We start from the raw sequence: 72089 nt of genomic DNA on the forward strand, positions 1-72089 counted from the left end.
AGATTAATAGAGATTGCTTCACTCACAGGCTGGTGAACCTTTGATCCTCCCTACCACAAACAGCTGTAGAAGTGAGTTCACCGAATGTATTTTAAAGCTAAATTGATTTCTACACTCTAAAGTCATCAAGATGTACGGGGAAAGAGCAGGAATAAGGTATGCAGGTAGAGGATCAGGAAGAATCAGATTGAATGTTGGAGCAGACTCGATGTGCCAAATGGCCTACTCACATTCCCATTTTCCATGCTTCTATAATCATATTGAATCCCGAAGCAGGCTCAAAGTTCCCAATGACTGACTCCTGCTTCTATTTCTTATCGTCTTAAGGTTTCATTCTTGTCAGACTCGAGTTCCATCTTGTATGCTGCATGCAAAATGAGTGGCAGTGTTTTGGCCACCCATTTTATACATAGGCCTACCTGCCACACAAAGTAAATAGCACATTGCTGCCTTTGCATTATTTGACTGTCTATTATCAAGAGGAATTATTTGCATTAAGGAATGGAGATCATGATTGATCAAAACCTCATTTATCACATTTTAGGAAGGTGTTAGGGTTCTTGGGAGCGTGCCAATGAGATTCACCAGGATGTTATTTTTTTTAAATCATGAGGTTAGATTGAAAATGTTTGGGCTACTCTGCTTGAAGCAAATGCAGTTGAGTGGAGATTTGATAGAGGTGTGTGAGAACATGATAAGGTCTACATAAGGTAAGCAAAGAAATGACGCCCCAGTTAACCAAAACCACAAGGACTAGGAGACACAGATTTAACGTTTTGGATAAGCATGTTAAGGGGCGTGTAAGGAAATGCATTTTTTTTTACACCGGAAGGGATAAAGATCTGGAGCTGGCTGCCTGTGAAAGCAGTGGACATAGAGATGATCAGTGATTTCCAATGGAAGTTGGAGAGAAATTGAGAGAAATACAGTTGTGGGGCTATGGGGATGGAGCAGGGGCTTGGAACTGAGTGGATTGCTCTATAGAGAGCTGGCACAGAGTCAATGGGCCAAATAGCCATAATGGCTCTGTGAGGATCCTCTCCGACTCCTCAGACAATTTCCCACAACCAATTGGGTGGCATGGTGGCTCAGTGATTAACACTGTTGCCTCACAGCATCAGGGACTTGGGTTTGATTTCCACCTTTGGGTGACTGTCTGTGTGGAATTTGCATGTACTCCCTTTGTCTGCATGGGTTTTTCTCTGGGTGCTCTGGTTTCCTCCCACAACCCAATGATGTGCAGGTTAGTTGGATTGCTGAATTGTCCATGTGCAGGCTAGGTGGATTAGCCATAGGAAATGTGGAGTTACAGGAAATGTGGGTAGGGGTGGGCTGATCCTCAGAGTGTGGACTCAATGCGCTAAGTGGTCTGCTTCCACACTTTAGGGATTCTATGATTCAATCTTTGCCCTCTTGAATAGATATGATTGGAATGAAAAGCTATTTCTTCCCCTCCTGGGTGCAATGCTAACCGTTCAATCCTATTTTTTTTAGAAGAGGAGAAATGGGGCTCATTGACGTGCTTACCTCAGGCTGCTGTGTACACCCTGCCATCCAGTGTGCTCGTCAGTGCCAAGTTATCGACCGCTGACGTGCACCTCATTGATCCAATGTGCCATGCTGACCAGAAAGACGAGAACTGGGTCATCATTACAGCTCCATTTAATTCCTGTGGCACCACAATTGTTGTACGTGGGTATTGCTATTCCTGGGATTCAAGTGGAGGCTTAGCAGTCAATTGGAAAATCTGAGAGTAGCATGGGTCTGAATTGGTGGGATTGATTTGAAATTGCAATGTCCAATTAAGGGGAAACAATAGGGTTCTATCTGCAGTGTTGTGTTTTTGTAATGATTTCATTAATTGGTAATGAGAGTACGTGAAAGAGGATAAAGGTGGCAATGTCTTTGGGTTAATAATTCAGCACTCCAGGTTAATATTTTGTGGACACGGCTTTGAATCTCATCATGGGAGATAGAGCAGTTTCAATCAAAAAGTTAATTTCTGGTTCGCGAGAAGTTAATTTCACTAACGTCCTTTAGAGAAGGCAAATCTGCTGTCCTTACCTGATCTGGTCTACATGGGATTTCAGACCCACAGCAATGTGCGTGACTCTCAACTACCCTCTGGGTGAGTAAGGATGGGCAATAAATGCTGGGGCTAGCCAGCAACACCCACATCCCTTGAACATATGACAAAGACTACACAACATGGTAATCAGACTAGTTTTCAAACTTGGCCTGTGTTCCGTTGTGGTTGATGGGAACCATACCAATGTAAGTATATGAGTCGGTGACTCATCTCTTGGAACCTGCACCCCCATTCCATAAGATCACGGCTGGTCTGATTTTAACCTCAACTCTGCATTCCTGCACACCCCCAATAATCTTTCACCCCTTTGGCAAGCAAAACTCTATCTTACTTCTGCCTTAAAAGCATTGGAAGATTCAGCATCTACTGCCTTTTGAGGGAAGGAATTTCAAAAACTCACAATCCTCTGAGCGAAAAGTAACCGTTAGCTGGTTGTGGTGTTCAAAGTTGTTGAAAGAGATGGTAGCAAGAGGTACTGAAGTCTTTTTTAAATCCCTTGCAAGACTGCATTATGTTAATCCACTTGACGACGCCTCAAGAAGCTTTCAGATATAATTTTGCTCTCAATCTATGTCTCAATGTCTCATACATCTCATTTTCTTGGCAGAATGAGACTGGGAAGATAGCTTACTTCAACATAGTATATGGAACTGCCCCTCAAACCTCGATTCATCGTCTCCAGATCAAACTCAATTGCGAGATGTTGACGGTTGAGAACATCACTATGGCATTTGTGCCCCGCACCTTATACACGTCCCACGTGGGCCACTACAACGTGTCATTTACACTATTTCAGTCAGAAGCCTTCAACGACCCAGTTCTGGATTTCCCCTATGAGGTGGAACTGAACAGGACGCTGTATGTTCAGATGAAGGCGGAGACCACTGATAAGGGAGTGGAGATATTTACCGAGAGCTGCGTGTCTGTCCCGTCACTGAGTGGCAACATCGTAGCTTACACTATTATTGAAAATGGGTAAGCATTTCAGGTTGTTTTGTTGGCACAGTGTTGGATATTTGTGCCCTGTACTAAGTTTGTTCTGGGCTTTCATTCTTGGGTTGCACTGTGCTTAGATTTGTACCAGTTGCGCCGACAATAACTCATAGAGTCATAGAGATGTACAGCACGGAAACAGACCCTTCGGTCCAACTTGCCCCTGCTGACCAGATATCCTAATTTAATCCAGTCACATTTGCCAGCATTTGGCCCAACTCCCTCTAAATTCCTCCTATTCATTTACCCATCCAGATGCCTTTTAAATGTTGTAATTGTACCAGCCTCCACCACTTCCTCTGGCAGCTCATTCCATACATGCACCACCCTCTGTATGAAAAAAAATGCTCTTAATGTCCCCTTTAAATCTTTCCCCTCTCACCTTAAAACTATGTCCTCTAATTTTGGACTCTCCAACCCGGAGGGAAAAACACCTTGAATTATTCAGCCTACCTGTGCCCCTCCTGATTTTACCCCTCAGCCTCCAACACTCTGGTGGCAATAGCCCCAGCCTATTTGGCCCCTCCCTATAGTTCAAACCCTCCAACCCAGTAACATTCTTGTAGCTCTTTTCTGAATCTTTTCAAGTTTAAAGTCCAAATATAAAATGTCCTAAATCGCCACAGATTGTTAACAATCAGGGACAAAACAAAAATCACATTCACACCAATATGTTCTATCTTAGAGTTTTTACATCAATCATTATTTTGTTTGTCATGGGTGGTGAGTGTGTAATGGTAATTGCACTGGGCTAATTCTCTAGGATGGGGAGGAGGGTTGGTGGTGAACCCCTCAATAGCTTAATTGTGTTTGCAAAAAATAATAATTCTGGGACAGGGAAGCTGGTCATAGCAATGAAGCCAGTGGGTGGCACAGTGGTTCAGTGGTTAGCGCTGCTCCTTCCAGACCCAGGAGCCTGGGTTTGATTCCAGCCTCAGGCAACTGTCCATGTGGAGTTTGGACATTCCCCTGTGTCTGCATGAGTTTCCTCCCGGTGCTCTGGTTTTGTCTCACAGTCCAAAGATGTGCAGCTTAGGCAGATTGGCCATGGGAAATGCAGGTTTACAGGAATAGGGCGGGACAGTCTTTCGAGTACAGACACGGAGGGCTGAATGGCCTGTTTGCACTTGGTAGGTATTCTATCATTCTAATGTCAATTGCCTAAAAAATCCATTTGGTTCATTCTAGGATGTTAGCACTGCTAACCCTATTGATTCTACCCTCCACTGAGATGTGGTTGACTCTGAAACTATCCAGCAGCTCAAAGGCAATTAGGGAAGGAGAGCAAAAGCTGCCTGCATACAATCAGCATTTTTTTTCAAAAGCATCAAAGTGACTCCACCTTCGCCAGAGGAATGCATTCAAACAACTAGTGCAGATCAATCATAAGGCCAGAAAAGTGTATGCACTTCTTGTTCACAGAGATGCCATCAGAGACAATAAGTTGGTGTAGGTGGGTGGGGTGAAGACTCAATAGGCCGAAGGGCATCTTCTGTGCTGTACATTCTATGACTGTCTCTGTGATACTAAGACCTGCTGCACAGAGAGACTAAATGTCAACATAACATAGTCTCTGCTGTAATGTAGCAAGCATGGCCAATCATTTGCACATAGCACGCTCCCACATTAACAGTGTGACAATGTTGGTTCGGAAATAAGTATTGTTGTTTTTTGAAACAAGATATGTTTCATATCTGACTGAGAAAACATAAACGTCTCACCTAAAAATGAAAGGCATCCCTGACAGAACAGCACTTTGAGATTTTGGCCTGTTACAGTTACCCGAGTAACTCATCTACAGCAGCAATTCTGTGATTTTATCAGAAATCCCCCCACCCGCCCCCCCAAGCCAAGAGGAATATTCAACATCATTCACTCACTTGCATTTAATTGTCTATATTGAAAGTTCCATGTGGGAAATCATTATGACTACATTTGAGTTAGAATTAAAATTGGAATTAGAATTTGAATTTGAATTTAGGATTAGCTTCACTGTCACATCTACTCAAATGAGTGCAATGAAAAGTTTACAAGTCACCACTGCCAGCACCATCTTAGGTACAAAGGTATCTAGATACAGATTTTTAAGTCGATATTACATATCAGCAATACAATGATTGGGATAACGAAGAAACAGTACACGAGCAGAGAAAACTAACTTTAATTAAAATATGTATTAAAACATTTCCAATGCAATCAAAATAATCAGTCAGCGAGCCCACTATCTCTGTTGATGCACCAGCTCTTGTTTAAGGGTGGCATGGTGGCTCAGTGTTTAGCACTGCTGCCTCACGGTGCCAGGGACACATGTTTGATTCCACCCTTGGGCAACTGTCTGTGTAGAGTTTGCAAATTCTCCCTCTGTCTGCGAGGATTTCCTCCAGATGTCTGGTGTCCTCCCACGGTCCAAAGATGTGCAGGTTAGGTGGATTGGCCATGCTAAATTGCCCGAAGTTTGCAGGCTAGTTGGATTGGCCATGCTAAATTGCCCGAAGTTTGCAGGCTAGGTGGGTTGGCCATGCTAAATTGCCCAAAGTGTGCAGGCTAGTTGGATTGGCCATGCTAAATTGCCCAAAGTGTGCAGGCTAGGTGGATTGGCCATGCGAAACACACGGTTACAGTGATGGGGTGGGTATGGGTGGGATGCTCTTTGGTGAGCTGAAGGGCCTGCTTCCCCACTGTAGAGGTCCTATGAGAAAGGCATCAGTTAGCTCAGGACCTGATTTGTCCTGTACCTGAGGAATTGTAGTCTTTTCCCTGAATATATCCAACCAGTGATTGTCATGGTTCTTTACTCTAGTTAATTGTCTTCTAGAGCAGTTCTCCTCGGAATGTAGGCCATTCAGCCCTTGAGCCTGTTCTGCAATTCAGCATGATGATGGCTGGTTTGTGGCCTAACTTCCTTTGGCCCATATCTCTTAACAGCTTTGCTTAACAAAAAATTACCCATCTCAGATTTAAAATCAACAACTGATTCAGCATCTACTTCCACTTGTGGAAGAGATTTCCAAACCTCTCCCACCCTTTGTGTGCAAAAGTGCTTCCTAACATCTCTCCTGAACAGTCTGGCCCTCATTCTCAGACCATACCCCCTTGTTCTACAATCCCTGACCAGTGGAAATAGCTTATCTTATCCACCCTGTCTTTTCCTGATAATATCGTGAAGACTTTGATAAGATCACCCCCTTAACCTTCTAAATTTGAGAGAAAATGGGCCTAATTTGTATAATGAAAGCAAGAACTACAGATTTTGGAAGTAGAAAACCAAAATTGCTGGACTTCGTTCTGTAGAAGGGTCGGTGGACCCTGAAACATTGACTCAGTTTCTCTCTCTACAGATACTGCCAGACCTGCTACATTTCTCCAGCAATCACTGTTTTTAATTTGCATAATCTCTCCTCATAACCTAACCCCTAAAGTCCAGGTATAGTTCTTGTTGACTTATCTTGTGCTCCATCCAAGGTCAATATATCGTTCCTAAAGTTTGGTGTCCAGATCTCTCTAAGACAGCTTGGCTCATCCAACATCCTTCCTGTCTGCTTGAGAAATCTCTAACCCCACCCTCACCTAAAGAATAATTTTAAAAAAAGCAAAGAACTGGAAATTAGAAACAAAATAAGAAATATCCTGGAAAAACTCAACAGGTCTGGCAGCATCTGTGGAGAGAAAGCAGATCTAACGTTTCAGGTTCATGACTCTCTTTCAGAAGCAATGACAGCGTGGAAAGGTTTGGTAGATATGCTAGAGAAGGTGAGGAGAGGTGGAAGAGAGAGGGAATGAATGATAGATGGAGATGGAGCCCAGAGAGAGAGAGAGAAAGAACACAGTTGGGCAGGAATGGGTAAAGATCAACCTAAGAGAATGAATCACTGCTAATGGGGACTGCTGATAGCTGACAAAGGGTTGTGTGTGGTAGCAATGCATGTGATAATAAAGCCTGATGTGTGGGAGTTGGGGTAAGGTCACAGGAGAGGGTGCTCAAGCCCGACAATTGTTAAACTCGATATTGAATCCAGAAGGTTGCAGGTTGCAGAAAATGAGCTGCTGTTCTTCCAGCTTGTGCTGAGCTTCACTGGAGCCCTGCAGCAAGCCACAGGCAGAGATGTTGGCCAGGGAACAGGGTGGTATGTTGAGAATGCAGGCAACAGGAAGCTCAGATAACAAGGTGTGGAGCTGGATGAACACAGCAGACCAGGCAGCATCAGAGGAGCGGGAAAGCTGACCCTTCCTGCCCCTCTGATGCTGCTTGGCCTGCTGTGTTCATCCAGCTCTACACCTTGTTATCTCAGATTCTCCAGCATGGGCAGTTCCTACTATCTCCAACAGGAAGCTCGGGGTCAGTTTTGCAGACAGAACGTAGATGCTCTGCAAAGTGGTCACCCAGTCTGCACTCCGATTCCCCAGTGTAGAGGAGACTACATTGTGAGCAGCGAATGCAGTGGACTAGATAGTGGAAAGTGCAGGTATGGTTCTGCTGCACCTAAAATGTGTTGCTTTTCCTAAAACAGTAGTCTCAGGCTGGGTTTCCCGAGAGCACTCTGTGTTCTTCAGTGGGGAGTAGCAGACTATCATTGATTCTTAAAGAGGCAGCTGAATAATGTTTTATAATGCAGTAACACTGCACTTGCCCAGGGCTGCGATTTGAAGACACACCCTGTGTCTTGCTTTGACTCTGGATCTGACTGTGATGTTTTCTGTTCTGCTTTGCGCTGTCTCTTGCAGTTGTGCCAGGGATCCTACACTCAGATCACACCAGTCGAGTGATCCGAGGGAGCAGCGTTTCAGCTTCCACGTGTTTAAGTTTCATGACTATCCGAAGGTCTACGTGCTGTGTGAGGTGATGATCTGCCACAAGGGCTCGCTTCCCAATCGCTGTGCTCAGGGCTGCTTCCCGGCCAAACACAAGCGGGCCCTCAGGACACAGGACAATAAAGTCAAGTCAGCTCGGCTCTCGCAGGGACCCATTGTCTTTCGCCGTGACTTCGAAGGTGGGTCATCGCTTGAATCGGTGTTGCAAATGTTGAGCCGGAAACAGAAATGGTAATTGCTGGAGAAGCTCAGTAGGTCTGGCAGCATCTGTGGGGAGACAAAGCAGATGTAACGCTTTTGGGTCCAACAACCCTTCCTCAGAACTACTTATAATTGCAAGTGAAGGGTAGCGTTCCCAGTTTAATCTTTTCTTACTTAACCTATTTTCCCCCTAAACAACCTATTCTGAGATGTAATTACGCCCCTCCGGAGCAGGCGGGCCTCCCTGTCCAGGGGTAGGGACACTACCACTGCACCACAGTGTTTTCCAGGTTATTTACAGAGATTGGATCAGAGACAATAGGTCGGTGTAGATAGGTAGTCTCAGACTCGATGGGCCAAAGGGCTTCTTCTGGGCTGTATGTCTCTCTCAAATCACTCTAAGACTTGCTGTACAGAGACTAAAGGCAAATATAATGTAGTCTCTGTTGCAATGCAGAAAGCATGTCCAATCATTTGTACACAGCAAGCTCCAATGATTTGCACTGGGACTGGTAACTGGATTGATGAGGTTGACAGCATGGATGAGGTTGGTTGCGAAATAAGGATCTCAGACTTCAGAACTGTGCTGAGGAAGCATCGTTGGACCTGAAATGTTAACCCTGCTCTCTCTCTCCAGACACTGCCAGACCTGCTGGCTTTCTCCTGCTACTTCTGTCTTTATTTTTGTTTCGGTTGGGAACTGTTTCTTGGAGCCAGAGACAGTGGGTTCAGGGGTCCCACTGCCAGATCAGGCATGTTTATATCAGGCGGCCAACATCATCTTGCAGGTCCTTCCAGCACACACTGATGGCAGGAGGCTAAGAGCAGAAGAGATTCCTGGTGTCACACAAAATGGAAAGTTCGAAGGCTATACCAACACAGTCTGTTCCAGAGTCCGCTGACAGTGGTCTCTTCTCGTGATTTGTACTTGTGCCTACAACAAGGCCCAACCCCCCCCAGTGTTCTGGTCTAAAATAAAACTGGACTTCTGGGCATCGGTGAATCTTGTTAATATAATAAATATTATATTAATGTGATGCATATTAATGGTATTCAGTATTGTCTTGAAGCATGAATAATTGGTTTCAAAGCACAGCAACATGGATGATTCGTTTCTTCATATCCAGAAAGCCTCTTGCACACCATGCTTTTCTCCCCATCACCGTGGTATTTTTTTTTCCATCTATTAACCAACACCAGTTAAATCACCAGTTGATTGATTTGGCTGCAAAGCCCAAGACCATTAAAGGTTAGGGAGAGGTTGGGAAGGTGGGTGGAGAGCTAAATCAAAATGGAATTTCAAGGGAAGGTAAAGCACTCTACCCTTGCAGTGCACTATGGGTCATAGGGCTTGGCGCATATACCTAACAGATGAACTTTATACGTGTGACAAATGAACCATGCAGCTTCCAAAATCTGTGTTTTTCTTCTTGCATCACAAGCTTTTTATTTTAAGCAGTGACAATGTTTCCTGGACTAGTGACTGAGATATTTAGGGTGGAACTCCATTGTGGTTTTGTCTTCATTTATGGCAACAAACATCCTGCATTGGCAGCTAATGTGTTATGGATCAGACCAGACCCCTTCAAATTATTTTAAGAAGGTAGCCTAGGCCCTAACATTTATTTTTTATTTAAAAGCGTGAAGTGCTGTGTTCCAGATGTAATGCTACTGATCGAACAACTCAATGATAAGCAAAACACAATTTCAGGGTTTGGGTGAAGATTTGTAGCTCGGGTGCTGGTTGTAGATGTTGGTGTGTTCACTGAGCTGGGAGGCTTGACAGCTGACATTTCATCCCCTTACTCATCCTCCTGTGAAGCTTGAATGTCTGCTATCAAACCTCCAGCTCAGCGAACACACCAACATCGACAAAAAAACAATTTATTTAAACACTATAGTTAAAATACAAATGAAAGAAAGAGGAATTTAGAATAACTTAACTCTATTGGAAAACTTAACTGAATAATAGATACAGTAACTATTACTAATTAACTGTTCTAATACAGTAACATCCTATAAATGCACCTCTTGGCAAAAAGGAAAATTCAAAAGGAATAGATTTGTCTCACAGGTAACCCAGCAACAGAGAGAAACCCCAGCTTCTACCTGTAATTGAGAGGGGGAAAATATAGCTTCTACTTTTTCAAGCCCACAACATCAACTGCTTAAAACTTAAAAAAAGACTAGACAGCCTGGTCTGTGGTCACACCCAGCCAGACTGCCTCTATTGTTCCAACTTTAACAAAAAAAAAGGCCTCACAAGCTGTTTACTTTCTTACAGACATCTCGTGGCCTCTCATTCAATCTCTCTTAAAAAAAATCCAGGCCAAAATAACCTCTTAAAGCCACAGCATCATCACAAGCATCACCATGTAAATCATTTGCTTAGTTATTGCTGTGTGTAGCTGTCTGAATATTGTATTGTCAATAAAAACCTTCAGAGATTAAAAAAAACCAAAGGTAAAGTCATCATAATCCCAGACTGACCACAGGGCTATCCTCTCGTTAGAGAGACAACCGGGGTGATTTAACATGAGGGTCACTATGCCTCAGGTGAGAGGAGAGGGGAAACGTTGAGAGAGTCCTTCATGGTAACCTCAGCCAGTATGGGAATTGAATCCACACTGTTGGCATCACACTGTAAACCAGCCATCCAGCCAACTGGAGGCTATAAGAAATATAGCTGGTTGGACCCTTCAAGGATCTATTACAGGCATGATCAGCCAAATGGCCTTCAGTGCTTTACCATCCCAGGGGAGGAATGTGTCTACTTTACTCACACCCAAAGGTGGGCCTTATTACATTGGCCACATCTTTACGCTCCCACGTCTATGTAAGGTGCCAGTGCTCTGATTTGACCTCAACACCTGGCCTTGCTTCAAACTAGGGGCAGCATGGTGTTTCAGTGGTTAGCACTGGCTGTCTCACAGCTCTAAGGACCAAGGTCCAGTTCCACCCTTGGGCAACTGTCTGTGTGGAGTTTGCGCATTCTCCCTATATCTGCATTGGTTTCCTCTGGGTGCTCCAGTTTCCTCCCACAGTCACAAAGGTGTGCAGTTTATGTGGACTGGCCATGCTAAAGTGCCCTTTAGTGTCTAGTGATGTGCTGATTAGGCGGATTAGCCATGGGAACTGTAGGGCTAAGCAGAAGGGAGGGTCTGGCTGGGATGCTATTCAGAGGGTTGGTGTGGACTCAATGGGCCGAATGACGTGCTTCCACACTGTAGGGACAAAAACAAAGTTGCTGGAGAAGCTCAGCAGGCCTGGCAGCATCTGTGAAGGTGAAAACAGAGTTAACGTTTCGGGTCCGGTGACCCTTCCTCAGAGCTGTTCTGAGGAAGGGTCACTGGACCCAAAACATTAACTCTGTTTTTTCCTTCACAGATACTGCCAGACCTGCTGAGCTTTTCCAGCAACTTTGTTTTTGTTCCTGATTTACAGCATCCGCAGTTCTTTCGGTTTTTATCCACACTGTAGGGATTCTATGTGGTAGTATAAAGATGAATCTCTTCATTACATATGGATATAACAGTATGGAACAACACTAAACATTAGCTCAGTCCACTCTTGACCCAATAAGTAACTTTAGTGCGGGAGGCTGGATCAAGTATCAGAACTTTTACCGAGCTGTCTTCAGGGGTCAGTTGAATTCGTGCTGCTTTTAAAAAGTGTCTCTTTTATTCTCTTTCATTTTCTTTGAACCAGATCTCATCCGTCTGCAGGCGAACTCAGAGAGGAAGGGGACCAGCAGCTATGCCCCCATTTTTGGGGTACTTTCGGGGGGATTTCTCATTTCCATCTTCGGCTTGATGTTCCAGAGAAGATACTACTTACACCAATTCCATGGATTCAGGAGGATTCCAAGTAACTGAATGCTTTGTCCGAAAGCGAGCTCCGTGTCTGTTCCCTCATCTCTTTTAGTTGTGGCTTAAACTGTTCGGTAGAGCAATTGAAACCTTGATAGCAGTCGCCTTTCTCTCGACACTGAATCAATGATTATATAACATTGTGAATCATGCAAAAGTCTCATTAATTAGGTCTGATCATCAAAACTGCCTAAATTGTGGAAAGATTCAGCAAATGCTTGATTACTGGAAGGCTGTAATTTTACAAAAGTCTCAGCTGCCTGCATTCCGCTGAACTGAAATAAAATTGAGATGTCATTGGCAACCCAGCTCATGGTCTCTTTCTGTGACTTCAAAATGGCTCGTGTAAATGGTTGCTTCTGTCAACTTTACACTGCCATCTGCATGACCCAGCAATGCACAGAGTGAACCAGCCATCTCTGAGAAATGTGTTACGCACACCCCTAGAGCAGCTGGGCTTTGAACACTGGCCTCCTGGCTCAGAGGAAGGGAAAATACCACCGTGCTACAAGAGCTACACAATCACATTACTGAACAGGTTGATGCAGAAATCATTGACTGGTGTGTTGAACAATGCCTACATATGGGCAGCTAGTCCAGAATCTGCATAAAGCAAAATGAGCTGGCCTAATGAGTTCGCTTGTCACAGTCTGACCAGACTGAATGGGGGTGGGGTGGGGGGCGCTGTTTTCTCAATAGAGAGATGGCACGGTTATGGTTTAACCTGAGGGTCACTGTGCCCCTGGGCAAAGGGAGACGTGGAGAAAGGGAACCCTTCGCAGTAACACTCAGGCACTTGCTGGTTGGGGTTGGGTGTCCTTCTGCCTTGCAAGCCAGCTGTCCAGCCAACTGAGCTAACCACCCACCGTGTGCATCAGTAACGTGGCAATTTTGCAGATGAATTTTGACCAACCTTTGCAACCAATAAGATGCTATCACAGGATGTCTCGGGGATAGAGGGGGACCTCAGGTTTGCAATCTGATGACATAAGGTAGTGTGATCATGTCACGAAAAGAGAACATGCTAGAGAAACTCAGCGGGTATGGCAGCATCTGTAGAGAGAAAATGAGCACCAACAGTCAGAGTCCAGTGACTCTCTGTCATGATACTGGCTAATCCACAACCTCAGATCAATTTTCTGGAGATATGTGTTCAAATCCCCACATCCAGTGAAATTTGAATTGAATAGGAAGCTAGCCCAGTTGTAAGCACTGGAATGTTTTTGTAAACAGTCACCTGATTCAGGTCTGGCCTTTAGCAAAGGAAATCTGCCAGCCTTACCTGGTCTGGCCTATGTGTGAGTCCAAACCCACAGCAATGAGGGTTGACTCTTAACTACTGTCTGACTGGGTGTGGACAATAAATGCTGGCCAGGTCAATGATGCCAAATACCATGCATGAATATATATACTTTTAAAAAGTCATGGTGGAATTACTTGGCATCATAAGTGGTCAGGTAGTTATCCTGTAGAAAGTTGTCTTGACTTGCTAAAAAGTAAGCTGTGGAAGCTCATACCCTCTCCCTCTATGTGTTATGAGGTCCTGAGGTGACAATCTGTTTTTATCTCCACAGGCACTGCCAGCGATAGGTACTCCCAGCATTTTATGTCTCTGTTTTGTTGAACATAAGAACTCGGAGCAGGAATAGGCCATTCAGCCCCTTCAGCCTCCTCCTCCGTTTAATGCAATCATGGCTGATCTCATCTTAGCCTCAACTCCACTCTCCTGCCTGCTCCCTATAACCCTTCAACCCATTATTAATTAAAAATCTGATGATGTCCTCCTTAAACTTACTCAATGTCCCCAGAATCCACCACACTCTGGGGCATTGAATTCCACAGATTCACTACTCTTTGAGAGAAGTAATTTCCGTTTTAAATCTGCTACTCCTTATCCTTATTGTCTGATGTGGCCTGTCCAAACATTGACTATGACCCAGCATCTCTGCCTTCCTCTTTGATATCATTATTAACCAGGATATGCCACATTCCCTCAAGGCAATACCTTATCGCCAGCTGATGGGTGAATGAGTCATAGAGTCATAGAATTATAGAGTTGGACAACACAGAAACAGACCCTTTGGTCCAACTCATCCATACAAACCAGATATCCCAAATTAATCTAGTCTGATTTGCTAGTATTTGGCCCATATCCACTAAACTGTTCCTATTCATGTACCCATCTAGATGCCTTTTAAATGTTGTAACTGTACCAGCCTCCATCACCTCCTCTGGCAGCTCATTTCATACACACATCACCCTCTGTGTGAAAATGTTGTTCCTTAGGTCCCTTTTAAATCTTTCCCTTCTCACCTTAAAGTTATGCCCTCTAGTTTTGGACACACCTATCCTGGGGAAAGACCTTGGTTATTCACCCTATCCATGCCCCTCATGATTCTATAAACCTCTATAAGGTCACTCTTCAGCCTCCGATGCTCCAGAAAAAATAGCCCCAGCCTATTCAGCCTCTCCTTATGGCTCAAATCCTCCTATCCCAGCAACATCCTTGTAAATCTTTTCTGCACCCTTTCAAGTTTCACAACATCCTTCCTGTAGCAGGGAGACTAAAATAGAATGCAATATTGCAAAAGTGGCCTAACCAATGTCCTGTACAGCCACAACATGACCTCCCAACTCCTATACTCAATGCACTGACCAATAAAGGCAATTGTACCAAATGCCTTTTTCACTACCCTGTCTACCTGCAACTCCACTTTCAAGGAACTATGAACCTGCACCCCAAGGTCTCTTTGTTCAGTAAAACTCCTCATGACCTTACCATTAAGTGTATAAGTCCCGCCCTTTGCCTTACCAAAATGCAACACCTTGCATTTTTCTAAATTAAACTCCATCTGCCACTCCTGAGCCTATTGGCCCATCTGATCAAGGTCCCATTGTACTCTGAGATAACCTTCTTCACAAGCTAATACACCATCAATTTTGGTATCATCTGCAAACTTACTAACCATTCCTCCTATATTCACATCCATATAATTTATATAAATGACATGATTTTACCAATATTAATGGTGTAAAGACTTGCAATGGTGTCGGGCTGTTGGAAAGTCCCACTTCACACTGCAAGGTCCTGACAGCACAGATATTTCGGTTTTATGAAAGTAGCTTGTGGCCAGCTCCTGGTTTAACTCTCTGCACATATTTTTCTTGAGTGGGAATGTAAGCAAAGTATTATGGAGGCTGGAGAGCCGAAACAAAACCAGAATAACAACTGAGAAATATTCTGAAAGATCTGGCAACATCTAGACAAGAGGCAAACAGAGTTAACACATCAGGCCCATGTGCTGTCAACCGAAATAGATTTGCATTCATATAGCCACTTCCACCATCACCAAATCACTAAATGGTGACATAGGGAGGACAGCAGCCAATTTTCACAGAGCAAGATCCCACAGAGTGTGGTAATTCTCAAAGATTATAGAAATGCTCAGTAGCTGTACATCTGAACATACCAACAAAGAACAGGAGGTGGCCACTCAACCCTTTGAGCCTGTTCTAGCACTCGATAAGATCATGGCTTGATCTGATTTGAACCTCAACTCTACATTTCTGCATATCTCCAATCACCTTTCATCCTTGCAGAAACAGAAATAGAGAAATAGGTCCAGGCCCTCTTGTCAGAAATGTTTGAGATGTAACAGGTTTCCAGCGACAACGCAGGCAAGCCTAAAAGCAATGTATCTGCTGCCTCCAAATGAAATACCATCCCAATGTAGTTCAGTTGGTAGAAACAGAGACTCTGACAGCTAATCCAATCCACTTTTGACTTTGTCAATGCCAGCCTGTGTAACTAACACACGTAATGTCAGTAGCTGAGTGATGCCTGGACTTGTCTCAATGGGAACAACATCGATCTCAGCTGCTGCCCTGGATCGAGCAAAATTTTACACAATTCAAGACAGGCCACACTTAGAGAAAACATCATGTTCAATTCTGGGTAGTTTCGAGGGAAAGGTTTCAAAGGTGAGGATCTTCATTTACCTGGGTCAATTAGAGAGGCTGAGGCTGCTATCTTTAGAAAAAAGATATATGGCACAGTAGTTCTACTGCTGCCCCACAGCGCTAAGGGCTTGGGTTCGATTCCAGCCTCAGGTGACTGTCTGTGTGGAGTTTGCACATTCTCCCCGTGTCTGCGTGGGTTTCCTCTGGGTGGTCCAGTTTCCTTCCACAGTCAAAGATGTGCAGGCTAGGTGGATTAGCCACGGGAAATGCAGAGATACAGTAGGGGCTTGGGTCTGGATGGGATGCTCTTTGGGGGGCTGGTGTCGACTCAATGGCCTGCTCCCACACAGTAGGGATTCTACGATTATATGAAAAGATTGGACAGAAGTGTTCAACATTATAAAGGCAATGGGCAGAATGGATAGAGAGAAACTATTCCCAATGTGGGTTCAGTGACAGGCTACTGTACATTTCAAAGGCTCTTCACTTATTTCCTGTTACACAAGAGGGAACTTTTCAAAACATACAGCCATTGATTTCAGTGCAGATTATTTTATATTCACATCAGTTCTCTGAACGAGCTATTTGAACTAGCTCTACTGCCCTGCTCTTTCATAGCAACATAGGATTAGACCATTCATCCCATTGAGTCTACTCTACTTCTGTTAGGTCAGGGTGGACGTATTACCTCAATGCTACTTTCTTGCACCATCTCCATTGCTCTTCATCACATGTCACCCTTGAAGTTTATATGTCCACATAAAAGCATCTCAGGGATTAATCTGGTGAACCTTTGGTGCACGTCGGCAATGGCAAGTATGTAATTCCTTCGATAACAGACCAAAGCTCTGCATAACATTTCTTGAACTTGTCTCACTTCCTTCAAGTCAAAGGGGTGGCCATGAGTACCAGGCCCCAGTTATGCCTGTCTCTTTGTGGAGTATGTGGAGCATTCCTTGTTCCAGTCTTACTCGGATCCACCCTCCACAATACTTTCTTCAGTGTATTTACAACGTCATTGACGCTGCTTCCCTCTCTCATTCGGAGCTGGAAAAATGTATCAATTTCGCTTCCAATTTCCAACCTGCTCTAACCTTCACCTGGTCCATCTCTGACTGCTCCCTTCCCTTCCTCGACATCTGTTTCAATTTTTGGGTATAGGCTGGTCATTGATATCCATCACAAACCCACTGACTCCCACGGTTACCTGACACCCTGCTTCCTGTAAGGACTTCACCCCATTGTCCCAGTTTCTCCATCTCCCTTGCATCTGTTCTGATGGTGTCACCTTCTGTGGTGGAGAGGGGTCATTCAGAAATGCCCACCTTTTCCTTAAAGCGAAGATATCCCCCCGCTGTAGTTGACAGAGCCCTTCACCATGTTTGATACATCTCCTGCATTTCTGCCCCCACCCCTTCCCTTCCCCATCCCATACAACAATGATAGGGTCCCCCTGGTCTTCACTCGCCACCCTGCCAGGTTCCACATCCAAACGATTGTAGTTTCTGTCATTCCCAGCAGGATGCCACAACCCGACATACAGTTCTTCTTTTGGCATGGCTTCTGAAATGGGATTTGGAGTTCAAAATTTAGATTCCCAACACTAAAAATAATCTAGAACTTAAACAGCAATTGTGATTAAAGACGGCCTGGCCTCATTGCAGTCGGCTCAGTTTCAGAGTTTTTTTTTATTTATTCACGGGATGAGGATGCCACTGGCTAGGCCATCCCGGAGGGCAGCTATGAGTCAATCACATTGCTGTGGGTCTGGAGTCACATGTAGGCCAGACCAAGTAAAGATGGCAGCTTCCTTCCCTGAAGGATGTTAGTGAGCCAGATGGGTTTTTCCAACAATCGACAATGGATTCATGGTCATCATTAGATTCTTATTTCCAGATATTTTTTATTGAATTCAATTCAATAAAATGGTTAAAATAATTCATCTGCCATGGTGAGATTTGAACTTGGGTCCAAGGATCATTACCTGGGTCTCTGGATTACTAGGCTAGCGATAAAACCATTAGGCCATCACCTGCCCTCCACCCTTGGATTTCTCAACACACCTCTAATCTGGACTCTTGTGAAATCCTGACTCTTCCAGCATTGCTGATCCCAGCTATCTGGATCCTAGGTTTGAAATGACCTCCCCAAACCTTGCTGTTTCACTTTTCTTCTTCAAGACACTTCCTTGAAATCTATTTATTCGACCCAAAGCTTTGGATCGCCTGAGCTAATACCTTCTGATGTGACATCTTGTTCTATTATTTATGTTCTTACAGACTGATTTTTACTTAGTAATGGGGTAGAGGATTATGGGGAGCTGGCAGGAGAGTGGAGTTGAGACCGAGATTAAATCAGCCATGATCGTATTAAACGGTGGAGCAGGCTCGAGGGGCTGAATGGCCTACTCCTGCTCCAAGTTCTCACGATGCTCTGCACCCTGGGTCATTTCACTGCATTGCAAGGTGCTAGATAAATCTAGGTTGTTGTTTGATTTTTCCTCATCTACATGTCCATCAGTTCACCCCTGATGAATGGGACAAAATGGAACTGGCTGGAGGTATTGACAGATCAGTGGCAAATCAGACAGCATCTCCTCGTAGCTTGCCCCATCCACAGGGGATAAATCCTACCAATCTATAACAGGCTTCTCGTTCTCCCATATCTCAGACTGATTTCACCCACACTTCATTCAGTCGGCTCGCCCTACACCTGCCCCTTGAGGCTGTCACATTGGATTATTAGAATCAGAGGAAGGAAACTCATTGACCTTCCTACCCCAGACCGTTGTGCATACCTCCTTGTCTATTGTGCCAGCCAGTGTGGAGCTCTCTGTAGGTGGACGTTCACTTCATTGACCCTACCTTCCACTCTCACCAGAAAGCTGAGAGCTCGGTCACTGTCACCGTCCCATAGCATCCCTACAGTGTGGAAACAGGCCATTCAGCCCAACCCGACTCTGCAAAGAGCACCCTACTGAGACTCACACCCCTACCCTATCCCTGTAACCCTGCATTTTCCATGGTTAATCCAACTAACCTGCATATCACTGGACTGTGGGAGGAAACCAGAGCACCCAGACACAAGGAAATTGGGCAAACTTCACATGGACAGTAGCCCGAGGCTGGTATTGAACTCGAGAGCCTGGCATTGTGAAGCAGCAGTGCTAACCACTGAGCCACTGTAGCTGTTTGATTCCTGTGGCACGACTGCTATTGTATGTCAGTGTCACATTGACCTGCCTGGGCCTGGGAGGGAGCGCTGGGGAAACGTGGGGTTCAGGTGGTTTGCCAACTCAATGGGACATGCGTGGGTGGGAAAACGGGGTGAATTGGGTAATGGTCGACTAGAGATTGGGTGAGCTGAGTTTAGGAGCAGCTCCAATCCATAAAGTAGTGGGGTATGGAGCATGCCTCCTTTCAAAATCTGTGTTTGCTCACTCTTAAACTTAAGTGCGGTAGGTGACTAAAGGAAGGAACTGAGGTTAATTTGGTGAAAGAGGAGGGTATTTTCTGAAGAAGGGTCTTGACCTGAAACGTCAGCTTTCCTGCGATTTTCTGAAGAAGGGTCTCGATCTGAAACATCAGCTTTCCTGCTCCTCTGATGCTGCTTGGCCTCCTGTGTTCATCCAACTCTACACCATGTTATCTCTTAATTTGGTGAAAGTCCACTTGTGGCAAGAGATCGTTTGTTTTCCACTTAAGATTATTAACTGTACACAATACCCTTGAAGGAAAGCCAGTACAACTTGTGAGTGATGCACACTCTTCCAATTTCAATGCTTCATTACATTAATTTCCAAGCATCACTGTGTGTTTTCTTTTGATGTTGTTTTCCTCCCTGGGACAGCCCAAGTCCTGGCTGCTTTCCCCATTCCCAGAGCAGCTCTATTTCTGAGGGGAAACTTGTTCTTGTAAAGCTGTACCAAGCTCTGGTTAGATCATACTGTGGAGGACTCTGTGTAGTTCTGGGAACGGCACCATAATAAAGGATTTGTCTTGGAAACAGGACAGTGCTCCAGTTGGTTGCTATAATGTGCTCTAATCTTGCCCCAGTTAGTATTAGCTGACCTTACTCACAAAGCGAGCCTGTTCATTTCTATATGTAGTACACACACATAGAGTCAGAGAGGTCTATGACTCTACCGGCATGGAAACAGGCCCTTTGGCCCAACTTGCCCATGCTGCCCAGTTTTCACAATTAAACTAGTCCCATTTGCCTGCATTTGGTCCATATCCCTCCATATCTATCCCATCCATGTCCCTGTCTAAATGTTTCTTAACTGACAAAACTAATCACTTCCACCACTACATCTGGGCAGTTCATTCCAGACACTCACCACCCTCTGTGTGAAAAAAATGCCATTCTGGACCCTTTTGTATCTCTCCCCTTTCACCTTAAATCTATACACTCTAATTTTAGACTCCCTGTACCATGGAGAAAAGCCATTGGATATCTACCTTATCTATGCCTCTCATGATTTTGTAGACGTCTGTAAGGTCATCCCTCAGTGTCTTGTGCTCCAGGGAGAAAAGTCCCAGCCGATCCTTCCTCTCCCTGTAACTCAAAGTTTCCAGTCCAGGTAGCATCGTAATAAATCTTTTCTGCACTTTCTAGTTTACTAATATACTTTGCATAGTAGGGTGACCAGAACTGCATGAGGTCCTCCAAATATGGCCTCATCAACATCTTGTGCAGCTGCCCATCTCCTGTTTTCAAGGAGCTATGAACCTGTATCCATAGATCTCTTTGTTCTGTAACTGTCCCCAGGGCCCTTCCATTGACTGCGTCCTGCTTTGCCTTACCTTGCATTTATCTAAATTAAACTCCATCTGCCATTCCTCAGCCCACTGGCCCAGTTGATCAAGATCTCACTGCACTCCCAGATAACCTTCTTCCCTGTCAACTATACCATCAATCTTGATGTCATCCATGGACTTACTAACCATACCCCCTAAATTCACATCCAACTCGTTTATATATATATAAATGAACCCTGTTCCGTGCGCACACAGGCTGGGTAAAGTGACAGCCCCTGTTTCAATGTTTGAGAGGGCCACACCTCAGGCTTTGTCTGCACTTCAGCCCCACATTCCTGATCTCTGACTATCCAGTGTGGGGGGGTTGTGTTGGTTGGAGAGGTGTGGGAGGACAAAGAAGAAGATAAATGATGGGTGGGTACCTAGGCCCAGCCAAGATAGTCATTAAAAGGTCCAGGCAGTGGATCATGGATGTCAGATCCCACTCCTGCCTCTGGTCCACCGTTACACTGTGCCTGTGTACCCCTGGAGTGGGTTGGCATTATGACTGCTGGCATGTTTGAGGCCTTCCACAATTGGTGGGTGATGCATGGGTAGTATGTGTCATCAAAAGGGCATTTTAATTTAGGTCAGTTAATGCTGCAGTGAAATCTGGGTTTCATTTTATGAACACTACACTCATAAGCTCCTTTTGTTAATGTGATGTTTCAACACACCACCCTGTTCTCTGGCCAACATCTCTGTCTCAGGCTTGCTGCAGTGTTCCAGCAAAGCTCAGCACAAGCTGGAAGAACAGCGTCTCATTTTCCACTTTGGGACCCTGCAGCCTTCTGGACTCAATATCGAGTTCAATAACTTTAAAACTATCCCGTGTCCTAGCTCCCAGTCCCCACACGAGGTCTTATGATCACATAGTCTGCTATTACACACAACCCATTGTTAGCCACTAACAGTCTCCATTAATAGCTATTTACCCTCCTAATCAGATTGTTATCCACTCCTTTGTCTGTCTGACTGTTCTTCTCTCTCCTTGGGCTCTATCTGCACTTTCTGAGATAACAAGTGTAGAGCTGGATGAACACAGCAGGCCAGGCAGCATCAGGGGAGCAATAATGCTGAAGCATTTCTAAAGAAGGGTCCAGACCTGAAGCGCCAGCTTTCCTGCTCCTCTGATGCTGCTTAGCCTGCTATGTTCATCAGGTCTATACCTTGTTATCTCAGATTCTTCAGCATCAGCAGTTCCTACTATCTGCACTTTCTAGTTTAATAATATACTTTGTATAGTACAGTGACCAGAACTGCATGCAGAATTCCAAATATGGCCTCATCAACATCTTGTACAGCTGCGGTAAGACGTCCCAACTCCTGTACTTAATGCTCTGACTGATGAAAGAAAGCATGTTGAAAGCTCTATCCCCACCTATTGTTTATTCCTTACCCCCACCCCCCACCATATCTGCTGCATATAAACTGACATTTTCCTAGCTACCATCACTTCTAAGGAAAGACCGCTGGACCTGAAATGTTAACTCTTCACAGATGCTGCCAGACCTGCTGAGCTTTTCCAGCAATTTCTGTTTTTGTTTCTGATTTACAGCATCCGCAGTTCTTTCGGATTTTTTGTCCAATGTTAATTTACCTCGTTTAGGGCTCACACAATGACTTTTGAAAATCAATTCATCTTGTGTTTAATGTAAATGATTCATGAAATAGATTTTGTTTCAGAATGACACTGGGTTTATGAGACAGTCCCGCACGCTTAGATCAATTACCACGAGGTTGAGTTAAAATGTGACCTGTTGACAAGCAAGACTGTCACAACAGGTTACAAACCCTAGTCCGACCATATGGCTTGGTTGGGGCACTATTTTGTACACTTTACACTGCATCGCTTGGCAGCTTTCAATAATTCTGTTTCCCAATTTCCTTATCAAACTGTTCTGAAGGAGACTGTGTACATTCATTTGGAAGTGGAGATGACGGGTGGGGGAATGGAAATATTTAATGGAAATATTGTTTGTTGTCAATGGGGGACATTTTAACCTGGCTTGCCCAATGTAGAAATAGATTTGATGAGACCTTGGGGGGCAGCATTAGTTTGGCAATCATCCCTATTCTGCTCTGCACCTGAGTGAGTAGGGGATGATATCAGGCAAGGAAAGAGTCTGGCTTCTCAGTGCACCCAAGCTGTACACCAATGCTTGGCTTGTTCCAGTGATTTCAATTGACGTTTGCATTGTTTTATCTTTGCCAAGATCTGGAGAAGTGAACAAAACGAGAATTTTGGAAGTGTGTAAAGTTCTTCAGGGGCTTGATGGGGCGGATGCTGCGATGTGTCCTCCTGGTTGGAGAGTCTAAAACCCTGCAGCACAGTCAACAAGGGAGCTTCGGTTATTAAACATGTGCTGGGCTGAATTGAACAGATTTCAGATCAACAAAAGAGCCAAAGGGTTGGGAGTTAGGTTGGCAGGAAAGTGGAGCTAAAGGAACAATCAGATCATCCATGAGCTGATTGAATGACACAGCAGATTCAACAGACTGAATAGGTGCATACAGGAAGGTGCTTCAGTGGTTAGCACTGCTACCTCACAGCACCAGGGACCCAGATTCAATTCCACCCTTGTCTGTATGGAGTTTGCACATTCTCCCTGCATTTGTGTGGGCTTTCTCCAGTTTCTTTCCACAGTCCAAAGATGTGCAGGTCAAGTGGTTTGGCAATGGGAAATACAGGGATTGGGTGGGGAGCTCTTTGGAGGGTCCGTGTGGACTTGATGGTGCTCCATTAATTTTAAACAATGTTTATTGTCAATCTGTTAGGAAAAACTCATCTGGTTCACTAATGTCCTTTAGGGAAGGAAACTGTCATCCTGACCTGGTCTGGCCTACATGCGGCTCCAGATCCACAGCAATGGAGTTGACTCTGAACTGCCCTCTGGGCAAATAGGGATAAATGCTGGCCTAGTCAGCGATGCTACATCTCATCAATGCCTTAAAATCTCAGTGTGTTGGTGTGCCTAAAAAGCAGCATGTTCTGAGCTACACAAGTTCCAACCTTCTAGCAGAGCCCTTTCACTCAACACTGAGGATGCAGTTATATCACATCTATCCTACATAAATCCTACCTCTCCAAATATGAGTCCTTTCTGTTTCATACAGTTTGGGGAATGATATTTTGTCATTGATCAGGTCAATTCCTGATGAGGTGAATTAGCCTATCACAAACCTATCTAGTCGAAGTACAGTCATAGAGTCATACAGGATGGAATCAAACCCTTCGGTCCAACCAGTCCATGCCAACCACCTGCCTGCTCCTGGCCCATATCCCTCCAAACCTTTCCTATTGATGTACTTATCTAAGTGTCTTTAAACATTGTAACTGTACCAACATCCATCACTTCCTCAGGAAGTTTATTCCATGTTAAACCACTCTCTGTGTAAAAAAAAGTTCCCCTCATGTCTTTTTAAAATCTTCCTTCTCTCTCCGTGTAAATACGCCCCCTAGTCTTGAAATTCCTTGCCCTAGGGGAAAGACACCTACCATTAACCTAATCTATACCCCTCATGATTTTGTAAACCTCTATGAAATCACCTCTCGACCTCCTGTGCTCCAGTGAAAAAACTCCCAGTCTATCCAGCCTTTCTTTACTATGCAAACCTTCCTTACCCATTTAAGGAATGGTGCTTTTCTTTTGTTCACTTTTTTAACAGGATTTTTAAGCCAGCATATGTTGCTCAAATTGTAACATGAGAAGAAAACTTGCCCTCATTTTCCATGCCCTGGCCATTAAGCAAATTGTCAACTGTACAATTAAGGAGACCCCAAGATGCTATCAGGGCGTTGGTTACTCAGTGCGCTCTGCAATACAAAGTGACACCAACAGCCTGAGTTCAATTCCTGCACCAGCTGAGGTTACCATGAAAGATTTTCCTTGTCAAAGTCTGCCCTCACCTGAGGCACAGTGAACCTTGGGCTAAACCACTACCGGTCATCTCTTCCAGAAGAGAGAGCAGCCTTTTGGCATGGTAGTACTGTTTACCTTTTACATTAATCACAAGTTCTGAACATTTCTATCAAAAACACAATTGTGACAAAGGTGCTGCCAGCTATGTTCTGGTGTTGTTTCTGAGTTCTAGTATCCGCAGTACTCTGCCCTCGGCTGTCTGCACCTTTCCCTGTCCCTCCCAAAGGTTCTGCCTTCACATCGCACTGATCGAGTGACCCGAAGACACAACGTTCCACGTGTTTATGTTCGACTGTCGACGCGCTCCCCAAGCTGGCAATTGATTGCAAGGATGAGTTAGCCCGGCTCTCACAGGGACCAGAGATAACAAGGCATAGAGCTGGATGAACACAGCAGGCTAAGCAGCATCAGATGAGCAGGAAGGCTGACGTTTCGGGCCTAAACCCCTCTAGGCCCGAAACGTCAGCCTTCCTGCTCCTCTGATGCTGCTTGGCCTGCTATGTTCATCCAGCTCTATACCTTGTTATCTCAGATTCTCCAGCATCTGCAGTTCCTGCTATCTCTCACAGGGACCAGTCGTGTTTCCCAGCGGCTTGCGAGGTGTGTCTGATTTGTGAGGGACCGGATTGAGTTCAGAAATCTCAGCGTTATGTCCGCGACTGGAGCAGTTTGCCTCGTCAACGGCAGCTCCCTGCTGCCTCACAGTGCGAGGGAAGCGGGTTCAATTCCAGCCTTGGGTGCAATTGCCTGTGTGGGGTTTGCACATTCTCCTTGTGTCTGTGTGGATTTTCTCCTACAGTCCAAGGATGTGCAGGTTAGGTGGATTGGCCGTGGGACATACAGGGTTACAGGGATAGAATTGGCAGGGGGTGGGGTGGAGGGGATCTGGGTGGGATGCCCTTTGGAAAGTTGTTTTTGACTCGATGGGCTGAATGGCCTGTTTCCACAGTGTAGGTATTCTATGAATTGCTACATTCATAGGGCATCCTGCTTACACTAAAAGACCCATACGACATTGGAGAATGTTCATTCCGGGCCAATGTCGTGAATAATTTACATTGAATATAACGCGAGCTACAAATGCCAGCACGTATGTGAAAGGCAAGTGTCAGGAATTGTACTCAGTATCTCCTCAGTGAGCAGTAATGATAGATTATACACTAAGAGTCCCATACGACAGTAGAGAATGCTTATTTCGTCTATGACCACACATCACAAAATAAGGGCCAATGTTCCATTAGCCTTCCTGATTACCTACTGTGCCCATGTGCTAGGGTCCTCCAACTCCCTCCAACCATTCAATAAGATAATGGCTGACTTTCCACCTCAAATCTACTTTCTACTGAAGACAGTCTGAAACAGGAGAATTGATAATGGAGATAAAGGAAATGGCAGAATAGCTAAACAATTGACAAAGCAATGCAATTCTGTCTCCACAGAAGAAGACACAAATAACTTTCCAGAAATGGTAGGGAAGCAAGCTGGGGAGAGGAAATTGAAAGATATTAATGCCAGTAAAAATAGCGCTTGGGAAATTAATGAGCCTGAAAAATGATACATTCCCAGGGCCTGCTAATCTACATTTCAGAGTGCTGAAAGAAATGGTCATTGAAATTGTGGATGCATTGCTGTCATTGCAAAACAAATATTCGGGAACAGTCCCAGCAGTTTGGAGGGTGGTGAATGCAACACCCCCACTATCCATGAAAGGAGAAAGGGAGAAAACAGGGAACTACAGACGGATAGCCCAATATCAGAAGCAACCAAAATGCTGGACGTATTACAAAAGATGTGACATCTAGACAATTAGTAAGGATTGCAGGATTTTACAAAGTCAATTTGGATTTAAATTGGGAAATCATGTTTGTCAAATATACTGGACCTTTCTGATTCTGTCACTAGGATAGATAAGGGAGAACTGATGGATGTGGTGCATTTGAGTTTTCAGAAAGGCTTTTGACATTGTTACATGTCAGAGGTGAGTGTGTAGAATCAAAGTACATTGGGTTAGAGTTAATATGCTGACATAGATTGAGAATTGTAGAGCAGACAGAAAACAAAGATTAGGATTAAATGGATAGAATGATCTGTAAAATTTCCAAGTTTGTTGATGACACAACATAAGGTGGATTTGGGAGTGGCGAGATGAAAAGACTACAGGATTGTTTAGATAAGTTGAATGAGTGGGCATGTCAGATGCAATATAACATGAACAAGTGTCAGGTGGTCCTCTTTGGTAGGAAAAGGAGAATGGCTGAGTAGTATTTAAATGGTGATAGATGGGAAATGTTGATGTATAAAGGGACCTGGGTGTCCTTGAGCACTTGTCACTGAAAAGCAAGTAATTACAAAACAAAGGGCCTTCATTGCAAAAGAGTTTGAGGACAGAAGCAAGGAAATCTTCCTGCCACTGTACAGGGTATGTCCACACCTGGGGTACTGCATGCAGTTTTTGTCTCACTACCTTAGAAAAGGTACACTTTCCAAAGATGGAGTACAGTGAAGGTTCTGAGGAAGGGTCGCCGGACCCGAAACATTAACTCTTTTTTCCTTCACAGATGCTGTCAGACCTGCTGAGCTTTTCCAGTAACTTTGTTTTTGTTCCTGATTTACAGCATCCGCAGTTCTTTCAGTTTTTATTTAGTACAGTGTAGGTTATCCAGCCTGATTCCAGGGATGGCAAGTTTGACTTTTCTTCATTCATTCACAGGATGAGGGCGTCTCTGGCTAGGCAGCATTTATTGCCCAGCCCTAATTGCACAGAGGGCAGTTAAGAGTCAACCACATTCGCTGTGGGTTTGGAGTCACATGTAGGACAGACCAGGTAAGGATGGCAGTTTCCTTCCCTAAAGGATTTCAGTGAATCAGGTATCTTTCCAACAATCGACAATGGTCTCAAGATCATCATTAGACTCTTAATTCCAGATTTTTATTGAATTCAAATTTCACCACGTGCCGTGGCAGGATTCAAATGCAGGATTAACAGTCCAGTGATAATACCACAAGGCCATCTCCTCACAAAGACAACTGGTCTTGTATTCACTGGAACTTAGAAGAATGAGAAGGGATCTTCTGGAAATGATAAAATTCTGGCAAGGCTGGACAGACTGGAAGCAGGGATTATGTTCCCCTTTCTGGGGGCTCGAAGACATGAAGTCACAGTCTCAGGATACAGAATAAGCATTTGAAGAGACAAGAAACTTCTGCACTCAGAGGGTGGCGAGCCTGTGGAATTCACTACCACAATATTTCAGAAGGATAGATTTCCACATGTTAAAGTGCTCAGGGGTAAAGAGTGGGGGTGTAGCATTGAGATAGAGGATCAGCCATGATCATATTGAAGGTAGGCTCTAAAGTCTGAATGGCCTATTCCTGCTTCAGTTTTCTACATTCCTGCACATTCCTGTATCTGTTGATTCCATTAGTGTCCAGAATTCCATCAATTTCTGTCTTGTGTCAATGACTGAACATCCACAGCTGTGTGGCAGAGACAATCCCAAAGATTTATTTGTAGATAGTGATGTTCCCGTATATATATTATTCTAAGTGGCTTTCCCCCAAGCCATATGCTGTGCCGACTTGGAACTATGTTGCCATTCATTCACAATCAGGAAACTGTTCATTGTGTTATGTGGTACAGCAACCTTTCTGAAGGAGATAGATTTCAAACAGATCTAGCAACTCAAGATTGGGCACTCATGAGAACGCTGGGCCATTAGAAGCTGCAAAATTCAAAACCATAGGTACTTGGAGGAGCAGTGAACGATTTGACCCCTTGAGTTTACTGCACCGTTCAATAAAATCATCTCTGATGCTCTATCTCAACGCCGTATTCCTACTTGTATTCAACCAAAATCTGTAACCACATGGCCTGGCATATCCCACACTATGCCATCAAGCCAGGGGGATCAACCCTGGTTCAATGGAGAGTGCAGGAGGGCATGCAGGACAAGCAATAGATGTACTTGACATGAGATATCAGTCTGGATCTACTTGATCCAAACAGCAGAAGTAGCAAGTGTTGGACAGCCTTAAACAATTCCATAACCAACAGTTCATATCTAAGCTCAACAGTGCCGCCATGTCGAGTTGCCGACGCTGGTGAATAATGCAGCAACTCGTTGGAGGAGGCCAATGGGGTAGGCCAGCATATCCGCTGAAGCATATGCACCAATCTGCTGACAGAAGTGCCATGTGGATGATCCATTCTGGTGTCTTTCGTAGAGGCCCAGCATCACAGATGCTGATGTTCAATTAATTCGATTTCTTCCACATGTCGTCAAGGAACAATTCAAGGTACTGGATGCTGCAAAGGCTACGGATCCTGACAATATTCTGGCAATAATATTGAAGACTTGTGTTTTAGAACTTGGTGAACCCAGACAATGACTCCAGTACAGCGACAATATGGGCATCTAATTAGCAATCTTGAGAATCATCCAAGTGCATCCTGTACACAAAACTAGGGTAAATCCAACACAACAAATTACTGTTCTATCAGTCTACTCTCAGTTATTCATAAAGTGTTGGAAAGTGTCATCAAAAGGGCTGCCAAGCAATAACCTGCTCAGTGATGTCCAGTTTGGGTTCCACCAGGGCCACTCAGCTCCTGACCTCATTATAGCCTTGGTTCAAACATGGACAAAAGTGCTGAATTCCAGAGGTGAGGGAAAAATGCCAGCCCTTTAAATCAAGACTGCACTTGACCGAGTGGGGCATCAAGGAGCCCTTGTAAAACAAGAATCGATGGGATCCAGAGGGGAAAATTCTGCTGATTGGAGTCATGTCAGGTACAAAGGATGATGGTTGTGGCTATGACAGATTCACGATCTAAGCTCCGGGACAGCGGTACCTCAGGGTTGATATTTTTAAGTAACCTGCGACAAGTGGGACTTGAACCCAAACCTCCTATTTCAAAAGTAGGGCATTACCACTGCACAACAAGTGCCCCTCAATTCCTCAGGCTAGTGTCCTAGGGCCAACCATCTTCAGATCGTTCATCAATGACTTTCCCTCCACCATATGGGATGTTCATTGATGATTGCACAATGCTCAGTAGCATTTGCGATTCCTCAGATAATAAAGCAGTTCATGCCCAAATGCAACAAGATCTGGACTATACACAGGTTTGGGCTGATAACTGGTAAGTAAAATGCATGCCACGCAAGTGCCAGGCAATGATCACCCTCAACCAGAGAGAATCTAACAGTCACCCCTTGAAATTCAAGGCCGTTACCATTAGTGAAACTCCCACTGGCAACAACCTCAGGGCTACCATTAATCAGGAACTGAACTGGACTAGCCATATAAATACAGTGGCTACAAGAGCAGGTCAGGAACTAGGAACCCTGTGGCGCGTAATTCACCTCCTGACTCCCCAAAGCCTGTCCGCCATATTCAAGGCACAAGTCAGGAGTGTGATGGAATACTCCCCACTTCCCTGTATGGGTGCAGCTCCACCAATAAAGGAAGCTTGACACCATCCAAGACAAAGCAGCCTGCTTGATTGGCACCACATCCACAAGCATCCACTCCCTCCACCACTGATGCTCAGTGGCAGCAAGTATGTACCATCCACAAGATGCACTGCAGAAATTCACCAAGGTAGCACCTTCCAAACCCCTGACCACTTCCATCTGAAAGGACAAGGATGGCAGATACATGGGAACATCACCATCTGCAAGTTCCCCTCCAAGCCATTCACCATGCACACTTGTAACTATGTTACTGTTCCTTCAGTGTCACTGGACCAAAACTCCGGAACTCCCTGCCTCATTATGGGTCACTTACACTAAATGGACTGCAGTGGTTCAAGACGGCAGCTCAACATCACCTCCTCAAAATCATTTAGGGATGGCCAATACAATCAGTGAGGCACACAATCCCTGAATGAATTTTTAATAAGTATTCTATGCTTCTGTATGATTTGTTAAAAAGCAGATCAAGCTCAACAATTCTACAGATACTATCATGGATAAAATGAATGAAGTAGTGAAAGCTTATGAAATGAAGTAAATGTAAAGAAAAGATGACAGTTATGAAGATTGGAATAAATAATGATAGGAGAGAAAGCAGAGATGCGTTCAATGGGAAATTCAAAACTAGGCACCATATTTTTGAGGTAAGAGGAGAAAAATTTAAAAGGGACCAGAAGGGCAACTTTTTCAGCCAGAGGGTTGTTCATAATGTGGAATGAACTGCCAGAGGAAATGGTAGAGGCAAGTACAGTTACAACATTTAAAAGGTATTTGGTTAGGTACATGAATGGAAAGGTTTAGAAGGATATGGGCCAAATACAGGCAAGTGGGACTAGTTTAGTTTGGAAAACTTGGTTGGCATGGTCGAGTTGGACTGAAGAGTCTGTTTCCATGCTGTATGACTTTAGGGTGAGATTAATGCTCAGTAGCTAAACCGGTTACCACAGTTTGAGCAGCTGGGTGGATACACTGTCAGAAAATGGTTTAAGCCACAAAGAAATCAGAGCTAGAACAGCAATAGCAAAGAATGCAGTTCCCAAACATGAAGAAATGCTCAGCACAAGAACAAGTAGAGATTTGAAGAATTGTGGAGACAGTGTCTTCTTGCTCAGGGCTAAACCTTGAGAAAAATGGGACAAAAGAGGGACTGATTGTTGAAGTGGTGGATGGGATGTCACACAAGTGGGCTGCTTTGTCCTGGGTGGCACCAGAGAATTGTAGAATCCCTCCTGTGTGGAAGCAGGACATTTGGCTCATCAAGTGACCCTCTGAAGGAGCATCCTACCTACACCCAAGCACCCCCCACCCAATTCCTGTAAGCCTGCATTTCCCATAGTTAATCGACCTAGTTTGCACATCTTCAAACCTTGGAGGGAAACCAGAGCACCTGGAGGAAAACCACATAGACATGGGGAGAAAGTACAAACTGCACACAGACAGTCACCCAAGGTCTGGAGTTGAGCCCAGGTCTCATGGTACTGTGAGGCAGCAGTGCTAACCACCGAACAACCGTGCTGCCCCATGCTGCAGCACCCCTCTATAATGTGGTTGACCTGCAGTCAACCTAGAAACTGGGTCATTTTCCATCACGATCTTCAGCTGTGGCCCATTTTACACTTAAAAGGTAAACCATGTCCTTTGGTTATTAGCCTTACTGAGGGGAAGGTGATTGTAAACAGTTCAGAGTTACAAATCGCTGCAGAAGGATGGGACTGGATTCAATCTAATTCACTTGGTGTGAACCTGGCAGGGTGGCATGGATACAGAGCCTGCCAAAGGTTAATCTCCATTAGTACGAACTATAGCATGCATTACATAATGAATTGGTAAACTTGGCCCCATCACTAGTTCTCACTGTGTGACAGCACCTCTATGGGCCAAAGAGTTCAAATTGACAGCCCACCATCACCTTCTCAAGGGAATTTAGGGATGGGCAATGCTCATGTTCTACAAATGAATTTTTTTTTTAGAAACAAATTCATATAATATCCAATGTTTCTTGCCATTGAACTCAATGCATCTCCCATTTCACATTCTCTCTGTAAAGTTAAAATTACCTTAATACCTATCAGTCAAACTGTTGCAACTGATTCCCAGAAGATGGGGCGATGATATTTCCCTCAGATGGAATGAGGAGCTTTAGGTCAGGCTGATGAAGGTGAGTGCATTTTCACCCAACTCTTAGTTACTGAATGCCCTGCTTCATTCAAGGAAAGGTCTAACATGACAACCCAAATAGTGTAGTACCATTGATCGCCAATCCAGTCACATTCGATATGCAACTAGCATTGTCCAGTTCTAACCAAATGCCACAGACCAGAAACAATCTTAGAATACCTATGGTGTAGAAACAGGCCATTTGGCCCAACAACTCCACACCAACTCTCTGAAGAGCATCCCACCCATCCCCATACGCCTACCCTATCCCTGGAACCCTACATTCCCCATGGCTAACTGCACATCGTTGGACTGTGGGAATAAACCATAGCATCTGGAGAAAACCCCTGTAAACATGGGGAGAATGTGCAAACTCCACACAGAAGTCACCTGACGCTAGAATCAAACTCAGGTCCCCGGCCCTGTAAGGCAGCAGTGCTAACCACTGAGCCACCAGGCCACCCTCAATACAGGACAATCGGATTTAACACCAGGAGCAGGACTGGGTCAATTGTCCCTTTAAGCCAGCTCCATTATTAATAAGAGCATGGTTGATCTGGTTGTGGTCTCGACTACACTTGCCTGTTTGCACCCTTTAACTCGCGACTCCCTTGTCTGTCAAAAATCCTGCTCACTCAGCCTTGAATTAAAGACAGAACCTCTACTATCTCAGGTGATGAGGTCTGAACACTCTGACCAGCCTCTGAAAGAATACATTTCTCTTCTTTTCTGTTCTTCAAGCAGAAACTCTGTTTTCTTATTCTTAAACTATGTCCGCTTGATTAACCTGCCCCTCAAGAGGAAACATTCCCCACCCTATCCATTCCCCTCACCACCTTACATTTCAAGAAGATCACCCTCTTCTTTGAAATTCCAATGGATATAGGCTTAACCTGTTCAACCTTTCTTCATAAGATAAGACCCTCGTCACAGAAATGAGTCAAGTGAACCTTTGAAGTGCTTCTCAAGTAACTGCATCCTCATTCAAAGATGGAGACCAAAACTGCATGCAGTGCTCCAGATGTGGTCTCGCCAACACCCTGTATGGCTGAACATAAACATCCCAGGCTACTCATTCCATTCCCTTTGCAATAACTAATAACATACCCTTCCTACTCTCTTGCCATATCTGTGTACTAACTTAATGTGATTCATGCACCAGGACACAAATAACCCAAGTACGTTTTGAGTTCTGTAATCTCTCCCCAGTTAAATGCCCACATTACAGAACTATGGAAAAGTTGCACCACGGAAAGAGGCCATTTGGCCTGTCATGTCTGCGCCTAGCTGAATTAACTGGGCCCCTATTCTAATCCCACATCCAGAATGTTGCCTGTAGCTTTGCAGGTTCATGCACTGCAGGTGCAGATCCTTTCAAATGATTTGTTGGTTTCTTCCTCAACCACCAAAATGGGAAGCAAATTGCCCCTCTGGGCGAAAGAGCATTTCTTTGAGTCTCCTCTAGTTCTTCTGCCATTTTTAAATCTGTGCCTCCTGATAACTGACCTGTCTACGAGAGGAAATATAACTTCCCTCTCCAAGCCCCTTAACCTCCTCTGTGCTAATGCAATCAGTCCTTGCCTATCCAATTTTCCCTTATGGCTTCAATTTTCAAATCCTGGCAACATTCTTGCTAACCTCCCTGTACTTTTTCTGCAGCAATTATATCTTTCCTGTAATATGCTGACCAGAATTGCACACAAAAAGCTCTAGCTGTGGCCTAACCAGTGTCTTACAGTATTTGTAACACCACTTTAGTATTCAACACCTTGTAGGACAGCATCCCAAATGCCTTCTTTACCACATTATCTACCCGTCTGTGCATTGTCAGAGACCTGTGTGGACATGCACATCCAGGTCTCACTTTCTTTACCCCTCGATTCTTGCGGCCTTCCCACATGCATAACCTTGCACCTGTCCAGATTGAATTCCATTTACTGTCTGCCCACTCAACAAAATTACTGATGTCTTCCTGCAGTCCACAGCCATCTTTTTGCAGTGTCCCCTACAAATTTCCCAATCCTACCTCCCAACTTCTAAGTCTATAATGCATCTGCCAAATCTCTGCCTATTCCTTTAACATGTCTATATCCCTTGATAGACTCCACCTTCTTTTGACAACTTGCTTTCCCACCTATTGCGGTGTCACTAGCAAACTCAGCGACCATACTTTCGATGCGATCATCCAAACCATTGATACAGATATCTGTATAGAAGTTGCTTTCCTCATTGCATAGATATTGCCCAATCTGCTGAGTGCCTCAAAGATGTTGAGCTGCTGCTTCAGATCTCCAAAATGGGGCTTATTGATCCTCCTTTATCTGAGTACACATTTGCATGTTCAGTTTCCAGGAAACCAGTTCTGGTTGGATACTATCTCACAATGAATCCATTTTTCTATTGTCGAAGGTACTCGGTTAGTGATCGTTACTTTCTCTTGGGGAACATTGCCTAAAGCCTGTTTTGCTTGACAAGGTACAAAAGTGTAGGGAAGGAAGGACGGTGATCGCGTTTGGTGCAATAAACACTTTAATTAAGCTCAGGAGGTGCACAGAGATTTAGCTACAAATCAGAGCAATCATCACAGTGATTTTGTTTACCTTCACAACAGTAGCAATCAGCAAATTTTATCATTAACTCTTAAAAAATATAATGCTTTTTGTTATTCCCTTGCCATCATATAAAAGCAACACTTCAAATAAAATAAACAGATTTGAGTTCATTCTTTTTTGCTCTTGTGCTTATTGTTAGAAGATTTGTTTTACTGGGGAAAAAGAATCACAATTCATCAAAAAGCTAAAAGGTTACAATCTGATGCCCTGACTGATTTCCCACTCACTCGACCAGCCATTCATAGGTTTTTACATCTAGGGGTTTTGCCCTGCAGCCAGAACTTGGGGAATTTCAACTGGACAGCATTGGAGACAGAATGCGTGCACAATAGATGAAAAAATACCATGGGTGACTTGACGATGGGGAGAAAAATACATTCAGTTTTGTGCCAGAGCACTTCTGGATGTAGAGAGAAAAGAAAAGGCATATTGAATGGTGGTGCAGGCTGGAAGGTCCAAATGGCCTGCTGCAGCACCAATTTTCTGTGGTTCTAAAGGAGGGTTTGTGCTTCATTCTCATCCGCGTACATTTCAATTTTGTTTTGTTTTGTTTTAAAACCCAGTTGCTGCAGGCAGTAACCATTCAGTTTTGCCGTAAGTAGTATTTTCTTTGAAGAATCAAAGCGGCGATCAAACTCAGACAAACAGCCGAAAGCAGGCAAAACATATACATGTAATAATCGGCGCCTTTCCTGTCGAAATTGCCATGGCCACCTGTGCAAACATGGGGGGTGAGAAGAAGAAAAAAACACAGCAAATTAACCTGTCGTTTCCATTTCCATTGGTGCATCCTCGCCTGTTCTAAAAGGGATGGAAGACTAGCCCTTCCTCATGCAATAACTTTGCTCTAAAGTTAGAAACTTGCCAATAAAGATCATGTTCAAGCTGAGGATAACCACCACGCATAAATATTAACAGTCATTGCACAGGCAGTATTTCAACTCAGCTTCAAGGGTCAGGGTACAATCCTAGCCCATTCCACTTGTATTGACACTGAGGATCAAGTGCAAACTCAATTTTGGTCTCCCTGGTAATCAGCGTTAGGTATCTTTTTTTCTCCTGTGGGCATCTCTCACCAGGCCAGCATTTATTGCCTGTCCTTAGTTGCCCTTGAGAACGTGGACGCTAGCTGCCTTCTTAAAACAGTCCCTGTGCTGTAGGCTGACCCATAATACTGTTCAGAAGGCAATTCAGGATTTTGACTCAGTAACACTGAGGGAACGATGATATATTTCCAAACCAGGACGGTGAGTGGCTGGAAGGGCAATTTGCTGGTGATGGTGTTCCCATATATCTGCTGCTCTTGTCCTTCTAGATGGAAGTTGCCGTAAGTTTGGAAGGCGTTGTCTAAGGATCTTAGGTGGGATGTAAAATGGATGACCCTTTGAGTTTCCTGATGCGAGGTTTTCTTTTCACCACTATTTGGCATTGCTGATCAGCCCAGCAACTTTCACCCATCCCCAAACTGCCTTAGAGAAGGTGGTGTTGAGCATTTGGCACTACCATACTCCTGCAGGATTTTGACCCCATAACAGGGAAGCAATGACTATGCAGTTCTGATTCTGGATGGTGTGCGTCTCGGAGAGAGACATGTAGTCATTGGCCTTGCCTGAATAAGGTGCTTGCGTCCATTGTGCAGAAATAGGGAATCAACACCTCAGCAAGTACAAGGGGCAGCACAGTGATTAGCATTGTTGCCTCACTGCACTCACCCAGGTTCAGTTGCACCCTCAGGTGACTGTCTGTGTGGAGTTTGTACATTCTCCCCACATCTGCGTGGGTTTCCTCCCACCATCCAAAGATGTGCAAGGTAGATGGATTAGCCATGCTAAATTGCCCATAATGACCAGGTATGTTTGGGTTAGACAGGGGGAAATGCAAGGGTAGGGGAATGATGCTCTTCAAAGGCGCATTGTGGACTAGTTGGGCCAAATGGCCTGTTTCCACACTGCAGGAATTCTATGAAATAATTCCCAGAGATATCAGGGCTGCTGTGTTATTTCATGAAATAAAGATGTTAGTGTTTTTAAGCCCTGTCAGTTTGAGCTGTAGAATTTAAACAATGTTGGCTTAAATCGGTCCATTATTTATTTTGAGAGGGGATAAAGGAAGTGTCAAAATTAAAAATGAAAGGGACGATGAACTCATCCATGCCAGTCTGATTTTTCATGCACTGGGTGGCCTTTTGCACCTTAAGGGATGATAAAAGGATGCACACAGGCTCCTCACAAGCTAAAAGTATCCCAGTTGCCATATTGGTGAAGGCTGGAACTCTGGCCTGCTATCCCTGGGCCTTTAACAAGGTTCTGGAATCTTTGCTAAACAAATAATGTCCCTATTTGGAGTGCCACTGGAAGATGGGATTCTTCTGAAGCAGTGGGTATGGGACTCAGGACAGTCAGGTCTACATGTGGTCCAACAATCACCCCTCAAATGGATCTAATCTATGAGGTGAGGTTGCCTAATACACAGATGTGGAGATCAAGAGATTTCCCTCCTTTTACAGGATACAATTAACTCCATTTGATATCCCCTTGGCGAGACAGCTTCCAACCTGGTTTACCCCACCCATCTTTTCCAGACCCAATCATCCACCATTTCAGAATCAAAATACTACATATTCCTGATTCAATCATCCATCTATATGTGATCCAATATCCAAACCATTCCTAAATTAATGTTCATCCTTCCCAATCCAATATCTCACACTTGCAGATCCAATATCTCATTCATTCTGGATCCAATTATCCTCCTATTCTAATCCAATAGCCAGCCCTTTCCCAATTTATATGCTCGTCATTAACAAACCATTGTTACACTCCCTTACTAATCAGGTATCCCACTTATCCCTGCATCAATTGCTCACTATTCCCAATCCAATATCCCACTTGTTCCAGATCCAATCATCCATCCATCTTGACTCGATCACCCAATGATTGTAAACAAATCATTGAATTGATCTCAGGCCGGTACACTCCTATTCCTGAGCCAATCATCCATTCTTCTGAAACAATTGTCTACGCTTTCCTGAATCCACTGCAAAACTTTCACAATTACCCCACCCCACCGTTCTGGTCCAGAACTTTGCACAAAAGTACTTTTGAAACAATGCTAACCTTGCTGATCCAATACTCCACCCATTCCCAAAACAATTGCTCACCCTGGCCAATATAAGCTCCCACCCGTACCGACTTATTTTCCTACTCTTCCCAATCCAAGAACCTATTGTTCGCAGGCTAATTAACCACAGTTCGCAGTACAAAATCCCACCTTCCCAAACCAAATGACTGCACTTCCCAACCCACCATCTTTTTAAAAAAATTTGCTATTTCATGGTAAATGAACACCCCTAGTGAAGCCAGAATACCTGTCCTAATTTTCCTGTTTGGGGTGTAGAGATGCTCACAATGCTGTCAATGAGGGTGCTACAGGATATTTGACTGAGTCTGAATGAAAGAACAGCGATATAGTTTCAGGTCAAGATGATGTGCGACTTGGAGGTGGTTGTTGCTCTCATGGATATGCAGCCCTAGTCTTCTGGGTGGTGGAGATCCCAGGTTTGGAAGGTGCTGTGGAAGAAGCCTGTACAGATTGATGCACTGCATCCTGCAGATGGTACACCCTGCTGCCTCATGCACCAGTGGCAGACAGAGTGAATGTATAAGTGATGATCGGGGTCTAATCACATGGAGCGCATTAGGTTAGTTGCCCTTGGGTCTCCTAAGTTGCACACACCAACGAAAATGGAGTGTACTTCTTCACACTCCTGACTTCTGCCTTGCAAATGGCAGCACAGGCTCTGTGGAATCAGGAAATGAGTTACTCCCTGCACAATTCCCAGCCTCTGACCTTTGGTTTCACAACAACATTTAAGTGACTGGGCCCCTTCGGAATCTGGTCAACGCTGATCCCCAGGATATTAATAGTGGAGCAATCAGTGGCCGCAATGCCATTCAATGCCAAGGTGAGGCAGTTAGATTCTCTCTTGCATAGAGTCATTGCCTGGCATTTGAGCGGCACTGATGTTACTTATCACCATTGCCAATCCCAAGTACAGGGAATAGCCTAGTGGTATTATCATTGGACTATTAATCCAGAGACCCAGACAATGTTCTGAGGACCCAGGTTAGAATCCCACTAAATTGAGTATTATTGAGTTTGAATTCAATTAAAATCTGGAATCTACTAATGACAATGAATCTATTGCTGACTGTCATAAAAACCATCTGGTTCACTGAAATCCTCTATGGAAGGAAAGTGCCATCCCTACCTGGTATGGCCTAAATGTGACCCCAGACCCACAGCAATGTGGTTAACTCTTTGCCCTGAGGATGGTTATGAGGTACAGGCAATAGAGGCTAGCCTAGCCAGCGATGTGAATGAATGATTTTTTAAAAAATTCCAATAAATTTTTCTTCCAAAAACATATTGGCTTTCCCACCCACTCAACTGCTCACCTCTCAACCTAACTACTCATGCTTTCTTTTCCAATATTTCATACGTCATCACTGGTGAACCCCAGAGTAACATGGTGGTTAGTGCTTCTGCCTCACAGTGCCAGGGACCCAGGTTTGATTCCACCCTTGGGTGACTGTGTGGGGCTTGCATCTTCTCCCCGCATCTGTGTGGGTTTCCTCCCATAGCCCAAAGACGTGCAAGTCAGGAGGATTAGCCGTGCTAAATTGACCACAGTGTCCAGGGATGTGCAGGGTGGGTGGTCTAGCCATGAGAAATGCAGGGCTACAGGGATAGGGTCTGGGCAGGATGCTCTTTGGAGGGGTTGGTTTGAACTCGATGGGCCGAATAGACTTCTCCCACACTGTAGGGATTCTATGATTTGTCCGTCTGCCCGCCCTCCCCATTCACCCCCATCCCAAGTCAACTGGCACTCCTGGCTCACTTACCTAGTGTGCCACGGGCCTGGTCCTCCATTTGGCCGTGCCGACGGCTCGGCGCAGTTTGCCTGCTCCGTGCAGGGGAAGCCCGTGGCTCAGGCCCGCGGTGCCCCGGGCCAGGACTCGCCCCCTGCGCACCCATTCGCGGGGGCTCCCCAATTTCTAGGCCCACAGTCAGGGAAAAGTATGGCGGTGATGCTACGCCCGCGGACTTGACCGGATCGCGACCCGCGGGAGATTTTTAAAAGGACGGACGCAGGAAAGGCAACACACCCAGTGGGCTGGCTGGAAACACTATGGGTCCCTGGGAGAGATGAGCAGCCTTGACTTTACTCTCTGCGGATCGCAGGTCACGCTTCCTCCTTGTCGGGATACAGCCCCGCTCACACCGGTTTGGGGAGGAGTTCGAGTGACACAGGATGATGTCACAGAATATATAGACTTGTGGGAAGTCCTCGAACTTAAACACGTGGAAACTGAAACGCTGCTTCCTGGGATCGTTGGTCTTGTAGCTCTTGAACGTCTCGTCATTGACACAACTGCAACACAACAAGAAACAGAGAGTTAACATTCGTGGGCTGATCTCCCAGGGACTCTTTAACCCCGGTTGGTCATCAGTGAAAAGGAAGCCAATTATTCCAGACCAGGCCTGCAGGTGAGCAGGGGGTCACACAGAATCCCTACAGTGTGAAAGAAGGCCATTCAACCCATCTTGCATCCCACCCAGACTCACCCCATCCCTACATTGCCCATGGCCAATCCACCTAATCTACACATCCCTGGACACTATGGCGCAATTTCCCACGGCTAATCCACCCTAACCTGCACATCTTTGGACTATGGGAGGAAACCCACGCAGACATATGGAGAATTTGCAAACTGCACACAGACAGTCGCCCTAGGGTGGAATTGAACCCGGGACCCTGGTGCTGTAAGGCAGCAATGCGGGTCACTGTGCCGGCCCTAGAACAAGAGAAAACCCACAGGGCAGCCCAGCAAGTCCACACCGACCCACTGAAGAGTATCCCACCCACACCCACCCTATTGCTGTAATCCTGCATTTCCCATGGCCAATCCACCTATAGCTGCACATCTTTGGATTGTGGGAGGAAACTGGAGCATCTGGAGGAAACCCATGTAAGTGGGTATGCAGCCATTCAACATGCATTTGTTTAAAGTGAGGGGGACGAGACCAGGCAGATTACAAACTGAAACAGAAACTTAGCAGATCTGTGGAGAGAAAGGAGATTTATTGTGTTGAGTCCTTCAGAACTGTTACACAGATAGGATGGTTAAGAAGGCATTTAGCACACTTGCCTTCATTGCTCAGACCTTTGAGTATAGGAGTTGGGAAATCATGTTTAGGTTGTATAGGACATTGGTGAGGCCTCTACTGGAGTACTGTTCCAAGAAAGATATTATTAAGCTAGTGAGGGTTCAGAAGAGATTTACCAGGATGTTGCCAGGAATGGAAGGTTTGCGTTATGAAGAAAGGCTGGATGGGCTGGGCCTTTTTCATTGGAGCATGAGAGGTGACCTTACAGACATTTATAAAATCATGATAGGGTTAGTGCTGGTTGTGTTTTCCCTTGGATGGAGCATTTCAAGAGAAGGGGATACATTTTTAAGGCAAGAAGGACAAAAGGTTTTACACAGAAGGTGGTTCAAATGTGGAACGAACTTCCTGAGGAAGTGGTGGATGTGGGCACAGTTACAACGTTTAAAAGACATTTGGTTAAGTTCATGAATAGGAACTGTTGGAGGGATATGGGCTAGGAGCAGGCAGGTGGGACTAGTTTAGTTTGGGATTATAGTCAGCATGGACTGGTTGGATCAAAGGTTTGTTTCCATGCTGTATGACTCTATGATAGTAGCTAGGACAGTATTTATACTGAAGACAGAGGGGGTTGGGGGGGAGGGAGGGGAGGGTGAATGGATAGATTTAAATGGAGCCCAGAGAGAGGGAGAAAGACAGCTAGACAGACAAAGCGATTGTGATGGTAAGCCAGGGAAGAACAAACGCTGATAATGGTGACTATGTGTAGGATAAGATGGGTTGGCTATACTGACAGCAGCCAATGTCAGGGGTGTGGAAGTGGGTAAACGACATGGAAGGACATTTCACTCAATGTGGTCCGCTACATTCGCCACTCACAATGTGGTCTTCTCTACACTGGGAGATAAAATGCAGAATGGGTCACCGTTTCGCAGAACACCCACAGTTCTTAAAAATAACCCCAAACTTCCAGTTGCTTGCCACTTTGACACACTACCATGTTCCCTGGCCAACATCTCTGTCTTGGGTTGCTGCAGTGCTCCAGCGAAGCTCAGCGCGAGCTGTAGGAACAGCACCTTATTTTTCACTTGGGACCCTGCTCCCTTCTGAAGTCAATATGGAGTTCAATCATTTAAGAACCTGAACACCTCCTTTGATGTCTTTTACCCATTCCCATACCCAGGCTCTGTCATGACATGGGCCGCTATCGGCACAGCCAACCCATTGTCACCCATTCACAGACCACATGACCAGCTTCTCCTCTTCCATGGCTTACCATCAACCATCCCTTTATCTAACTGTCTTTCTCCATCGCTCACTCTCTAAGCTCTGTCTCCACATATGCGCTCACTCCTTCTCACCCACCCTCTGTCTTCAGCATAAATACCATCTTTCCCTAGCTGCTAACAAGTCTGATGGACTTGAAATGTTAATTCTGCTTTCTTCCCCCACAGATGCTGCTGGACCTGCTGAGTTTCTCCAGCAATTTCTATCATGGCTTCAGATCTCCAGCATCCGCAGTTCTTTGTATTAGATCGTAAACAGGCTTTGCCACACCTCCCACAGAGAGCTAGGTTAGTGTGCCTGTGAAATGGTTTGCCACAGAAAATGAAGTGAGACCAAAACGTGGAATTTCTTCAAGAAGGAATTACATATTTAGGGCTAAAGGGAGTTGAAGAGAATGGGGGAGAAAGCAGGAACGGGAACTGAGTTGGATGATCGGTGAAGCAGGCTCAAAGGGCCAAATGGCCTGCTCCTATTTTCTGTGCTTTATCGCTTCAAGGCACAGCCTGCTTTCCAAATTTTTGTTTAGGTTTCTCTTCTGGAGCTACCTCCCGGTTGAAAGGAGGCTGCGCTCTCGCATTGACAGCACCCTGTATTGTGACCTCGATCGTTTCCTCAGTTACGGAATGTGGCTGTTTCTCAAAATTCCCACCAACCTCCTTTGACCGACCTGCCGTGTGGGGAAGAGCCTTGTTTGTTCAGGCAGTGCCAGGGAGTTCGGGCAGGAAGCGCAGCTTCTGTCAGTGGGGAGTGTGAAGGAATTGGCTGAAAGCTCAGCAGCTCATCCATGATATCCCAGCCCCATTCGGAACCACTCTGCTTCCCTCTTGAATCCCTGCCCCAGAGACAATGCTGAGATCTGAAACACACTCACCACTCTCCCACCCTGGAACAAGTTGGACACTAACCCTGGCCACCTCAAGGTCATCAACCTTTCACTACTTTCTGACCACGGTCCATGAGTTAGAGTGGTGACTAGGTTAAATAAGAAGGTTTTTACAAAGATATTTAAAGACACAGATTTTCCGATTGATTTGCTTCCTCACAGAATTGTTATGATTGAAGCCATTCAGCCCATCACGCCTGCACTGGTTCTATAACCTTCTGCCTTTTATCCCATATCCCTGCACAGCATTTTTAACCAGAGGACCATCCAGTACCCTCTTGAATGCCTCAATAAAATCTACCTTCTCCACCTCTCCAGGCAGTACATTCCAGATCCTAATTATTCCCTGAGAGATGAAATATTTTCTCACATCACCACCCTTCCCGATCCAATAACTCTCGTTCCATTATCCACATTTCCCACCCAGCTGTCCCCTCAACTCAATTGCCCACTTTCCCAATCTAATATCCCACAGTCAAGTTTGTTTTCACATCACTTTGTAATACACAAATGTTAGTAACTATATTTGAATATGACCCTGCTGCTTTATTGGTGCTTTATGTTTCTTCGCTTTTGGGGCTTCCGTTAATTTCGAAGAATCCGGACAGAGAGCAGTTTGGGAAGAACCGATTTAGATAAACTGACAGGCATGGCCAGTGTGATGATGCTGTGACTTTAAGGTGTGTATTTTGTCCTGGTTTATTTTAAGAGAGAGATTGAACAAGAGGTGACAAGCAGTCTGTGGTAACATAAACAGCTTGTGAGGCCTTCTGTTTTGTTTTAAAATTGGAATAATAGAAGCAGCCTGGCTGGGTGTGGCCAGCTCTCACAGAACCAGGGTTTCTTGTTCTTTTTTTAGCTTTTTGATTCAGCAGAAGCTGCTGGAAACTTGAGGAAGTGGTAGCTCTTTTTCCCCTCTCTCAGTTACAGGTAGGGGCTGGAGTTTCTCTTCCTACTGTGCAGTGTTGCATGTGAGAAAATCTGTTTTCTGAATTTCCCTTTTTGCCAAAGGTATGTTTATGGTATGTTACTGTATTGGAACAGTTGATTAGTAATTGTTACCGTATCTATTATTTTGTTAAGTTTTCCAATAGTGTTAAGTTATTTTAAGTTGTTCTTTCCTTTGTTGTATTTTAACTATCGTATTTGAATAAATTGTGTTTTGCTTAATGTCTGGTAGATTGGCCAATCGAATTGCATCTGGAACACAGCATCTCACATTTACCTTTAAAATAAGAAAAAGTTAGGGCCTAGGCTACCTTTTTAAAACATTTGAGGGGGTCTGGTCTGGTCCATAACAGCCAGCTTTACAAAACAATCATAGAGCACACTGAAGAATCTCAGCAGTTCCTGGACTCTAAACATTGACTGTTTCTCTCTCTATCACAGACCTGCTGGGTTTCTCCAGCAGTCTCTGTGTTTGTTCCCAATTTCTAGCATCGGCGATGTTTTTTTTTCACATTTTGCGCCGGAGTTTTGTCCCGACCGACTGTACGTGGCAAGCCGAGCCATCGCAGCACGGTTGAGTCCCGCCCACCCCAGAGAGCTGCCATATCACCGGCGAAGGAGACTACAGTGACGGTTACCCGTTCTGGAGAATGATGTACGGCAGATGGTTGGAATTGAGCAGCGGTGCAGACACACAGGTGTCAGTGAAGATCTGCACACCCATGTCTGCCGTCTCCGCCTCCATCTGTACGAACAGTGTGCCGTTCAGCTCGGCTTGATAAGGGAACTGCATGATGGGGTCGTTGAAATTTACAGAGCGGAAAAACCGAAAGGATACGTTATAGTGGCCGAAGCGGACCAGGTGATTGGTCTGCAGCATGAATCCCATGGTGATGCTCTCATTCAGTGACATCTCGCATTTCAGCTCAATTTCCAGGCGGTGGATGGGAGTACGCGGGATACTTCCGTAAACCGTGTTCATGTACACAATCTTCCCGGTTTCGTTCTGCGACAATAAAAGAGGGGATTTTCAAATATTCGAACAATAGGTCATTATTGAAGCAAGACTTTCTTTTTATATAAGCATCACATGGGACTTTAGGCAGCGCCACTTATTGCCCATCCCTAGTTACCCCTTGAGAAGATGGTGGTGAATTGTGTGATGATACTATGGCTTTAAGGTGTGTATTTTGTCCTTTTTCTTATGAAGAAAGGTTGAGGCAGAGGTATTCAGCAGTCTGGTCCATAGTCAATAAAGTAAACAGCTTGTGAGGCCTTTTTTATTTAAAAAAATGGAACAATAGAAGCAGCCTGGCTGGGAGTGGTCAAGCTCCAACCGAACCAGGATTTTTAGTTTTAATTTTTCAGTAGCAGTTGCTTCTGGGGTCTTGCAGTTGGATGTGGAAGCTGTTTTCCCTCTCTCAGTTACAGTAAAAGCTGGGGGTTCCCTTCCTGCTGCTAGAATTGCATGTGAGACAATCTGTTTTACTGAATTTGCCTTTTGTCAAGGGTGCATTTGTGGGAGGGTACTGTATTGGAATAGTTACTGTTCAATCATTAAATAATATATTATTCTGTTAAGTTTTCCAACAGAGTTAAGTTTTTCCAATTCCCTCTTTCTTTCTTTTGTTGCATTTTAACTATAGCGAAGGAATAAAGTGTGCTTTGCCTCAAACCTGGTAATTTAACTAACCGAATTGCATCTGGAACACAATGCCTGGTACCTCCCTTTAAAATAAGAAAATATTAAGGTCTAGGCTATCTTCTTCATATATTTTGAGGGGATTTGGTCTGGTCCATAACAGCTACCTTTCTGAACCACTGCAGTCCACATGCTATAGGTTTTAGCAGCAACATGGAGTGAAAACAATTCCAAACAAATAAGGACACAGATTCCTTGTTATTCCATGATATAAAGTGGGCCTGGTTCATCTTCTGATTGAAGTCAGATTTGCCCGATGCGACCTTTGGCATTTTTCTAACGAACTCACTCAGGGATGTTATCGCATGCCTCTGGAGCACTGGGATTTAAACCCAGGTTCTACCTGACTCGGAGCTCCTGTTGGCCAGGGGCTGCTCACACATAAAAACAGCGGTTGTGAAACTCAAGTTACCCAAGCTCCAGGCACACTCTTCTGCTGGCTGGAACCAGTTCAAACCGGGTCAGCTCAGAGGAAGGACGTAAGGTATAAATCCTTATTTGGTCGAAGAGTAATGAGATGAACCTATAATGGAAAGACACCAGCTCACCAGAGGAATCGGAACCAATGAGAAGTAAGACATTGCAGTTAGGGAAGATAAGGAAAAAGGATGAAAATGAAGGATTTTAGGTGTGCCAGTTGCAAAAATACCGAAGATCAACCACTGCCAAAATGGAGGACCCTACGCTTGGAAGTGCGGAGATTATATTGATTACCTGTGGGAGTCACCTGGACAGCGTGGACTCCTATTCTCAGGTAGTAGCCTTTAAACTTTTTGACTGTTCAGGCAACATCAGAGAAACCTAGCCGGTGTGTGCATAGATTTTAGTCATGTATGAATTGCATGCCTCCTTTTAACCCTTTCTGAACCAAATGGTGTGAATTTTGTGTCTCTTGAGTGAACTAATAAAGTTAGTGGTCTTTTATAGAGTCATACAGCATGGAAACAGACCCTTTAGTCCAACCAGTCTGTGCCAAACATAGTCCCAAACTAGACTAGTCCCATCTGCCTGTTCCTGGCCCATATTGCTGCAAACCTTTCCCACTCATGTACTTATCCAAATGTCCTTCAAACGTAACTGCACCCACATCCCCCACTTCCTCAGGAAGTTCATTCCACACGCGAACCACCCACTATGTAAGAGTTGCCTCTCGTGTATTTTTTAAATCTCTCTCCTCACACCTTAAAAATGTGCCACCTAGTCTTGGAGTCCTCCATATGAGGGAAAACACAACTACCATTAACTCTATCTGTACCCCTCATTATCTTATTAACCTCTATAAGATCACTTCTTAACCTCCTATGCTCCAGTGAAAAAGGTCCCCGACTATCCAGCTTTTCCTTATAACTCAAACCTTCCATACCTGGCAACATTTTGGTGAATCTCTTCTGAACCCTCTCCAGCTTGTTAATATCCTTCCTATAACTGGGTGACCAGAACTGGACATGGTATTCCAGAATGAGCCTCACCAATGTCCTATACAACCTCAACATGGCTTCTCAACTCCTATCCTCAAAGGTCTGAGCAATGAAGGGAAGTATGCCATAGCTGATGCAGATTTGGCTCTCTTCCCTCTTTGTGCCAGGCTAATAACTGTTGCCGAGGGCGGTAACAAGGGAACACTACCACTGCACCACAACAGCCCACCCAACGTGGTTTTAAACCTCAGCAATCATCAAAAGGCCTTAGATTGAATAATTAAGCTCCACTGAGCCAGGAATTAGGGCATTCCAGGTGGCTCCAACTGTCCGTGTGCAGACAAGGGACAAACCTGCTCCTGGCTGTGCAGTAAATCCTGATGGACAACATGTGATGTGTGGAATCATTGAGTAAGGATTGAAGGCAGGGCTTGTATGCAGTGGTAGTGATACTAACTCAGGACCAGGAAGCTAAAGTTCAAGTCCCACCTGCTCCAGAGGTATGTCATAACATCTCTGAGCAGGTTAATTAAAAAATATCTAGAAGGTCGTGCTGTTTGAAGAGATGACGGAAATGCAATGTCTGGATCTAACTGGTCACTCTCAAAATGCAGCCACATACCACTTGCCACTGTGGGCTCAGTTTGTAATATCAGTGGGCAAAGGCTAATACCGTGCGGATCCTAGATTCAAATCCAAGGCACAAACACGTTACATTCTTCTTTTGATAAATAGGTTTGCCTTTTAAAATGGAATCTGACGAAATAGTTATAGAGTTACAGCACGGAAACAGACCCTTCGGCCAAACCAGTCCATGCCCAACGTGATACCGAATTAAACTAATCCCACCTGCCTGCACTTGGTCCATATCCCTGCAAACATTTCTTATTCACATTCTTATCCAAATGTTGCAACTGTATCCATATCCACCACTTACTCTGGAAGTTCATTCCACACATGAACCGCTCTCTGTGTAAAATAATTGCCTCTCATATCTTTTTTAATTCTTTCCACCTCACCTTAAAACATATACCACCCCCCGTCTTGAAATCTCCCACCCTAGGGAAAAGACACCTGTCATTCACCTTATCTGTACCCCTTATTATAATATAAACTTCGATAAGGTCACCCCTCAACCTCCTATGCTCCAGTGAATAAAAATCCCAGCCTATCCAGCCTCTCGTTCAACTCTCCATTCCTGGCAACATCCTGGTGAATCTTTTCTGAAGCTACAACAGGGATCACCTGATTTTTGTCATTTCAACAACCCGACAAGCTTTCTGGAAAGTTCTATGATGATGGGAAGGATTCCTGCACAATGTGTGTAAATAACTGAGATTTCATAGTTGCTATTTTACCCTGTGCACGGAGACTTTCTTACGCCTCTTGCAGAGGAGGTCATTGGTTCTGCGCAGGCTGGGCATGGACGTGGTTCTCTGGGTTTATGCCAATGATGTGTTCCTCGTGTGCACCAACCCTGCTGACCTGGGAGGATGTGCAAGTGCCAGGCGGTGCCCTGGGCAGTGTCTTCTGCCAGGATCAACTGGTCGAAATGTTTGGTCCGTGGATGGTGGACTCACTGCTGGAGGAGCTACAGGGTTTTCAGCTGGAGCACCACCCATCTCCTCTATCTTAGCCCGGCTGAGGGGTCCCAGCTGGGGAAATGGCAGGAGCTGGAGGCCAAAGTCTCGGCTCGCCCAGGCCGCTGGATGGGACTTCTCAGAGTGCTGTGTTACAGGAGCCGAGTGCTGCTCATAAACCAGCTAGTGGCCTCCATGTTGTGGTACCGTATGGTCCCTTTACCACGCCTCCTGGTTTTGTCGCTGACATCCAGAGAACGTTGGTTCACTTCTCCCGGGACAAAACAATGCACAGGGTCGCGGCACAGGTTCTGAGTCTCCCTATTGAGGAGGGCGGTCACTTGCTGGTGTGCATTCGCACCCAGGTGGTGACTTTCCACCTTCAGACCTTGCAGCGATATCTTTACGTTGAGCCTCCCCCTCGGTGGTGCCCGCTGGCGACGTATTTTTTCCACCGGGTGCACAACCTCAACTACGACATGCAGCTCCTGTTTATCGATTGTTAGGGTTTGCACATTGCCCTCAGGACGCTGCCTGTGTTTTACCAGGACGTGATCACTGTCTGGGACATGGTCGACTCGTGCCGGGCCTACCCAATCGTCAGGGAGCCGTTGCTCAGGAAGCTGCGACTCCACCATTGTGGGTTGGAGTGGCTGGCGGAGGGGAGGGCCATGGCTGCAGGGGTGACCAGATGTGCTGGGTGGTGGGGGAGCCACAGGGATTGGCACGCAGGGCTCACGGCCACTGCCAGCCAACACCTCAAGACGGCCAAGCTCGGACCTGACATTGTAAACCAGCTGGAGGATGATCAGGCATGCGGTGGAATGCCATCTGCGCGTACCCACTGCCCGGACGGAATTTCACATTGGCCCCAGGATCCCGTATCTCCCGCAGGATACTGCGGCCCACAGCCTGAGCCACCTCCTGTATCTCTCAGGAAGGCGAAACAACGACTCCTGTCCAGACTGTTGCTGCACACTATCGACCTCTACTCCCTTATCGGGTACTCCTTAGCCTGCTTATTGGCGGGAGCCCTTCCTCTTTACCTTTGGGGTGGAAGGTGTTGCATGCAGCAGTCCTATATTACTGCGGTTTGCAGTGACTCCCAGCCCTGCTGCTTATTTTGTGATGCTGCAGAGTTCGTGGACCATTTTTATATTGGATGTGGGCAGTTTTACTCCCACGGTCATTTGAAGAACCGTCTGTTGTGGTTTTGGACACACTACAGCCCCTCGCTCCTGATCTTTGGGTGCTTGGTGGGTCTACACCTGGGCCTGGCCAGACTGGCAATAAACAGGTCCAGGCAGCGGGCCATTGGAAGGGTTTTCTCTGTCTGCCCCTCGTCCACGGTTATGCTCGAGCCAGGGTGTCCTTGGAGAGGGAGAATACAGTGTCTATCAATGCTCTCTCGACGCCTTTAAGGTGAGGTGCTCACCGCAGGGGACAGAGTGCTTTATTTCCCCCTCCAACTCCATTTTGATTTGGTCCCCCCCTCCTCTCCCTACCCACGCCCCCCATCTGCTTCCCCCCGCTTCACATTTCAATGACAGCATTGCCCTTACCAGGCTTTGCTTGTTAATGTTCAATTGGCCACATGGATGTTTTCCTGGCGATGGAAAAGATGAGTAATAAAGTATTATGGAGTCTTTTTACTGTGTCAATGAACCCTTAAAAAAAAAACACGATACACAGCCACGCGTGATTTGGGGAAAATATTAGCATTACTGCTGGGCCTTCTTGGGTTCAATGGCAGTCATAGAGATGTACAGCACGGAAACAGACCCTTCTGTTCAACTTGTCCATGCCAACCAAATATCCTAAATTAATCCAGTTCCACCTGCCAGCATTTGGTCATATCCCTCTATTCATATACCCATCCAGATGCCTTTTAAACATTGTATTTGTACCCACCTCCACCACTTCCTCTGACAGTTCATTCTATACACGCACCACCCTCTGTGTGAAAAAGTTGCCCCTGAGGTCCCTTTTAAATCTTTCCCCTCTCACCTTAAACCTATGCCCTCTAGATTTGGACTCCCCTATGCTGGGAAAAGGCTAGTCACCCTGTCCATGCACCTCTTTAAGTCGCCCCCTCAGCCTCTGACACTCCAGGGCAAATAGCCCCAGCCTCTCTGTGTAGCTCAAACCTCCAACCCCAGCGACCTCCTCGTAAATCTCTTCTACACCCTTTCAAGTTTAACAACAGCAGTGTGGAAAAAAAAAGGAAAGAAAAAAAAACTGTGGCCCCTAGGGGCCCTCTTATGGCACAACAACAAAAAAGCAAATTAAAAAGAAACACGCTCTGTGGAAAGTTCTATGATGATGGGAAGAGATCTCCCTCGGCCTGCGTAAATAACACATTCTTATGGGATTTCACAGCTGCTATCATTGAGGCTTGCTCTAAAAACAAAGGGACCTCAAGCTCGCAGACTCTTGACTCCAATTCTGTCAGGGCAATTCGTCAGCTCAACTCAGCTGAAATCACCTCCAGGGTGGAAAAAGAAAGCCCCCTCCTTCACTTGTTCTCAGAGACATTTAACTGCAAACTATTCTGTTTGATGTTAAGACTTGTAGAAGTGCAATACTATCTTTTACCTTTCTTGGGTGTGCAACATGTGTTTTGACACAACTTTCTGGAGTGAATCAAGAAGACTCCTTGCTTGAATCTGTGAAAGACTGCTACTTTTCAGTTGACTGCACAGGAACAGGGATTCTGATAATGCACATACACGAGGTTTTAGAGATCAGGCCATTCTGATTACAGATAGAATGAAGGAGAATTGTGTAGTTTAGTCAATCTCCTCATGTCTGTAACAGCTACCATACACTGGACATGTTTACAGGAAGACTAGATAAAGGTGTGAGAATGAAAAGGAGTGAAGGATTTGTTATTTTAAGTAAAGACAATGGGAGAGGCTAGTCTGGAGAATAAATGTCATGTGACTCTATGCTGAAAATTCTTTGCAATTCGATTGTCTTATAAGGAGATATTGAATAAGTTGGACTCTTTGGAGTTTCAAAGAATGAGAGATGACCTTATTGGAACTTATAAGATTCTCAAGGGACTTGACAGGGTAGACGCAGAGAGGTTGTTTCCTCTTGTGGAAAAACGTAGCAGCAGAGTGCACAAACTCAAAGTAAGGAGCTGTCCATTTAGGATAGAGTTGAGGAGGAATTTATTCTCTCAGAGGGAAGTGATTCTGTGGAATTCTTTACGACAGAGGGCTGTCAGGGCTGTGTCATTAAGTAAGTCCAAGGCTGAAATTTTTAATCAGTGGAGGAATCAAGGGGTATGGGACAAAATGCAGGAAAGTGAAGTTCAGGATGATCAGATTAGCCGTGATCGCACTGAATGGTGCCTGTCTGTTTGAATGTGGTCACAAATGTGTGAATCTTCCCTTTGGCATTGTTTCACAACCCTTTGATCTCAAAGTACTGTTGTGGACTGATTAAACTCAACCTGTTCCGTTCTGAGTGCCAGTTTGGCCAAGTCCACACACTGCGCGGAGGCAAGTCAAGATCAGATTGGCATTGCCTAAGACCTCACTGCCAGCCACACGGGCAAGCACAGCACTTACAGAGACGGTGGTGCCGCAGGAGTCGAACGGCGCAGTGATGATGATCCAGTTCTCGTCCTGCTGGTGGGCGCGGCATGTGGGGTCAATGAGGTGCACGTCGGACACGGTGATGCCCGCGCTGGCGAGCACGCTGGACGGGAAGGTGTACTCAGCTGCCTGGGACAAGCAAACAAAGTTTGCCGACTTCTTGACGTCCACGACTGGTTGGGAAAGAAACACAGAGATGGTTTCAGGCAATCACAAGGGCTGAAAGAAAACCAGAGGCTCCCTGCTAATGTCTCAGAAACTGCATCGTACACCAGGACATCAGAACAAGGAGCAGGAGTAGGCCATTCAGCCCCACAAGCCTCCTCCGCCAATTCATATGATCATGGCTGATCTCATCTCGGCCTCAATTCCACTTTCCTGCTGCTCACTCTAACCCTTCAAACCGTTATTATTTAAAAATCTATTTCCCCCTTAAATTTACTGGATGTCCTGGCATCCACCACACTCTGGGATAGTGAATTCTAGAGAAGTAGTTGCTCCTCCTCATTTCTGTTTTAAATCTACTGCCCTTTGGCCTACCGTGATGAACTCTCATTCTAGATTTCCCTACAACATCCTCTCTGCATCTACCTTGTCAATCCCCTTTAGCATCTTGCTCACCTCATCTAGATCTCTCATTCTTCTAGACCTGAGCAACTACAGGCCTAAGATGTTCAATGATGAGCTGATTAGTCTAATCTCACCTCCCTGCACTCACTTGGTGGCCTGGGCACTATCAACGGTGGGGAATATTTGCAGGAACACTTGTCCTCTGTTAGCGTAGAAACTAACGGGTGGTTGGACAAAGCACCACTATGGCGTCAGCCAACCATTGCACCCATTGTCCAATTCTTAAGTCCATTTTCAAGTGAATTTACTTGGAATCTCGGGACACAAGGAGTCCATTCAGCCCCTCAAGCCTAGTCTAAATTTTACTTCCAGAAAGTCAAATTTTATGAACCGTTGTAGACTCCCAAACTAGTGAATATCTACCTAACTGAATATTGGGCGGAGTTTCACCAGAGACTCATTTTTCTTTTCTGAATTCACTTATGGGCTGTGGGCACCCCTGGCTCGGCCTGGTCATTTATCATCCATTCCTCAGGGTCCTGAGTGCAGTTAAAAGTCACTCCCACATTGCAGCAGATCTGGAGTCACCTGTAGACCAGGCTAGGCAAGGATGACAGATTTCCGCCCTTCCCCTACAGGATGCTAAGTGATTTTGATTTTAAAAAAATGATTTAAAAAAATTAATGATGTGAAAAGAAAACCCCAACCAACTACTAGGTTAGCTCCTTAAATCCAGATTCTGTTCCCACCCCTTTACTGGCATTCAAATTTCATCACCTATGGTAGCGGGATTTGAACCGATTAGCCGGGAGATTCGGGAAGTATACGAGCCCAATGCCAAAACCACGAGCCCATTGCTTTCCCAGAGCATCGCCCTTTTGACATTTATTAACCTCCGCTGCTCTGCATTAACACCGTAGGGTCAAGGGAAAGGGAAAGCCCACGGGACAAGGGAAAGCCACTTACTGCTGATGTTCTTCTTGCCGCCCATGGAATACGCATAGGACTCGCCCCGTGCGATGCCGTAGACGTAGATCCCAAACAGGGACTCGGCGTGAAATATGACATAGCGGCTTGCCGTTTTGCCCAGGTAGACGCGGGTCGCTGTGAAGTCCCAGAATGTGGTGTTCTCCGTCTGGAAGCTGGCCAGGGGCTTGCCGTCGAGGATGATGTGGTCGGACGCTGGCGTCGACGAGACGATCAGGACGTAGTTGTAAAAGTTGGCTATGGTGACGAAGACGTAGTGGGCGCTGAAGTAGGCCGGGGGGATGACGTTCACCAGGAAGGGGTCGAAGCTCTGCACCAGCGACGTGCTGCCCCCGGTCGACAGGTAGGCCACCATGACCGCCTTGGCCGAGTTGACGATCATACCGCCGGTCACGGTGAGGTTGACGTGGCTGCCCTCCCTCAGGAAGACGTTGACGCTGCCCTCGATGCTGTAGACGTTGACGGTGGTGTCGTTCTCGGCGGCCATGATGGTGACGATGTCCAGGCTGTCCTTGTCCAGCAGGGGGAAGATGGCGTACGAGTACGACCACTTGGTCACCGGGTGCAGCTGCTCGGCGATGTGGTCGCAGTCGGCCGAGGAAAGCATGATGCACCGGTTGCCGCTGAACACGGCCACCGGCTTGGCGGAGACGATCTTGGTGCCGGTCATGTCGACCTCGCCCTGGAACTGGACGGCCTGGCTGGGCTCCAGGACGAAGGAGAAGGTCTGGTCGTCGGCGTACTCGGTGGCGTTGTACTCGACCAGGCCCGCCACGGTGACGGTGACGGGCACCCGCTCGACGCCGGGGTTGGCGACGGCGAACTGCCGCTGGTTGGACTTGAAGCCGTTGTACGTGATGACGTAGTAGGTGGTGCCCAGGTTGGCGACGGGCAGGCTCAGGAAGGCGTCCTGCGTGTTGTAGCGCGTGTTGAGCACCACCACGGAGATGTCGACGTCAGAGGTGATGACGATGGCCTTCCGCGAGACGTCGTTGCCCTTCAGCATGTAGGGCGGCTCCAGGTTAATGATGGCGCTGCTGCTGGCGGCGACCGTCTGCGAGCGGTGGAACGGCGGGCTGTGCACCGACACGTTGACGTTGGCCGTCTTGTCGTAGGTGATGATATTCAAGGTGAGCACCGCGGAGCTGGAGTGGTTCTCCAGGAACACCGTGACGAATCTCCTCCCGGATATAATCAACCCGGTGGAACCTGTGAAGGAGGGCCGCGGGCCAGTTAGGCGACGGGCGCTGTCTCCCGGGGGAACGTGTGCGCGCAAGGCCTTCAGTCAGAGGCCGACCCTAGCGTGATAACCCCCCGTCCCTGGCATGAGTTACAAATGGAGATTCGGGTACTGGTTAGTTCAGTTAGTTGGACGGCTGGTTTGCAATGCAGAGTGGTGCAGGTTTGACTCTCACCCCAGTTGAGGTTACTATCGCCTCTCATTTGAGGCAGGTGGTGGTGCTGGGGGGCGGCGGAAACCGTCAGGTTAACCTCACTGCTGGTTGCCTCCCTCTGAGTGAGAGAGAGCAACCCCATGGTCCCCTGATGACCTTATCCACCTAGCTTGGACACTAGGGGGATAATTTAGCACAGCCACCTAACCTGCACATCTGTGCTGGGAAACCAAAGCACCCGGAGGAAACACCCACAGACACGGGAAGAACGTGCAAACTCCACACAGACACTCACCCGAGTCTGGAATCGAACCCAGGTCCCTGGTAGCTGTGAGGCAGTGGTGCTAACCGCTGAGCCACCGTGCCACCCTAATTGAGATGCATTGATCATCAATGCTGAACAGTCACATAAATCAGCTCAAAGTGCTCCAAGGACAAAAATGGCAAAAGACATCTGGGTTATATTGTCTCAGTAACTTGCTGGGTGAGAAAACACTGCTATTGCTGAAACTCCCATGATCAATGTCCTGGGGGATCCTGCAACAGTCATATGTACACTGTGGCTACAACAGGAGCTCAGAGGTTAGGGATTCAGTGGCGGGTAACCCTCTTCCAGTCTTCCCAAAACTTGCCACAAGTCAGGAGTGTGATGGCATACTCCCCACTTGCCAGCAACATGCAAGAAGCTTGACACTGTCCAGGACAAAGCAGCTCATATAAATGGCACAACATCTATTCCCTATGACCTTGACTCCCATCAGCAATGTATGGCGACAGGTGTCTGTACTATCTACAGGATGCATTGCAGCGACTAAACAAATCTTGTTTGATGGCATCTTCCAAACATGCAAACTCCTCTGAGGAGGACAGGGATACAAGATGCATGGGAACACACCGCCACCTGAAAATTCCTGTCCAGGTCACACTCCCATCCTGACCTAGAAACATTATGTCACTCTTTTGCTGTCACAGAGTCAAACGACAGCGAAGGATCAGTGATGTAGCTCCAAGTTAGGATGGTGCGTGGCTTATAGAGAAATTTGCAAAAAAGACTCATATAGGCAGGATAACTTTTAAATGTTGAGAAATTGGGAAGTGTGGGCATTTAAAGGAACCTGAGTATCCTTGTCCAAACATCACTAGAAGCAATTAGGAAGGCAAATGTATTCATCACAAGGAGATTTGAGTACAGGAGTAAAACTATCTTGCTGCAACCACACATGGTGAATTGGTCTCCTTGGAGGGGTGCAATAAAGATTCACCAGGTTAATGCCCGGGATGGCATGGTTGTCTCATAAGGAGAAATTGAACCTGCATTGCCTTGTGTTTTCAAGAATGAGAGATGATCTCGTTAAAATTAACAAAATTCTTTCAGGTTGGCCATAGATAAGGGGTTTCCCTTGGCTGGTGAATTTAAAACCAAGGCATACATGCTCAAGATAAAATGTAAGCCATTTAATACTGAGATGAGGAGAAATTTCTTTACTGAGAAGGGACTGAATCTTTGGGAGTCTCTATTCCAAGGGGTCGTGGAAGGTCAATCAGTGAGCAGGTTCAAGACAGAAACCGTTAGATGTTTGGAGATTAATAATATGCAGAGATAGTTGGGGGGCTGGGGAAGTGGTAATGAGGTGGTTTCAGGGTAATGATAAGATTTTCATTCCCAGTTTTGTTTTAAAAAATTGCATTCAAATTGCACCTACTAATATGGTGGGGGTTGAACCTGGGTCACCAGGATATTAAAATAAGACAAAGAGCTGTGGTCACTGGAGATCTGAAATACATGGAAACAAACAAATTGCTGGAGAAACTCAGTAGGTCTGGCAGCATTTGTGAGAGAGAAACAGTTAAGGTTTTTTGAGCCCGGTGACCCTTCTTCAGTACTGACAATAGCCTGAAAAAGGTGGCATATCTGCTGATATCAGTTAGCGCCCAGCACTACATCCTGCACAACTAATTTCATTTTCAACTATTCATGCTTCTTGTTAGCACCATGCCTGGTATCCATCTCTCTCTCTTGGTTGATCATTAACTATCTCTGTTGCCAATCCCCTTTGCTCTCTCTGTCTCTGGCTTTCATTTCCATGTACTCCATTCCCCCCTTCCCTACCACTAAACAGTCATCAGCATAAAACCACCCTTTTCCAGCTATTGCCAGGTCTGAGGAAGGGTTACTGGACTCGAAAGCTTAACTCTGTTTCACTCTCCTCAGGTGCTGCCCACCTATTGAGTTTTATAGAGCGTCATAGAGATCTACAGCACAGAATTTGCGTCACAGTCAAAAATAACCACCTAACTATTCTAATCCCATTTTCAGCACTTGGCCCATAGCATTGTACGCCTTAGCATTGCAATTGCACATCTAAATCTAGTTCTGAACAAGGGTCACTGGACCCGAAACTGCTTTCTGTCTCCACAGATGCTGCCAGACATGCTGAGTTTCTCCAGCAATTTCTGTTTCTGTTGCACACCTACACACTTCTTCTGCAGCACTCTCTGCTGCTGACTGGATGGCCACTACTCTGCATTACTACCACCCCACCGTCTCCTACCCGCTGATCTGAGCCTGTCCCTGGCAAGGAAACCAGGTTCTGGCCAAGTCGCACTGTGCCGACTTCTGCTGTTTGTTGAGAAGGAGTTGTGAGCCAGTGGGTCGGTTCCAATAATGTGAAGAGGGGTAATGGTGCATAAAACCTTTAGTAGCCAGTCCAAAGGGACACTGCTTCCTACTCTTCCACCTCAACTGAGCCAGGGACATCAGTGAACTGCTTCAGATAATTGAGCCGGGTTTTGTAAAAGCTGATTGTGCGGCACTAATGTCTACTGGAGTTTCACAGTCTGTTTCTTCAGGGATGAGAAGCGCACAATGGAAAGCATTACAGAGGTTGCCACGACCTGACAGGCGTGTTGATTCAGTCATTATGTTTGGCCATAGCTATCACTCAGGGCCTTTAAATGCTTGAGGTTACATCAAACATTCACGGACTGGAAACACACTCAGAGCCAAGTACAGCACAGGCGGTGAATCCAATTTCGTCTTGGGTGCAATGAGCTTGCACTCAGGCGTCAGGGAGCAACCACCAGCCAAAACACAGATCGAAAATCAAAACGGGAGAACAGTTGCCGTGTACTCATCAGAAATGAATTAAAAATCCTACATTTACAGTTGGCTAATTTCCCTCGCATCGGAACACTCCACGGACTCTGCACCACAGGGCGCGCGTGGGTTTGGAGAAGTCACAGCAGACTCAAAATGCTAACTCTTGTTATCAATAGTACAAGATGTGGAGGTGCCGGTGTTGGACTGGGGGGTGGACAAGGTCAGAAGTCACACGACACCAGTTTATAGTCCAACAGGTTTATTTGCAATCACAAGCTTTCGAAGCGCTGCTCCTGCATCAGGTGAAGTGAATAATACAAAGGACTGCAGATGCTGGAGGTCGGTAACAACAGAAAGTGCTGGAGAAGCCAAATAGCAGCATCCGGGGGACAAGAAAGAGAGTTAAGCTTCCGGTTCCATTAACTCTTGCTTTCTCTTCACGGATGCTGCCAGACCTGCTGAGATTCTCCAGCACTTTCTGCCTTAGTTTCAGATCTCCAGTCTCTGTGGTATTATGACGAGGAAAGATTTAACCGGGTCAATTCTATTCAATGGTCGAAAGCAAACCAGTAACTCTTCTACCGAGTGCCCTTCCTTTCCCTTGCTGGGAATGTGACAGAATAACGGATAGTTTAAGAAGTCCACAGTTTCTAACTCACAGTTAAAATTGCTTCCTAATGGCGAGGGTCAGTCATTGGGATGGGGGTGGCGGGGTGGTGTTGTACGGAGAATGCAATTTAATATTCAGCTAACGATAGGGTCGAAACGGGGAGCAACGCGGGCTCTCTCCCCCTGCCCAAACCAAGGCGAATTCAGCGCCAGAGCAACATCGGGCGGAGATTACGAATTGGGTTAAAATGAGCTTGGAACGAGAGGGAGCGGGTGGATGAACCAAAACACACCGCAAATACCATTTTATCAGGAAATAGAAGGGAGGGGTGTTGGAAATTGCGCATATCGATTTATTTTTAAATGAGGGGCGGGAGGGAGAATTATTTTTTTTGAAATTAAATCTTACCTGCACTGGGTGCGGCAGAAGCTCTCCATCTACTATTGAATTCTGAAAGACAAGAAGGGCAGGGTTGTGAGCCGGCACAGAGGGGAGTGGGTGGGAATTATGATGCCATTTCAGAGTTGCAAGAGTCCAGTACTCACCCCTGGAGCAGAGCAAGATGTAAAGTAGCAGCGAGTAGAAAGGTTTCCCACGTTCCCTGGGACCCATAGTGCAGTACCGTCTCTGACTCACTCGGAACCTTTATCCAACGTTTCCTTCGGCGTAAGATATTCGTAAACAGCGTGCAAGTTGGAAAGGAGGAAGACGGGGGTCGGGGGGGGGGGGTGATTATTATTGTCCTATTAAACCAACTCGATTCCCCCTCCCCACCAAACCCCCAACCTCTGGCCTTCACACCTTAAAACACAGGCTAGAATGTGGGGTCAAAATCGGGCGGTGTTCACGCTTCGGTCAGGTTAAAATCGCTGTTTGGTGAATACAGAAGATTTGGCTGCAACACACACACACACACACACACAGTCTCCCGTGGAGAAGGGAACGTCTTGGACTTACCCCTAGATTTACTGTGAAATCTCCCAACCTGCAGATGGACTCTTAATTTTCCGTTTGCAGTGCCTGCTGATTGGTCGATATTTGCAACAACAACGGGATGGAAACCTAAAACTATTCCTTACAAGTTGGGCGCTATAGAGTTGTTGTTGCAGTGGTTTTTTTTGTGGAAAGCCCCCTTGCGCCCCTCTGGGTGACAGCAAGTGAAAGAGGAGTTGGAAAGAGTTGAAAGGAAAGTGACTGTGGCTGCACGGAGATTGCCAGCTGATTTTTTTTTTCCTCTCTCTTCTCCTTTGCTTTGTCCCGCTAGTGAAACATTCACCCGCCCTAAGTCACACCTTGTTCTCCTTAACGCAATCAATGTTCCCGGCCTGGGGAACGTACTGAACCAGGCCTGCAGGGTCAGCTCCCTGCAACACTCCCCCTACCCCATCGCCCTCCCCCGCTTCCATCATACCTCCCCCCGACCGGGAGCACAGCTCTGTGTACGCTTTCAGGCAAGATCCATCAACTGGTAAACAATAAACACCAGACAGCGTTAAAATAATAACCCCCTATCAGTATTATAACAAAAAAATCACAGTCCCCTCTATGTTGACACATGATGTTGCTGCTATGCAGACCAGCATATGACTGAGATTTGACCATTTGTTTCTTTCTTTTAAACTCGCTGATCGAAATCATCAACAGGGACACATTTCTCCCTCTTACGGACCAGCTTGGTGTCGGCAGGACCCCTGAAAAGCTCTCTCTGAGGCAATTAAGTTCCTGGGATTTTCCTGTGTGCGAATTGAGTCCTCACCCAGTGCGCTTCGAGCAAAAGCTAAGGGGAGGCCTGCCCAAGTAGCAGCAGGACTTCAGTCAATGTAGAGAATTGGCGTTTGTTGGGGTGGGGGGTAGAGGGGTGAGGTGGTTCGGGCGACTTCAGCATGGGAAGAGGCCGTTTGCACTCTGGTCCTGTTTTGCCATTTGCTTAAATCTCGCCTGTTCTTTAAATGAACGGCGCTGACCTGTCTTAGTGCCATCACCCATAATACAGGGCTCCTAAAGTGGGGGTGAGGACTCCGAGCGGGTTAAAGCTTTGGGGTAGCAAACCCTGTGGCGGCAATGACTGCTTTGGAACTTTGACTGAACTCCATTAGTTATGCTCCCCCTCTCACAGACTCTTCCCCCCCCCACTCCCACTCCACTCTCCCTGTTCTTATAAGGTGTGACAGAAACTTTCAAGTCTTGACATTGTGGTGAGTGGGAAAACATTTGTGAGACACTGTCATACCAACTGTACTTATCAAAAATCTATCAATCCCAGTTTTAAAATATCCAACTGGACTCCAGCTTCAACTTCTTTCTATTTCTTATTTCATGTGATGTGGCCATCACTGGCAAAGCCAGCATTTGTCGCTGAGAATCTCACTAAGCTATTTTGGAGGGCACTTCAGGGTCAACCACATTGTCACAGGTAAGTCAGACCAGGAAAGGATGGCAGATTTTTTTTTCCTTAAAGGGGCATTAATGATCCAGTTTTTTTTTCCTATTCTGATGACGTCCCCTTTTGCCAGAATGCTTCTGACATGTCCTCCCTTATCCTCAGCCAAGGATTTCCCCTCACCTTGGTCAACAGGGCCCTCAGCCATGTCTGACCCATCTCTTGCACTTCTGCCCTCATCCCTTCCCATTCCTCCCAGAATGACGATAGGGTTTCCATTGCCCTCACTTTCCACCCCACCAGCCTCCGCGTTGAAAGGACTATCTCCCGAATTTCCCCCACCTCCAGTACCAACACTGAAAACATCTTCCCCCATCCTCCACAGTCAGCACTCTGGTCCATTCCTCCATCACTGCTACCACTGCCATGCTGCTTCATGGCACCTTGCCAATGCAAACGCAAAAGGTGTAACACTTGCCCATTTGTCTTGTCCCCTCCTCACTGTCTACAGCTCCAAACACAGTTTCCAGCTGAAGCAGGGTTTCACTTGTACTTCTTTCAATCTAATTTACTGCCGTCATTGCTCACAACGTGATGTCCTTGACATAGGAATAATTACATCTTGCCGTTGGTTTAAATAAACTACTGTGTTAACATTTTTACCCTGGGTCTGCTAAGATTTTCCAACGAAGAACAATGCAAGCTGGAGGAGCAACACTCATTTTCTGCCTAGGCACTTTACGGCTGCTTTCACTCAATGTTGAGTTTCACACTTTCAAAGTTCAACCCTTGTTATAGAGTCATAGAGTCCTATAGCATGGATACAGACCCTTCATTCCAACCAGTCCATGCCGAACATAATCCCAAACTTAACTAGTCCCACCTGCCTGCTCCTGGCCCTTATCCCGCCAAACCTTTCCTATTCATGTACTTATCCAAATGTCTTCTAAACATTGCAATTGTACCCACATCCACCACTTCCTCAGGAAGTTCATTCCACACACGATCCACCCTCTGTGTGAAAAAGTTGCCCCTCACGTCATTTTTAAATCTCTCTCCTCTGACCTTAAAAATATGTCTCCTAGTCTTGAAATCCCCCATCCTATGGAAAACACAACTATCATCAACTGTATGTATATTCCTCATTATTTTATCAACTTCTACCTGGTCTCCTCTCAACCTCCAGTGCAAGCAGTCCCAGCCTATCCCTCTTTATTTATAAATCAAACCTTCCATACCCAGCAACATCCTGGATGTTGTTAACATCGTTCTCAGCACAATGGGTCCATTTCTCTTTCACACCTTCGTTTACACCACTTTGACATCTCTATGGCTTCTTTCCTACTGTTATCACTCCCTTTGCCTTCTCTGTGGGCACCCTCAATCTGATCCACTTGCTCTTCCTCCCCCTTGCCGACAGTGTAAAAAAACTTTCCAGCTCCTTTCAGTCCTGAAAATAAGAGTCAAGTTAACTGTTTCTCTCTCCACAGTTACTGTGGGACCAACGTTATTTTGTTTTGCTTTTCTTTCAGATTTCCAACATCTGTAGCATTTTGCTTTTATCTAATTTTAAGATGTCAAAATTCCAGAATTTTGAAGGAATGGCGATATAGTTCCAAGTCAAGATGTACGGGTGGAAGGGAAACTTGCAGGTAATGGTGCTCCCATGCTCTGCTGCCCTCAGCCTTCGAGGTGCTGGAGGGTTTGGAGGTGTTGTCAAGGGATGCTTGATGAGTTACTGCATTGCATTTACAGGGGAATACATGGCACTCTATGTGTCAGTGGTGGAGGGAGGGAACTATTGTCAATATGAAGTCAGTAAAGTGGGCTGCTTTGTAACGAGGCTGTTCAGTGTGGTTGGAACTGCAGCCATACAGCCAAGCCCATTGTCCACTGATTTTTGCTAAAACCTGAACAAAGATTCCTCAGTCTCACTGCTTCTTCACAGTTCCTGGCATCTGACCACTTACAAAATATTCTCCTTCGTTCCAACGTGGATCTCTTTAAATTTCCCTGCATTGAACTCCACCTAGAACGTAGAATATAGAACATTACAGCGCAGTACAGGCCCTTCGGCCCTCGATGTTGCGCTGACCTGTGAAACCAATCTGAAGCCCATCTAACCTACACTATTCCATTATCATCCATATGTTTATCCAATGACCATTTAAATGCCCTTAAAGTTGGCAAGTCTACTACTTCTGCAGGCGGGGCATTCCACGCTCTTACTACTCTCTGAGTAAAGAACCTACTTCTGACATCTGTCCTATATCTATCACCCCTCAATTTAAAGCTATGTCCCCTCGTGCTAGCCATCACCATCTGAGAAAAAAGGCTCCCACTGTCCACCCTATCTAATCCTCTGATCATCTTGTATGTCTCTATTACGTCACCTCTTAACCTTCTTCTCTCTAACGAAAGCAGCCTCAAGTCCCTCAGCCTTTCCTCATAAGACCTTCCCTCCATACCAGGCAACATCCTGGTAAATCTCCTCTGCACCCTTTCCAATGCTTCCAATCCTTCCTATAATGCGGTGACCAGAACTGTACGCAATACTCCAAGTGCGGCCGCACCAGAGTTTTGTACAGCTGCAACATGACCTCATGGCTCCGAAACTCAATCCCTCCACCAATAAAACCTAATACACCGTACGCCTTCTTAACAACGCTATCAACCTGGGTGGCAACTTTCAGTGATCTATTCACATGGACACTGAGATCTCTCTGCTCATCCACACTACCAAGAATCTTACCATTAGCCCAGTACTCTTTATTCCTGTTACTCCTTCCAAAGTGAATCACCTCACACTTTTCCACATTAAACACCATTTGCCACCTCTCAGCCCAGCTCTGCAGCTTATCTATGTCCCTATGTAACCTGCAACATCCTTCCGCACTATCCACAACTCCACCGACTTTAGTGTCATCCGCAAATTTACTAACCCATCCTTCTACGCCCTCATCCAGGTCATTTATAAAAATGACAAACAGCAGTGGCCCCAAAACAGATCCTTGAGGTACACCACTAGTAACTGAACTCCAGGATGAACATTTCCCATCAACCACCACCCTCTGTCTTCTTACAGCTAGCCAATTTCTGATCCAAACCGCTAAATCACCCTCAATCCCATGCCTCCATATTTTCTGCAATCTGGCACAGTTCTGCTTGAGAACTTAATCTGTCCACGTATCCATGTTTGTAACTTTCTGCTCCCATTTACATTTCCTATGTGGTACATTAACACCTCTATTTACTGGAGGTGTTTAAAATGACTGATAACGTAATCAAGTAAATAGAGATAAGATGTTTCCACTGACAAAACTGCCAATAACCGAAGGGCATATTTTACGATAATTGGTGAAACAACCAGAACAAGAGATGAGGAGGTTTTGTTTCTTTGCACAGCATGTTGTTATGGTCTGGAATGTATTGCCTGAGGAGGTGATGGAAGCACATTCAATAGCAACCTTCAAAAGGCAATTCACTAAGTTCCTGAAAAAGCAAGATCTACAGGGAAAAGGCAAGGGAGCAGCACTGATTCTAAAGAGCTGGTGCAGACATTTTAGGCTGAATATTCTCCTTTTTTAGTCCTGGGCCCAAAGTCTGGTCTGACTCATAGTTCTGTGACCTTCACCTTCGGCGTGGCACGGTGGCTCAGTGGTTAGCACTGCTGCCTCACAGCGCCAGGGGCCCGGGTTTGATTCCAGCCTTGGGCAACTGTCTGAGTGGAGTTTGAACGGAGTTTCCCTGTGTCTGTGTGGGTTTCTTCCTACTGCCCAAAGATGTGTGGGTTGGGTGGATTGGCCGTACTAAATTGCCCACAAAGTAAGGGAAATGTAGGGTTCCATGGATGGGGTAAGGAGTGGGTCTGAGTGAGGTGCTCTTCGGAGGCTCAGTGTGGACGATGGGACAAATGGCCTGCTTCCACACCGTAGGGATTCTATGATGGGGAAGATGAAGAAGCTGATCCTGAATCTATCCCACCAGAACGGAGATAGAACTCCATGCTATTGGCACCAATTTGATCTGCAGAAAACTGAGACAAACAACCTCCCAAAGAGCCCGTGTTCCTGTGTCAACATGCAAGCTGTGGTCCCATACCTTTGAAAAGTGATGGTAGAGTCTCCAAGATTTGTTCATAGCACCAAAAAAAAGGCCATTGAGTCTGTATCAACCAGATAAAAAGCACCTAATTATTCTAATCCCATTTTCCAGCACTTGGCCCTCACCCTTGTACACTACATTTAAACACCTCTTAAATATTATGAGGCTTTTTGCCTTTACTACCTTTACTGGAGTGAGTTCCGGATTCCCACCACCCTCAGGGTGCATTTTCCTTTCCTCACATCTCCTCTAAACCTCCTGCCCCTTACCTTAAATCTATGCCCCCTGGTCACCTATCCCTCCACCAAAGAGAAACGTTTATTTTATCCTGTCTGCCTCAAGTATCTCATACTTTTATACATCTCAATCGTTTCCCACCTCAGTCCCCACCGTTCCAAGGAAAACAACCTCAATCTATCCAACCTTTCTTCATAACTGAAACTCTCCAGCCCAGATAAAGTCCTGGTAAATCTCTGCACCCTCTCCTGTGCTACCAGATTCCCCCTATAATGTGGATTTCAGAACTGCACACTAGCTGTTCCAGCATAACCTCCATGCTCTTCAACTGTATGCCTTAGCTAATAAATACAAGGATACCATATGCCTCCTTAGCCACTTTATCTACTATTCCTGCTACCTTAAAGGACTGATGGACATGCGCAGCACTGGTCCTTGATGTTTCCCAGGATCCTACAATGCATCATGGATTCATGCACCAACAGGTTCAAGAACAGCTTCTTTCCTGCTGTTATATTGATCTTGCTTTATTCATCTCCTGTGCAACCTAACCGTGTATGCCTCACTCTGTCTATGCACCCTATGATCTTTATGTCCTTGTTTGCTATGGTCTGCCTGTACTGCTTGCAGTGCTTTTCACTGTATGTAGGTACATGTGACTACAATAAATCAAATCAAAGATACCTTGCCGTGTTTGTCTTGCTGAAGTGTGTCACCTCGACTTATCTGAGTTGAATTCCATTTGTCATTGATTAGCCCATCTATAATCTTCTGTAATCCACGACTATCCTCCTCACTATTTATCACCTCACCAATTTTCATATCGTGCATGAAATTACTCATCAACCCTCTTACATTCAAATCTAAATCATTTATGTACACCACAAACAGCGAGAGTCCCAGCATGGATCTCTGCAGAAACACAGGCTTCCAGTCACAGAAACACCTCTCAACTATCATCCTCTGCTTCCTGTCACTCAGCCAATTTCCAAGCTAAACATCCTTGGATCCCACGGGCTCTTAAAGCTGCTATCAGTCTTCCTTGCAGGAACTTATCAAAAGCCTTGCTGGAGTCCAAATAGACTATGTCAAATGCATTGCCCTCATCTACTTCTTCCATCAAGTGGTTGACAAGGAATCGCTTCTGCACTTAACAAATGCCATTGGATTTAGAAGTTGATACCCAATTTATTTGGCAACTACATAACAATGTGCCTTCCATGAGATCTGAGTAGAACTTGAACCAAGAACACCTAACTCAAAGGCAGGTATGCTCCCCCACTATGTCTTGAAACTCCTGCCCATCTTTGTTGTATGAACATCTAGATACTGCTCCTCCCTTCCTTTCTGTCTGTCCCTCTTGGTTTTCATTGGGACTTGCTCTTTACCCTACACTTAATCGATTGCTGTTTTAACCATTTTTATAAATTAAGGAGAAATACTGCAATGCTGAAAGACTAGAAGAGCATTTAGAAACTTGTTAGAAAAGGAACAAATTAGCAAAGGAGAAATTATTATTGTGAACAGGGAACTGTCAGAGATTGTGTACAGATCTTTTGCTTTTGCAGCAGTATGCACAAAAGGTCATATCAGAAATTGTAGGGAGCCAAGGGTCTGATGAGAACAAATCACTTAAAGTAATTATGTGTAGAAAAATGCACCGAAGAAAATAATGGAACTAAAAATCAACTAATCCCCTGGACAACAACCTGGGGCTAAAAGGGAGTGGCCGCCAATGTGGAAACAGAGATAAATGACATAATTGATAAGCTAAGCTGAAACCAGTCATTGGAAAAAAGTGCTGGAATTTGTTTTCAGGGACTTAGTAACAGACCATTTATATATGTAGAACCATGTTGAATTAATTTATTAGACTCTTTTTAAACATGTGACTGAGAAGATAGATAAGGGACAACAAGTGGCTTCATTATATTTTGACTTTCAGAAGAATCTTTAAGTGCCACACATCAGACTGTTACACAAGATTAGAGTTGATAAGATTGTGTGAAATGCTAGCAAGATCTGAGCATTGGCTCATGGAGAGAGAAAGCAGGGATTAGGAAATAAATGGAACATTTTCAGTTTGGAGTTTAAATCTAGTGCCATAAGGATCAATGTTAAGGTTTCAACTATGTATAACCTGTTTCAATGGCTTAGGAACACAGGAATAGCAGTAGGTCATTCATCCGATCAAGCCTCCTCTGCGACTTAATTACATCATGACTAATCATCAACCTCGATGCCATTTTCCTGCCACTATCTCCATATCCCTGATGTCTCCAAACCTTTATAGATTTCCGTCTTGAACATTTTAAATAATTGCCCTTCCCACTTTCTTGGTTAGAGACTTACAACAATTCACCACCCTCTGTGTGAAGAAATTCCTCTTCATCATAGTTTTAAATGCCTACCCCTCATCTTGAGATTATGTCCCCCTGGTTTTGGACTCACCAGCCAGTGGATACATTTCTTTATCAATATCCACCCTGAAATAATGTTATAATTTTCAATGAAATCACCTCTCAACCTTGTTGAATGCCCTCTATGGCAAGTATATTCATTCTATAAAGAATTTACTACCCTCTGAGAGAGGGAGAATCTTTCTCATCTCTGTCTTAAATTGGTGACCCGTTATTCTGAGTCTATGCCCTCTGGTCCTAATCTTTTTCACAAGAGGAAACATCCGCTCACCATCTGCCCTGTCAAACCCCTGAAGAATCTTATCCATTCCAATAAGGTCACCTCTCATTATTCTATACTGGTATGGACGGACTGTTTTAAAGAAAAGGTTGAGTAGGTTAGGACTGTACCCATTCTTCTAAACACCAATGAGTACAGTCCTGACCTGCTCAGCCTTTTCTTGAAAGACAGTCTTTCCAACTGGGTAGTAAACATTCTCTGGACTGCCCAATGCCAGTATATCCTTCGTTTGATAAGCAGACTCAAACCATTCACAATATATTAGGTGCAACCAGATCAGTACTTTGTGTAGTTTTACCAGAATCTTTCTAAAATTGAGTGTTTGAGTTATAGGGAAAGGCTGGGACTTCTTTGCCTGGAGTGTAGGAGGCTGAGGGGGGTGACCTGTCAGAGGTTTATAAAATCATGAGGGATATAGCTAATGTGAATGGCAGGTGTCTTTTCCATAGGGTTGGGATCTCAAGACTAAGGGGCATATTTTTAAGGTGAGAGGAGAAAGATTTTGAAAAAAGGCATGATGGGCAATTCTTTTTTAAAATAGAGAGTGGTTCATGTGTGAAATGAACGTCCAGGGGAAGTGGCGGATGCATGTACAATTACAATGCTTAAAAGACATTTAGAAATGAAAATGAATACAAAATGTTTGGAGGGATATGACACAAGTTCAGGCAGGTGGGACTAGCTTAGTCTAGGATTATGGTTGGCATGGACTGGTTGGACCAAAGGGTCTGTTTCCATGCTATGTGCAAAAAAAAAATCACTAATTAGTTTTGGGTAAATAGGCTTGTGAGATAGCCTGATTAATAATTTACGCCTTATAAAGTCCAAAGTCTTCTCCAGATCTACAGAGATAACCGTGAGGTCCTGCCAATTCCTTTTGGTGTCTTGAATGATGTTATCCAGAATTGTACTGTTTTCATTCCAAACTGGGGTTGCAGGATTGGAGAGCCCTTTCTGCCTGGGATTTAGACTGACTGGGGAACTGAGTCCCTTCACCATCATTTTTGTAAATAAGCGAAGTAAAATAGACCCAGTTGTGATTATTTCGTTATTTCTTAGGTGTTCCTGGTCTTCAGTTTTAGGAATTAAGATAGTTCGGCTCTTAGAGTCATAGAGTCATACAGCATGGAAACAGACCGTTTGGAGCAACCAGTCCATGCTGACCATAATCCCAAACCAACTAGTCCCACCTGCCTGCTCTTGATCCATACCCCACCAAACCTTTGAATTCTGGTCTATTGGCCTAAAATCAATTTCACTTGATTTGCCTCTGGTTATTAATAATTCCAGACCTAACCCCAGCCTAGGGATCACCACTCTTGCTTAAAAGCTCCTCAGCCTGAGATAACTGGTTGTCAATGTCCTTGTATTCATGGATATTAGCTTAAGGATAAATAGTCCTTTTCAGTTTTGCGTGACCACCTCCTGGGTATCAACTTTGTCCTGGGGAACAGCCTCCCAGGTATCTTCTCCAGTCTTGTCAGATGAGAAACAACGCGGGTATTCTCCAATGCCCTACATTTTCTGAGATTTTTAATAGAATAATAGAATCCCTACAATGTGGAAGCAGGGCATTTAACCTACTGAGTCCACATTGGCCTTCCAAAGAGCATCTTACCCAGACCGACCCCATCCCTTTAACCCCACATTTCCCATGACTTTTTTTTTAATCATTCACGGGATGAGGGGATCGCTGGATAGGCAGCATTAATTGCCCATCCCTAAATGCCAAGAAAGTAGTTAAGAGTCAACCACATTGCTGTGTATCTGGAGTCACATGTGGGCCAGACCAGGTAAGGATGGCAGTTTCCTTTCCTAAAGGACATTAGTGATTCAGGTGGGTTTTTCCTGACAATCAGCAATGGATTCATGGCTGTCATTAGGCTCTTAATTCCAGATGTTTATTGAATTCAAATTCCAGCCTTTGCCGTGGTGGGATTTGAACCCAGGTCCCCAGAACATTATCTGAGTCTCCAGGTTAACAGTTCAGTGATAATACCGCTAGGCCATCACCTCCCCTAGCCTGCATGTCAATGGACACTACAGGGCAATATAGATGGTCAATGGTAACTTTTATATCTTTGAACTGTGGGAGGAAAACAGAGCACCGAGAGGAAACCCTTGCAGACACGGGGACAGTGTGCAATCTCCATACAGACATTTGCCTAAGGCTGGAATGGAACCCAGGTCCCTGGTACTGTGAGGTAGCAGTACTAACCACTGAGCCATTGTACTGCAACTCTGCCTCCTGGTCTTGCCTCTGTCTTCAGGATTTCCAAATGCTTCAGGTTGTGCAGCGCATCCTGTCTACGGTATTTGTGTTGGCCGAGACCAAGTTTTGTTGCACGTAGAACAAGCGAAGGACCCTAGTTGGTTAGCTGGTTCTCTGCCACTAAATTCTACATAATGACACATTATTGTGTGACATTCGCCGCTCTTATCGCATTCGGAACATCTAGTTCTAATGTTCTTAATTTGATGATTCTCAATCATGTGGACCTGAAAGGTGCCTATTGTTTGAAGGAGTGAATCTCAGTGTGCAAAATAACCCGTCGACAGGTAATGTATCATGACCTAACTTACATTTTTTTCTGAAGAGGGGTCCCGACCTGAAACGTCAGCTTTCCTGCTCCTCTGATGCTGCCTAGCCTACTGTGTTCCTCCAGCTCCACACTGTGTTATATCCACAACCTCACTTATAGTCGGGTGGTCAGAAGTCAGCTCAACTATGACCTATGCCATCGTATCAGGTGTTTCAGCACTGACATTGATGTTATCTGCTTCAGTCAAGTTTGTTCTGCTGGAACCTTTATCATGACTATTAAAGAAGGTTAGCACCTCTGCATTGGTAATACATTCCACTGGATGTATAGGCCACCCCTATGTTCAACATCTACCCTGGCACTTGGTCCTCTGGGCCTGACTCCCAGATCCATGTCCTTGTACAAAACAAGGTCTCCCTTCTGTTTCTCCCATCAGTGCAGAGGCAGATTTCCTCACCAACCTTGATGATCTCCAAATCATAGAATCCCTACAATGTGAAAGAAGGCCATCAAGTTCACACTGACCCTCTGAGGAGCATTCCACCCAGACCCACGGCTAACCTGCATATCCCTGAACAATTAAGCATGGCCCATCCACCAAATCTGCACATCTTTGGACTGTGGGAAGGAAACCAAAGCATCCAGAGGAAACCCACACAGACAGTCACCTGAGGCTGGAATCAAACCCAGGTTCTTGGTGCCATGAAGTAGTGGTGCTAACCACTGAGCCACTCTGGATCTGTTGGATCCACTGTGGCATCAGCACTTTTCACACATCACTATCCCCTGTATATACCTGCAAGTAGGGATTGCCTCCAGGACATGCCCCATCTGGACTGAAGTGTGTTATTCTATTGTCTATTCACAGCTCTGTCTGGGGAGACATCCAGCACTGCAAGTTATCTTGATCTACACAGATCAACGGCTGTCTCATGTTTTTTCTTAAGGTTGTTTGGTGAGCCAGCAGCAATAGATACTGCT

The 72089-nt window shown here is 45.4% G+C and overlaps 1 protein-coding gene across 1 annotated transcript; it reads right to left on the reverse strand.

Annotated features, from left to right (window-relative positions):
- Positions 1–34788: 34788 nt before the first annotated feature.
- Positions 34789–59774, reverse strand: LOC125487051 (IgGFc-binding protein-like). Its single transcript, XM_048616968.1, has 7 exons — positions 59690–59774; positions 59553–59594; positions 54020–55249; positions 52457–52656; positions 44817–45184; positions 40058–40323; positions 34789–35603 (listed from the first exon to the last, which is right to left on the reverse strand). Exons 1-7 carry the CDS (start codon positions 59754–59756, stop codon positions 35473–35475), a joined length of 2304 nt encoding a protein of 767 aa, XP_048472925.1. The 5' UTR covers positions 59757–59774; the 3' UTR covers positions 34789–35472.
- Positions 59775–72089: the final 12315 nt, after the last annotated feature.

The sequence above is a fragment of the Rhincodon typus genome, chromosome 35, assembly GCF_021869965.1.
Source record: "Rhincodon typus isolate 14 chromosome 35, sRhiTyp1.1, whole genome shotgun sequence".
Classification (NCBI taxonomy): Eukaryota; Metazoa; Chordata; class Chondrichthyes; order Orectolobiformes; family Rhincodontidae; genus Rhincodon; species Rhincodon typus.

Bases quoted from the DNA above. Each gene is read 5' to 3' on its own strand.
- LOC125487051 (XM_048616968.1), bottom strand. From the start codon at position 59,756: ATGGGTCCCAGGGAACGTGGGAAACCTTTCTACTCGCTGCTACTTTAC. The intron at 59,595-59,689 runs GTGAGTACTGGA...CTTGTCTTTCAG, and splicing joins CATCTTGCTCTGCTCCAGGG to AATTCAATAGTAGATGGAGA. The intron at 35,604-40,057 runs GTGTGTTGCCTT...ATGTTTGCACAG, and splicing joins GTTTCCAGCCAGCCCACTGG to GTGGCCATGGCAATTTCGAC.